This window comes from Oncorhynchus tshawytscha, linkage group LG11 (assembly GCF_018296145.1).
Source record: "Oncorhynchus tshawytscha isolate Ot180627B linkage group LG11, Otsh_v2.0, whole genome shotgun sequence".
Lineage (NCBI taxonomy): Eukaryota > Metazoa > Chordata > Actinopteri > Salmoniformes > Salmonidae > Oncorhynchus > Oncorhynchus tshawytscha.
This window is the reverse complement of record NC_056439.1, coordinates 9,440,849-9,512,937: the sequence shown is the minus strand read 5'-3', so window position 1 is coordinate 9,512,937 and position 72,089 is coordinate 9,440,849. Positions and strand designations below refer to the sequence as shown.

The 72,089-nt window shown below is 44.6% G+C and overlaps 3 protein-coding genes across 3 annotated transcripts in view; all 3 read right to left on the bottom strand.

Annotated features, from left to right (window-relative positions):
- The window catches only part of LOC112234472 (probable G-protein coupled receptor 83), a 2,764-nt gene extending 254 nt beyond the window's left edge, over nt 1–2,510 (bottom strand). The window contains exons 1-3 of the mRNA XM_042330585.1: nt 2,406–2,510; nt 1,538–1,671; nt 1–678 (exon numbers count right to left, since the gene is read on the bottom strand). The exon at nt 1–678 is cut by the window's left edge and continues 254 nt beyond it. Coding sequence (XP_042186519.1) covers nt 1–678; nt 1,538–1,671; nt 2,406–2,492 — 899 coding nt within the window. The 5' untranslated portion in view covers nt 2,493–2,510. The remainder of the gene's footprint in view (nt 679–1,537; nt 1,672–2,405) is intronic.
- Nucleotides 2,511–3,002: 492 nt separating this feature from the next.
- On the bottom strand, nt 3,003–3,464 carry LOC112262275 (probable G-protein coupled receptor 83). Its single transcript, XM_042330586.1, has one exon. The coding sequence runs from the start codon at nt 3,462–3,464 to the stop codon at nt 3,003–3,005; it is 462 nt and encodes a 153-aa protein (XP_042186520.1).
- A 52,262-nt stretch (nt 3,465–55,726) lies between these two features.
- Nucleotides 55,727–71,147, bottom strand: LOC112234440. Its single transcript, XM_024402567.2, has 9 exons — nt 70,989–71,147; nt 64,269–64,372; nt 63,831–63,909; nt 62,905–63,109; nt 62,319–62,390; nt 60,719–61,749; nt 59,497–60,323; nt 58,781–59,005; nt 55,727–58,588 (listed from the first exon to the last, which is right to left on the bottom strand). The coding sequence occupies exons 1-9, from the start codon at nt 71,081–71,083 to the stop codon at nt 58,335–58,337; spliced, it is 2,892 nt and encodes a 963-aa protein (XP_024258335.1). The 5' UTR covers nt 71,084–71,147; the 3' UTR covers nt 55,727–58,334.
- Between the last annotated feature and the right edge of the window lie 942 nt (nt 71,148–72,089).

The following is a 72,089-nucleotide window of genomic DNA, read 5'->3' as shown; positions in this document are numbered from 1 at the left end:
ACTGATAGGATGTCTGTTTTATTGGCATGTCTAGCAGAGAAAAGGACATGCCTGTCTTTAGGAAGCTGGTGAGAGGACGAGGAGTGGCTTGGCCGAGAGGAGGCGCGGCTCGGGTGTGAAGAGGCGTGAAGAGGCCGAGAACAGGTGCGGCTCTCCGGCCAGGCAGCTCTGTGGCAGAGTGCGCAGGAGGGTGGAGCCACCAGCACCGGCCCCACCCCTCCACGCCCCCTCTTCCGGCACATGCCCAATCGCAGCCTTAGCTCCTGGCGGAAGGCGGGATTCAGACAACAGTAGATGAAGGGATTGTAACACGTCGAGCTCATCGCCAGCCAATGAAAACAGAAATACAAGGCATTGGATGACTGAATGGCCTGGCTGGAGAGAAGCACCACGTAGCAGTTCAGAGGGAACCAGCATACCGCGAACACCCCAACAACCACCAACAACATAGCCAGGGTGCGCCGCCGCTTCCGACGTTGCACAGCGAACTGCGCAGTGGTGGTGTCCCCGATAGCGTTACGGCGCCACAGGCGGCGTGCCACGGTTGAGTAGGCGGCGGTGATGATGAGGAGGGGTAGGACGTAGAGGAGGATGAAGGTGAGGAGGTCAATGCACTGCCAATAGACGTCAGAGGGCTCGGGGAAGTCGGGGACACAAAGGCTGCGCACCTTCTCCTTACTGAGAGAAAATGGAGAGGGAGTGAGAAGGAGGGGAAGATAGGGGAGAGTGAGAAGGAGGGGAAGATAGGGGAGAGTGAGAAGGAGGGGAAGATAGGGGAGAGTGAGAAGGAGGGGAAGATAGGGGAGTGAGAAGGAGGGGAAGATAGGGGAGAGTGAGAAGGAGGGGAAGATAGGGGAGAGTGAGAAGGAGGGGAAGATAGGGGAGAGTGAGAAGGAGGGGAAGATAGGGGAGAGTGAGAAGGAGGGGAAGATAGGGGAGAGTGAGAAGGAGGGGAAGATAGGGGAGAGTGAGAAGGAGGGGAAGATAGGGGAGTGAGAAGGAGGGGAAGATAGGGGGAGTGAGAAGGAGGGGAAGATAGGGGGAGTGAGAAGGAGGGGAAGATAGGGGGAGTGAGAAGGAGGGAAAGATAGGGGGAGTGAGAAGGAGGGGAAGATAGGGGAGAGTGAGAAGGAGGGGAAGATAGGGGGAAGTGAGAAGGAGATTGGAGGACGATAGAGAGAGAGAGAGCACATAACCAGCTATGAGTATAGCACAGAGAAGAATACAGTCATGAAAAGTCAACATGAGAAACAGCAACAACATTGGAAACCCCCAAACAAAACATTGAATGATAAATGTAGGGAGAGTGAGAGAGGCTGGAGGGAAGAGAGAACTGTGAGAAGAGAATACCTGGTGGTTATTGTGTACACAAAGGTGAAGTGTTTGTTCTATCAATTCAGTGTGTGTGTGTGTGTGTGGTTATCTGTACACGAAGGTGTGTGTGTGTGTGTGTGTGTGTGTGTGTGTGTGTGTGTGTGTGTGTGTGTGTGTGTGTGTGTGTGTGTGTGTGTGTGTGTGTGTGTGTGTGTGTGTGTACCTGTACACGAAGGTTAGGAGCTCCTGGTAGATGGCATGAGGCAAGGAGAAGCAGCTGGCCATGACCCAGATAAGAATCACACACACAACACCACGAGCCGGGGACATGCGGGGCCTCAGAGGGTGGAGAATGACCTGTGCACGCACACACACACACAGTGTTTTTATCAGGCCACATTATACACACCAGGCCGCACACATTCTACATGCCACACACTCCATTACACACACCTGCTGCTGTTCTCTGTTCCACACTCCTCCCTTACAAACCACACTTTTAGTTTGAGATAAAAATTGGACTCAAACTCAGCTTGAGCTCATAAATACATAGGAGACTCATATCCACTCATATCCAAGACAACTCTATGAAAAACAACTGAATGTGAATACCGTCAAATATTCTTTCAATTGAAAAGATAGACTACAGCAGATGGCAGAAAATAACATACTCGTCCCTATAGCTTGGAAGCTGCCTTGTCCCACAAACTGTGTCAATAAACCAATAATTTACTGTCACGCTCCATTGAAAAAGACTTATACCCCAAAAATATGTATTTCTAAGAGGACAAAACAGAAGAATAGTTGGCTTTTGTTGCCTGTATCAAACTGTCAGGCCTGGTGATTGATGATTCACTGGTTACAAGCTGACAATTAGCGAGTCAATTTGAGAAACCTCTTGAGCTAAGGCACTTTCAGCACTACCGCGTGGACAGCTCCCCCCAGCGCTTTCGAGTGCTGACGCTTTCCTTACAGCTTTCCTTTACAGCTTTTATTTTACTAGGTTAAGCAAACTGCAACCCTTTAATTAGATGAAGCACACACACGACATTCACGATATTCACCGATTGTATGCATGACAGTTAGCCTACCTGGCGTCTGTCCAGCGCGATTGCCGTGAGCGTGAGTGTGGATACGTGCAGGGAGCAATACTGGACGAACCGGCTGATGTGGCACATTCCCTTCCCGAACCACCAGCTGCTATTCACAAAACGGACCTGAGGGAGACCACACAGGTATGTTGACAAGCCTGTTTTATACTGGCATGATTGAGTGATGAAAAGCTGGAGCCTTCCTATCCATACGTGCTAAATAGAACGATTTAACACGAACATATCCCCCTCACTGCAAGCACTCTCATCATCCAAACCACCTGTGGAAAATTGGTTCAAATGTATTTAAAAACCCACGCGTTCTTCCACTTTCCGGAGATAATCACTGATCTACCATGATGAAAAATGTAAAAAAAAATAATGGATATCATTTTTATACCGCAAGATTTCAAAGACGCCTCTTGTGTGTGTGTGTGTGTGTGTGTGTGTGTGTGTGTGTGTGTGTGTGTGTGTGTGTGTGTGTGTGTGTGTGTGTGTGTGTGTGTGTGTGTGTGTGTGTGTGTGTGTGTGTAGTGTGTAGTCATTTGTGTACAGTGATATTTGTTGTGCCTGTGCCCATAGACAGTAGCGAGGTTGTCATGTCTCCGGTCCGATTCGCACCAAAGTAAAGGGCATGTTGAGCAGCGTTATAAGAATGTCTGCCACTGCGAGGTTAATGATGAACAGACTCGTGGCGGAGTGCATCCGCTTGTTCTTGATCACCACATGGCACACCAGCGTGTTTCCGAACAGCGAGATGACAATGATGAACGAGTAAGCCAGGACCAGTAGGGATTTCACGGTCCGGTTATGGGACTCTCCACCGTAGCAATTCTTAACTGCCATGGAGCGCCAGTCCGCGAGCGTGCCGTCGTCCAGGTCAAGCGAGAAGACATTTGTCAGGTTGGGCGTATACGGAGCTGACAGGTTCAGCAGCCCTTCTGCATCCACAAATAGACCCCCGCCGAAAATGGTTGAGTTGTTGTATTCCCGTGCCCCCAACCCGTCGAGGCTGGGGACCAAATAGGTGAGGGACAGCCACAGACACGCAACTCGCATGTCTGCTGGGGAGGGTTATAAAGATAAGCACCGGACGTCCAATCATCAGTCTCCCTCTCGCGTATCAGTGGCGGCGTGAGTAGAGGGGGACATTGCTTTCTCTCCGCAGATACTTGAGAAGATGTGATGCGCCCGGTGTGTTGGCAGCACTTTTAAACCCATGCGTGTATGCGCGCGCAGTGTGTGTGTGTGTGTGGGGGGGTCTATCAGATATTAGCGGCTCAATGCTTTGATTTGTTCACGCTGAGAGAGAAAAGGAGCGAAGCACAGAGATAGAGAGAGGTGGAGGGAAGTGGGACAGAAGGGAGAGAGGGAAATCGAAGTATGAATGCTTAAATGTTTAATTTTACCATGATCAATGAGGTACAGCAGTGTTATGTGAAAGTCATTGTTGTATATAGCTGTTGATTTGAGGGTTACTGTATCTTATTTGTAGCACGGTAATTTATGACGCTACCCCTTGGTGCAGGGACCCTTTGCATCTTTCGTTAATTAAATCTCAATGGGACACATGAAAAGGATGACGAGAGTAAGACAGACAGACATGACACTGGTATCTAATATAACTAACAGAGAGAAAGACTGACTTTAAGAGAGAAAGAGAGATACCTATGCATTTAAGACTGAGATAATCAGCTCATTATACGATGTTTGTTTGCACATGCATACAGTATTTTGAAACGGCAAGGCAAGAGGGGATCCCTCTTGCGCAGTCAAATGTTGGATCTAGAAATTCAGGGACAGTGAAATTTTAATTATTTAATTCCCAAACTTGCAAGTAAAAGTGTATTCAATCAAGTTTTATTCATATTTATGAGAGCACACACACACACACACACACACACACACACACACACACACACACACACAATCAAAATAGAACATGAAGCACACTGCCAGATATTTCCCATGTGTGTGTGTGTGTTTTTTTATAGCAATGTTTCGACCAGATCTTTACGTTTTCCCGGTCAAAAGTTGTCCTTGGAAGTATGACACAGATTCAAGCATGATAGGATATTGCACTGAGTGGAATCTTCTGTTTTGATTGGGAATATTTTTGACACTTTGATTTGCCTATGTTTTAGCCTGAGATCGAATTACATTTGCTTATAGTTTCACTTTGATGTATTGAATAAAAGGTATCTGGTCCAAGGCTGTTATATCATTGAGATATGTGATATAGCTTACTTAGATGTCTAAAATAACTAACTGAGGTATCTGATATAAAAAAACGGAAGTATTTGTTATGACTGAGATATATGGTACAACTAACGGGGTATCAGATATAACTAAATATCTGAGATATCAAACTGGTATCTGATATAAAGAACTGTCGTATCTGATATAACTGGTGTCTGAAATAACTAACTGAAATATCTGATACAATTCAATTCAATTCAATTCAAGGGCTTTATTGGCATGAAACATGTGTTAACATTGCCAAAGCTGAGTATACAAAGTGAATATATAAAGTGAAAAACAACAAAAATTAACAGTAAACATTACACATACAGAAGTTTAAAACAGTAAAGACATTACAAATGTCATATTATATATATATACAGTGTTCTAACAATGTACAAATGGCTAAAGGACACAAGATAAAATAAATAAGCATAAATATGGGTTGTATTTACAATGGTGTTTGTTCTTCACTGATACATCAAACTGATATCTGATATAAATGGTGTCTGAAATAACTAACTGAAATATGTGATATAACTGAACTGAGATGAACTGAGGTAGCGAACTGAACTGGTACATTAAAGGAAGTGTCTGATACAACTATCTGCTCATGAAAAGCCCAGCCATTTGACTCAAACCTTAGTCTGTCACTGAGCCATTAACACTTACATCACACCAACACATGCATGCACACGCTGAAGCAGCTTGAGAAGTGCGTGAACGTGTACCACATGAGACGCATACAGGCACATTGCATGGACCAGGTGTACTGTCTCGCTCTAAATCTCTCTCTCCCACACAACTGGAATAGGTGTTGTGCCGAAAAGCTCCCCCTGCCAGAACCCCCCTCTTCGCGTGAACGCGCACGCACTAAATTCTTCATTGTTGCGACTTGCTTGCTAGTTGAGATTTCTGATCATGTTCGGCTGCGTTTCATGATATTATTTATGTTGGTTTGATAGCGAGGAGGCGCTGATAATGTCTGCAGTTTTCGGTTTGGCTATTTGTTTCAAGTGTATTAGTCTATAAATAAATCTGCCAAAATGCGTCATCTCTCCCATTCACCTAGCAGTTGTTCTGAAATGTTTATTGCTTGCTTACATTTTACTCCCTCCTCTATGTTTAATATAACACACATACATTCATTATTCATTTCGGTGAAGTTTGTTCTATAGAAAGTATTTCGGGCAAGGCTATTTTCTTGCCTGACGAAATCCGAAATATTGGAAAGCTGCAACAGCTCGACTGAACATTTAGTCCACTTTTTATGGAAAGTTTTCCAGGTGATACCGTCGCCTGGACCTCAAGCCTAACCTCGTCCTGACAGGCAGCGCAGACATAATCCTCCAATGATGAGATGGCTTTCATACAGGACTGGTGGAACCATCGTGGGCAGCGGTCACAACCAATCTGAAATGTATGATGAAAAATGTTCATATATTTAAAATATTAAATACATTTTCTTTAATTACAATTTTTTTCATTATCAGACAAAGCGGATGATGCTACCTCTAGAAATACTACTGCTTATACAAATTCGTACTCCTAAAAATGTGCCTTTAGAAGGGAACAAGCAATTACCCAATTAGTGTCTTCCTCATTATTGTCCACCTCCCCACAGAAGTGGCACAGTTGGCTCAGGTCATCTAGTAAAATATAATTTTAAGTAGTCTATACATCTTTACATGTATTTTTCTGCGCAAACAGGGAACAAGGGAATAGTATAGGTTTCTTATAACATAATTATTTAAATACATGTGTTTTAGTAGTCATCTAGTCAGAAGTTGGATCAAAGATAACCTTGAAAGATCCATATAAATGTTTGTTTTTTATCTACAATTTAAGAAATTAGAAATTGAATATACCAGTATTTCAGTTTTCCCCAACCAAATTATGTTACACTTAAGATTCCAATTTGCAAGTCTACAACGTCACAGCTATAATATAATTGTACAGTTCTGTTTTGCCTTTTAGTCAGTACACTTTCAGTAGGTCAATTGTACATTACTTATACTCTCATACTTACTTTCATGTTATGTTCAAAGACCCCTCAAGAAGAAACATCTTGTTGGCATGGATGAGGAAGGGTACCACACGTCCATCTGGAGATATTACACACCTTCTCTCTCAGAGATGATCTTAACATATATGGTAATATAAGTACAGCATTTTGAAACACTTTATTGATTACAATATAGAGATAAATAACATTTTGAAACACTTTATTGATTACAATATAGAGATAAATAACAGAGGGGAATCTGAGAGTGCAGGGATTCCAGCAATTAGTCAAATCTGGAGCTGACAAGGGCTGGAAAGTAAATGACATGTGATCATCTTGTATTATCTAACATCTGAGACTAGGCAGGCATTCCCTCGGATGAAGAGCATCTCCATCTTGCTGATTATGGTCCGTCATCCAGGTGGAAATGTCACCTGCATATCTGATGTAGGATAAGAGATACGCTGAGTGTCCTGTGAATATGTGAACATGTGTATGTATGTATATATATATATATATATATATATATATATATTTTTTTTTTTAAACATTTCACATTTCTATTATCATTATTGTGTTTTGTGGTTAAGGGGTGGGGGAGGTTGATGGGGATGGTGGAGGTGCTGGGGTGCCCTATTGAGGGAGAAGGGGCCTATTGGGGAGGGGACTCTTCATGGAGACACATTCAGTCATAGTTGTGTTTATTATATTATTATAAAAAATATTATATTATTTTAACAGTTTACTGTGATTATGGATATGCACTCATGTGGACGTATATATTTGGACTTTCTTTTTTAAATTATTACTACTGTACCTACATTCTTAAAAACTAAAACAGAAAAAGTGTAAAAAAAAATGAGGGAAAAGCACGATGGGATGGGGGATTGAGGGATGGGTAGAGAGAACAGTAGAGGGCTCTGAAAACTATTATTGCTGAAATAACCACTTCCTTTTGTGACTAGAGTCCAATAATTCCCGTGGCGCACATCAGAGGGCATGATAGGTAACCAAAAATGATTTTGAAGTGTGTCAGGCCTTGCAGTCCCAAGATAGAAGGAGGGGAGAATTTCAGCAGGCAAGTATTTGATCGTGGGGGAGGACCTAGTAATGTCTGCAGTTTTCGGTTTGGCTATTTGTTTCAAGTGTATTAGTCTATATATACATCTCTTTGCCAAAATACGTCATCTCTCCCACGTCTTATTCGACTAGTCGGTGTTCTGAAATGTTTATTGCTTGCCTACATTTTACTCCCTCCTCTGTTTTAATATAGCACACATACATTCATTATTCATTTGGTTGCCTATGCTGACGTGAAGTTTGTTCTATAGAAAGTATTTGACTCTGATGTGTGCCACAGAAAGTATTTGACGCTAGTGACAAAATTAAGGAAGTTAGAGGGGGGGACAGAACAACTACTAGTCGAATAAGACGTGGGAGAGATGACGTATTCCTTTCTCTTTTTTTATGTTCTTCTTCTCAGTCGTACGCCTTCTTGGACTTTGGCCAAAAATGGCGGTTGGTTCACGATCACTTGAACAGGTTCTACTGGTGAGTCATACACTTGTCTTCTTTCATCATCCTTCGCTTCCTCTCGTCCTCTGTTGTCCTTCTCTTTTCCTTTGTTCACTCAGACTCTCATCAGAAACTGTTTTGGAGCATCACAAGCAGTGTGTGTGGAACAACGTGTTGTTTGCTTCCTGCAATGCGAGAGTGTGTGAAGGATATTAATAATATGCTTCAACAGGCTATCTGAAAGACTAGTGATGCTGGTGGGAAATTATATGTACCATTCTGCTCATTTCCACTGTTGACATGATTGAACTGAGATAAATCTACATCGTGCACCCCATACTGAATTGCCAAAGGCCACACACCCTCGTTTTCCGGTTGAGCACACACAGCATTGCTACCTCATTAATAATATATCTACTCACATGTCCAGGGCATCTTGTTTTCTTTTATATTCCAGTGTTGAGTGACTGTCCCGGGTCAGGAAAGTTAAAATCCCAAAATGTATCCATCACCTTTGTTGGTGGCGTATGTAATTAGCACAAAAAGCTTTGGCATGCCAAATGTGTGCTCAATGTGTCATCTTTGGTTCCATCATTACATGAATGTGGGAAGAAAATGTATTGCCAAAATGACTTCCACCAATCCATGTGTCGTGGATAATTATAGTATTTTTGGAGATCAAAGTTGCCAAGTGAGGGTGCATTAGAGGACTGTACAACCACGTCAATACTATGTTTTATTCCTGTCAATGTCCACCCATGCAATCTAAATAAGCAATAGGGCTATAAGAGTCCAAGAAGCTGAACATCAAATAAAATAATAGTCACATGCGCCGGGTACAACAACCTTACAGTGAAATGCTTTCGAGCCCCTAACCAACCATGCAGTTAAAAAAATTATGAATAAGAATAAGAAATAAAAGGAACGAGTAATGAAAGAGCAGCAGTAAAATAAGAAAAGCGAGACTATACACAGGGGGTACCGGTACAGAGTCAATATGCAGGGGCAGCGGTTAGTCGAGGTAATTGAGGTAATATGTAGATGTTGGTAGAGTTATTATGCTATGCATAGATATTAGCAGAGAGTAGCAGTGGCCTAAAGGAGTGGGTGGGTGGGTGGGTGGGGTGGGGGGGTAATGCAAACAGTCTGGGTAGCCATTTGATTAGATGTTCAGAAGTCTTATGGCTTGGGGTAGAAGCTGTTTAGAGGTCTTTCGGACCTAGACTTGGCACTCCGGAGAACAGTCTATGACTAGGGTGGCTGGAGTCTTTGACAATTTTTAGGGCCTTCCTCTGACACCGCCTGGTATAGAGGTCCTGGATGGCAGGAAGCTTGACCCCAGTGATGTACTGTAGTTGCCATACCAGGCAGTGATGCAACCCGTCAGGATGCTCTCGATGGTGCAGCTGTAGAAACTTTTGAGGATCTGAGGACCCATGCCAAATCTTTTAAGTCTCCTGAGGTTTTGGGTTTTGTCGTGCCCTCTTCACGACTGTCTTGGCGTGCTTGGACCATATTAGTGTGTTGGTGATGTGGATACCAAGAAACTTGAAGTGCTCAATCTGCTCCACTACAGCCCCGTCGATGAGAATGGGGACGTGCTCGGTCCTCCTTTTCCTGTAGTCCACAATCATCTCCTTTGTCTTGATCCCGTTGAGGGAGAGGTTGTTGTCATTGTTGTCCTAAAGGTCTTACTCACATCGGCTGCGGAGAGCGTGATCACTCAGTCATCCAGAACAGCTGGTGCTGTCATGCATGTTTCAGTGTCATTTGCCTCGAAGCGAACATAGAAGTAGTTTAGCTCGCCTGGTAGGCTCGTGTCACTTGGCAGCTCTCAGCCGTGCTTCCCTTTGTCCTCAAGCTGTGTCCTCTGATGCCTGCAAATCGAAGGCAGTTCCGGAATGCCTTGGCTGTGAACAGCATTGCTGAGGAATGTGGATTGATATGGAAGAGCACTGAAGTTTTACTTAAAAATGAAATGAATATGATACTTTTCAGCATTTATCAATTGTAGCTAAATGTCATTTGTGTCCTCTTATGAATATGAAAATGTAAATATGTTTCAAATGTATTCTAAAAGCTGTTATTTATTCAAAATTGTCTATGTAAGTGTCATAAAAAATATATACAAATAATTGAATTTGCATTCTATAATTTGTTTTACCCTACGTCATACTTCAAGATATGTAATCATTTAATGTCATTCAAACAATAGCAGTGCTGCTTTTTACATCTATTCTTATAACAAGACATGGTCTACTTGTAAAACACAGTATGTAATGTGAATGACGTAGAACCTACATCTCTATGAAAATGCAACTGGTATCTTAGTGGAAGACACACAAAGGATGCAGTTTCAACTCTGTTACACTGTCAGTAATTACACTGCTCTTCTATTAATAGCATAAGTGAGAAGTATAATAAACTACCAAATGATAATGTCAGATTCGGCTCTTTCTTTGATATTACCCTGCAATTTGTAACATATCATGCCAAGAAAGAAGGCAGTAACAGCCGTTTAAGGGTCAAAGTTCATGTCAGAGGTCAGGGTCAACATGAATAAAACATTAACTCATAGTAAGACAACAGATCACTACATCTCCAACGATTTCCCTTGAATTCATTTGGCTGGACAATTAAAAAACGTTGTAGCCATTCTTCTCAGTTCCACGCTATGAGTAGTTACTGCCTTTTTGCTTGGTAGGTCAGAATAGTTCTGAGGCTACAGGTGATTTTGTGAGAAAACAGAACAAGTTCAAGCTCTGTCACATTTCACCACAGTTGCGGTAGTGTGGTGGACTGAAAGGCAATCAATGCAAAAAAAAGGGAAAATTAAATAAACATAAATATGGGTTGTATTTACAATGGTGTTTGTTCTTCAATGGTTGGCCTTTTCTTGAGGCAACAGGTCACAAATATTGCTGCTGCGATGGCACACTGTGGTATTTCACCCAATATATATGAGAGTTGATCAACATTTGATTTGTTTTTTCGAATTCTTTGTGGGTCTGTGTAATCTGAGGGAAATATGTCTTAATATGCCAGGAGGTTGGAAGTAACAAGACATTTGTGTCCAGCTCAGTTTTTCCCACTCGCTCCTTAGAAAGATTTTGAATTATTCAAATGCAATTTCATAAAAATTCAAAGATAGTCTCCACCCCTTGGCAGAGGACTTGATAGCTAATCACAATTAAATCTGCAAGATTAATTGGCCACCCATTTATTATTGTTGAGACAAGCCCACCCACACACACCTAAAGTGTTACATACCGTCTGTCAGAGAGACAGATTCTATTGGGTGAAATACCACAGTGTGCCATTCCAGTTAAACAATCCTTATTTAACGTGTCTCCTACCCTTCATCTATACTGATTGAAGTGGATTCAACAAGTGACTTCAATAGGGGATCATAGCTTTCACCTGGATTCACCCAGTCAGTCTGATTTTCTGGTGTTTTTAACAGTCTTTTATGTCCAAAAAAAGGTTAATCATAACTTATTTATCTGCCCGTAAACTCTGCATGCTTTTTCAAGTCTTGGTGGTAGAAAAACTTAAAATATTATCGGGTGACTTCAGGTTTAGCCTACTTCGACATGGTAGTTATTATATATACGTGATACTGTAAATGTATTTCCACTTCAATTGTTGCATAATCTATTTCACCAACCAGGTTTCCATCCAACCTTTTTAGGCAAGTTAAGTACATGTCGGATAAAAACTGTCATGACAGGCCTGATGGAAACAGAACATTTGTCGGTAAACGTTTCAAATGTCAACAAAACGAAATATGCTAGACAAGGTGGGATCTTTTGGTGTTGCGAAATGTCATTGGAAACACTTTAATTTGCAGATATTGATATAATAACCATCATATCGAAGTACATTTGGAGTCATGTGATGACATGTTGTGTGGTCCTCCCACCATGACTCGCCAGGAAAGCATGCAGTTTATTAGGCTTCGGATTAAATACATTATGATGAACTTCACAGGGCGTTGAAAATGCAAGGTGATGAGTTTGATGCTCCTTTCTAATAAATATTGAGGGTCGTATTCTGGTGACATGATCATCGATGCTTGGCTGCCGTTTGACAAATAAAAATAATCTCGCTCTTTAGTCCATAATAATCTCATCATGTAGATCAGGGGTAGGACTACTCAACTCTTACACTAGTTCCGGAGCTTGCTGGTTTTCTGTTCTACCTGATAATTAATTGCACACACCTGGTGTCCCTGGTCTAAATCAGTCCCCAAGTTGAAAGGGAACACTGAAAAATGCAGTGGCATTTATGCGCTCTAGACAATGGCACTCTATCTGCACGCTGTTGGCTAGAGCGCAAGTGCCAATACCGGAGTGGGCACACTTGCTGAATAACACAACATTTGTTTTTGTGAGAAAAGCATTAGTAGAGTTGTAAATACGATGGAAACCCAATTAACTCCGCTTTTGAAGGCCCCCTTTCGGCTCCCCTATTGAAGTGCCATTTGGGACGCAAACATTGAACATTAATAACCTAAAGGGTAAACACCGTGGAAAATGTCACATAATGTGGGGAAAAGCGGAGGATTTATTAAAACGCCTTCCAAGTACTGAAAACATGGAAAAGGTAGGCTATGCGAAGGTGTGACACACGACTGCACGGTATCCAAATCACGCTCAGAAAAGCAAAGACTCAATTAAACCTAAAATAAATGTTAACCTAATTGTGTAAATTATACGACCGACAGCAGTCATAATAAGTGTGTTCGTGCGTGCGTTCGTTCGTTTGCGTGTGTGTGTAAAAGTGTGCGTTTATCGAGGGGACTGAGGTGAACTGCTTCACTTGGCAATTTTCTCCTGCTCTGAGGAATGTCATTTCAGCCAGAGATACTTAATTAGAGGATCAGAGATAAACATTGTAACCACGGCAGGACAGGGTAAATTAAGCTGCCCCGGGGCGGACAAAAATTCAGCCCTGGAATTTAAGCCACACAGGCATTTTACCAGGTACTGCAGGAATGTGTACCAGACACAAGGGAGGAGGTGCACTTCAGTTGTGGTCGAATATGATTTGTTTTCTTTCAACACATTTGTTGTGCTTGTTTTGGCTGGCCCGACGTGCTGGGTGGGCGGGCTTTGCTATTTTTTGGACTACTCAGTTTGTTGCATTACACCAGGCGATCTAAGATAAAGTCGACAAATGTATTTAGAAGAAAGCAAAAACGACTTTCACCCAGGTCTGAGGCACATGGACATGATATGGGCCCAAAATCAACCAGTGATTCCTGTACTTCCTATGTTATTTTTCATTTGTGCTATTGCAGTCTTTTGGCCTCTTGGCCAGGTTAGGAATGGCAATGGAGAGTTATTCCATTTTTTAAACATTCAGCATCACTCCAAGGGAAATATAGTATTCCTTCAAAAAATATATATCTACATATGTTTTGGGATGTTGTGTATCCCTGGAAATAATCATAATTCATGTAAACAATTGCAGTTTTGAAAACATAGCTTGTTCTAAAAAAAAGTGGTCTCTTGGGGTAAATTGAGCCGCAGCAGTACAGTGTAAGTTACTCCGGGCGGACTGGGACAACAAGTCAGCCCTGGAATGTCAATCACACCAGCCTTTTGTCTACCAATGGCATTGCCTACCCAATGGCATGCCCTACCCAATGGCATGCCCTACCCAATGGCATGCCCTACCCAATGACATGCCCTACCCAATGACATGCCCTACCCAATGGCATGCCCTACCCAATGACATGCCCTACCCAATGGCATGCCCTACCCAATGGCATGCCCTACCCAATGACATGCCCTACCAATGGCATGCCCTACCCAATGGCATGCCCTACCCAATGACATGCCCTACCAATGGCATGCCCTACCCAATGGCATGCCCTACCCAATGGCATGCCCTACCCAATGGCATGCCCTACCCAATGGCATGCCCTACCCAATGACATGCCCTACCAATGGCATGCCCTACCCAATGGCATGCCCTACCCAATGACATGCCCTACCCAATGGCATGCCCTACCAATGACATGCCCTACCCAATGGCATGCCCTACCCAATGACATGCCCTACCAATGGCATGCCCTACCCAATGGCATGCCCTACCCAATGGCATGCCCTACCCAATGGCATGCCCTACCCAATGGCATGCCCTACCAATGGCATGCCCTACCCAATGGCATGCCCTACCCAATGGCATGCCCTACCCAATGGCATGCCCTACCCAATGGCATGCCCTACCCAATGGCATGCCCTACCCAATGGCATGCCCTACCCAATGACATGCCCTACCAATGGCATGCCCTACCCAATGGCATGCCCTACCCAATGACATGCCCTACCAATGGCATGCCCTACCCAATGGCATGCCCTACCCAATGGCATGCCCTACCCAATGGCATGCCCTACCCAATGGCATGCCCTACCCAATGGCATGCCCTACCCAATGGCATGCCCTACCCAATGACATGCCCTACCAATGGCATGCCCTACCCAATGGCATGCCCTACCCAATGGCATGCCCTACCAATGGCATGCCCTACCCAATGGCATGCCCTACCAATGGCATGCCCTACCAATGGCATTCCCTACCAATGGCATGCCCTACCAATGGCATTCCCTACCAATGGCATGCCCTACCAATGGCATGCCCTACCAATGGCATGCCCATCTTTTTGTGAGAAAGTACACTGGTGACTGCAAACACAAGTGGGAGTAATGATTAATCATTTATAAATGTCTTATAAAATGTTTTTTTTAAGGACCCTTAAAATAAAGTGTTACTCATCCTAGTTGTGAATGAATGAACACCATATATATTAAACAAATAAGAAAATGACTGAATAAATGCCTTAAGGTATTATATAAGCCAGTGGTCATCTATAACAGCCCAACAACATATTTAAAATTCATTCATGTCAAGTGTTCCCCCCCGTCCACGTAGCTAAGTGTTTAAATATTAGGCTATATATAATTCAATAGAAGAAAACAGTGAGAGAGAAGTAGAGAGAGAGACTGACAGTTCCTTAATGTTTGGGTTACATTTAAGGAACTGGCACTCTCTCTCACTCTCTTGCTCTCAAACACAACCTTCTGTGTTTGCCAAAGAACGGTGCCAGGACTAGTTTATGTAGATCCGGATAGATTTCCAGATCTGTGCGTGCCATTTGACAATGGCGCGCATTACAGAATATGAAATAAGAGTGAGATAGGTGGGACTTTCCAGCCTTCAGTGCTCTGGCTATGTAATGTCATCCGAGTCACTTGTCACTAAAGCTCATAAACCCACTCGCTGAGCTAAAGAGACTGATATTCAGAAGCCAATGAACATTGATAAAACAATTAAAATACACAGACAGTCCCCGAATGTACCTGTATTGTAATATACTCGACTCAACTGTCGTCACAAACGATAGACCTGTATCCTTTCTTTCTTTTCTTTCCAAAACACTTGAGCGAGCCGTCTCTGACCAACTCTCCAGTTATCGCTCTCAGAATGATCTTCTTCACCCTAACCAATCAGGCTTCAAGATGGGTCACTCAACCCGAGACTGCTCATGGAGGCTCTCCTCACTGCCAAAGCTGACTCTCTCGCCTCTGTTCTCCTCTTCCTAGATCTATCCACTGCCTTCGACACCGTGAACCATCAGATCCTCCCTTCCACCCCTCTCAGGGCTGGGTGTCTCAGGCTCCACACACTCTTGGATTGCATCCTACCTGCCAGGCCGCTCCTACCAGGTGACATGGAGAGGATCTGTGCCTGCACCACGTACTCTCACTACTTGGTTCTAGGCCCTCTCCTCTTCTCGCTATACACCAAGTCACTCAGCTCTATCATATCCTCACATGGTCTCTCCTATCATTGCTATGAGGATGACACCCAACAACGTTCTCCTCCTCCCCTTCCTCCACAAACTTCAAAGTGTTTCCTTTCAAATGGTATCAAGAATATGCATATCCTTGCTTCAGGTCCTGAGCGACAGGAAGTTAGATTTGCGGCTGTCATTCCATGCAATATACAGCCAAAATATTAGGCCTAACTGGCAGCATAGTAGTAGGCCACATGAGCTGCGTCAGTGTGCGTGAATGTGTCATTTTCTGTTTTCTTCCTACCTTGACTGCACAGCAGCTGATTTGTCATTTCTTACAGACATGCACACAGCACTCGGACCAGCAGAACCAAAACCTTTAGCCAATAAGTCGCTAAAAAAACTTTTTTGCCGTCACCTTTCCGGGACTGACAGTCAGAACTGGTCCATCTTGGGAGAGGGGCCGGCCGTTGCCCGCTGGTATGGTAAATGCTAAATATAGATGACTATGACAAAGAAAAATAGCACAAAAGTCATAAAAAAAGAGGCCCAAGGGTCGCTGGCAGTGTCCATTATTTATATATATATATATATTATTTCTTTTTTTTCTTTACCAGCCCACTCAAGAATTGCCAGGTGGCCAATCTGCCCACGAAGCCGCCTACACGTTTCTGTAATGAATGAAATGTTACCACTACCTTTTTAAAGCCATGTCTATCTTTGTTTCCCAAACACAATTCAACACAATTACAATCGCTTTTTGTCTATTAGTCATTTTACGCATATTTTTATACACAGGTTTAAAAGCCCCCGAGAGAAATCTGTCAATGTAAGCTCAATCCACCGCATCCGCCGTTGTCGCACTTCCACATCTGCAGTGAAAGGTGACAGAGCCAGAGCGCTGTTTGTTCTCCGATTTGCTCAAGGACCCCCACAAGCATCTTGGGACTCTTTTAGAGAAGCTTATAGAGATCCCAGCCGACGTATAGAACAATATTAAAATGATCTGCTTAGGTTTAGATACAAGCATCATGAAACCTTTGACACAATCCATTCATTTGACTTGGTGAAAATCTGTTATTTTTTTTACCTAACTTGCTTACTGTCACGCCCTGGTCAAAGTATTTTGTGTTTATCTTTATGGATTTGGTCAGGCCAGGGTGTGGCATGGGGTTTTTGTAATTGTGGTGTGTTTGTCTTGGGGTTTTGGTGGTGGTATTGGGATTGTAGCTTAGTGGGTTGTCTAGCAAGGTCTATGGCTGTCTGGAGTGGTTCTCAATCAGAGGCAGGTGCTTATCGTTGTCTCTGATTGGGAACCATATTTAGGCAGCCATATTCTTTGAGTTTGTCGTGGGTGATTGTCCTTAGTGTCTTACTTGTACTCTCTGTTAGTTTGCACTAGATAGGCTGTTTTCGGTTTTCATTACGTTTATTGTTTTGTCGTGTTTAGTGTTTAGTCGTGTTTAGTGTTTAGTCGTGTTTACGTTTTGTTTAATAAATATGGATCGCAATCGACACGCTGCAGTTTGGTCCGACTCTCCTTCATCACCACTAGAAAACCGTTACAGAATCACCCACCACCAACGGACCAAGCAGCGTGTTAACAGGCAGGAACCACAGGAGAGGCAACAGAGGCAGCAGCAGCAGGAGCAGCAGCAGCTGCAGTGGGAGAGGCTGCACCACCTGGAGAAATGGACATGGGAGGAAGAACTGGACGGTAAAGGACCCTGGGCTCAGCCTGGAGAATATCGCCGCCCCAAGGAAGAACTGGAGGCGGCGAAAGCTGAGAGGCGCAGATATGAGGAGGCAGCACGGCGTAGCGGATGGAAGCCTGAGAATCAGCCCCAAAATTTCTTGGGGGGCTCAGGGAGAGTGTGGCAGAGTCAGGAGTCAGACCTGAGCCAACTCTCCCTGTTTATCGTGAGGAGCCAAGGAGGAGACCAGAACCAGAGACTGTGAAGGAGTTAATGGGGAAATTGGAGGAGAGAGAAATGAGGGAGTTGCTGTGTTGGTGCTTTTTGCATGGAATTCGCCCGACGGAACTTGTTGGGGATTTGATGGCACCTGGGTTAGCGCTCCATACTCGTCCTGAGGTGCGTGTTAGTCGGCTGGTGAAGTTGGTGCCAGCCTCACGCACCAGGCCTCCTGTGCACATCCCTAGCCTTGCACATCCTGTGCCAACACTGCTCTCAAGATCTCCAGTACGCCTTCACGGTCTAGCCCATCCTGTGCCACCTCCACACTCCAGTCCTCCGGTAGCAGCTCCCCGCTCCAGGCTTCCTGTGCGTGTCCTCGGTCCAGTACCACCAGTACCAGCACCACGCATCAGGCCTACAGTGCGCCTCGCCTCTCTAGCGCTGTTAGAGCTTTCCTCATCTCCAGCGCTGCCGGAGTCTCCCGCCTATCTAGCGCTGTTAGAGCCTTCCTCATCTCCAGCGCTGCCAGAGTCTCCCGCCTGTTTAGCGCAGCCAGAGCCTTCCTCCTCTACAGCGCTGCCGGAGCCTCCCGCCTGTTTAGCGCAGCCAGAGCCTTTCTCCTCTCCTACGCTGCCGGAGTCTCCCGCCTGTTCAGCGCAGCCAGAGCCTTTCTCCTCTCCTACGCTGCCGGAGTCTCCCGCCTGTTCAGCGCAGCCAGAGCTGTCAGTCTACATGAAGCAGCCCGAGCTGCCAGTCTGCATGAAGCAGCCAGTCTACATGGAGCAGCCAGAGCTGTCAGTCTGCATGGAGCAGCCAGAGCTGCCAGTCTGCATGAAGCAGCCAGTCTGCATGGAGCAGCCAGAGCTGCCAGTCTGCATGAAGCAGCCAGAGCTGTCAGTCTGCATGGAGCAGCCAGAGCGGCCAGTCTGCATGGAGCTGCCAGTCTGCAAGGAGCAGCCAGAGCTGTCAGTCTACATGAAGCAGCCCGAGCTGCCAGTCTGCATGAAGCAGCCAGTCTACATGGAGCTGCCAGTCTGCATGAAGCAGCCAGAGCTGTCAGTCTGCATGGAACAGTCAGAGCTGTCAGTCTGCATGGAGCAGCCAGAGCTGTCAGTCTACATGAAGCAGCCCGAGCTGCCAGTCTGCATGAAGCAGTCAGTCTACATGGAGCAGCCAGAGCTGTCAGTCCGCATGGAGCAGCCAGAGCTGTCAGTCTACATGAAGCAGCCCGAGCTGCCAGTCTGCATGAAGCAGCCAGTCTACATGGAGCAGCCAGAGATGTCAGTCTGCATGAAGCAGCCAGAGCTGTCAGTCTGCATAGAGCAGCCAGTCTGCATGGAGCTGCCAGTCTGCATGGAGCTGCCAGTCTGCATGGAGCTGCCAGTCTGCATGGAGCTGCCAGTCTGCAAGGAGCTGTCAGTCTGCACGGAGCTGTCAGTCTGCACGGAGCTGTCAGTCTGTAAGGAGCTGCCAGTCTGCAAGGAGCTGCCAGTCAGCCCGGAGCCGCCAGAGCGGTCAGTCTGTAAGAAGCCGCCAGAGCTGTCAGCCTATATGGAGCAGCTAGTGCCGCCAGTCTGCCCAGCGCCGCCAGTGCCCCCAGTCTGCCCAGCGTCGCCAGTCTGCCCAGCGCCGTCAGTTTGCCCAGCATCGCCAGTCTGCCCAGCATCGCCAGTCTGCCCAGCGTCGCCAGTCTGCCCAGCGCCGTCAGTCTGCCCAGCATCGCCAGTCTGCCCAGCATCGCCAGTCTGCCCAGCGTCGTCAGTCTGCCCAGCGTCGTCAGTCTGCCCAGCGTCGTCAGTCTGCCCAGCACCGCCAGTCTGCCCAGCACCGCCAGTATGCCCAGCGCCGCCAGTCTGCCCAGCGCCGCCAGTCTGCCCAGCAACGCCAGTCTGCCCAGCGCCGCCAGTCTGCCCAGCGCCGCCAGTCTGCCCAGCGCCGCCAGTCTGCCCAGCGCCGCCAGATCTACCAGTCAGCCAGACTCTTCCAGATCTGCCAGTCAACCAGACTCTTCCAGATCTGCCAGTCAACCAGACTCTTCCAGATCTGCCAGTCAACCAGACTCTTCCAGATCTGCCAGTCAACCAGACTCTTCCAGATCTGCCAGTCAACCAGACTCTTCCAGATCTGCCAGTCAACCAGACTCTTCCAGATCTGCCAGTCAACCAGACTCTTCCAGATCTGCCAGTCAACAAGACTCTTCCAGATCTGCCAGTCAGCCAGGATCTGCCAGTCAGCCAGGATCTGCCAGTCAGCCAGGATCTGCTGAAACCACCAGCCAGCCAGGAGCTGGTAGATCTATCTACCTGCCTGAGCTTCCTCTCACTCCTGAGCTTCCTCTCACTCCTGAGCTTCCTCTCACTCCTGAGCTTCCTCTCACTCCTGAGCTTCCTCTCACTCCTGAGCTTCCTCTCACTCCTGAGCTTCCTCTCACTCCTGAGCTTCCTCTCACTCCTGAGCTTCCTCTCACTCCTGAGCTTCCTCTCACTCCTGAGCTTTCTCTCACTCCCGAGCTTCCCCTCAGTCCCGAGCTGCCTCGGTCCCGAGCTGTCCTTCAGTCCCGATCTGCTCCTCAGTCCAGTGGGATTCTGGGTGGGGACTACTAGGCCATGGTCGGCGGCGAGGGTGGACTATCCAGGGACGAAGGGAGAGGGGACTAAGACATTAAAGGAGTGGGGTCCACGTCCCCGCGCCGGAGCCGCCACCATGGACAGACGCCCACCCGGACCCTCCCTATTGTTTTGAGGTGCGTTCGGGAGTCCGCACCTTAGGGGGGTTCTGTCACGCCCTGGTCAAAGTATTTTGTGTTTATCTTTATGGATTTGGTCAGGCCAGGGTGTGGCATGGGGTTTTTGTAATTGTGGTGTGTTTGTCTTGGGGTTTTGGTGGTGGTATTGGGATTGTAGCTTAGTGGGTTGTCTAGCAAGGTCTATGGCTGTCTGGAGTGGTTCTCAATCAGAGGCAGGTGCTTATCGTTGTCTCTGATTGGGAACCATATTTAGGCAGCCATATTCTTTGAGTTTGTCGTGGGTGATTGTCCTTAGTGTCTTACTTGTACTCTCTGTTAGTTTGCACTAGATAGGCTGTTTTCGGTTTTCATTACGTTTATTGTTTTGTCGTGTTTAGTGTTTAGTCGTGTTTAGTGTTTAGTCGTGTTTACGTTTTGTTTAATAAATATGGATCGCAATCGACACGCTGCAGTTTGGTCCGACTCTCCTTCATCACCACTAGAAAACCGTTACACTTACCACGTTGTCCACGTGGTTTTTTCCTTCAAAGACTCAATGAAATGATGACCTCTTCCTAAATAATTTGGTCAAATTAATAATTTTGTGTGTGTGGTTTCCAAGAAACAAGGGTGGATCAACTTACCCCACTCTCCCCTATAAGAGAAAAAATTATACAAATGATACACATGCACTATGGTGGCAGCTCCTCGTGTCTAGGTGAAGTAGAGGGGTCTGGTCCGTTAATTGGAAGCTAGCTGGAGGTGATTATAGGTGGGAATGGTTGTATAAGGGGGCGAGGTTGAGCCAGGACAGCCCTAGTCTTGTAATAAGTGCCTAAGAATGGCTGATGGCTAAATGACAAAGTCAGGCCTCATCTGAAGAATGACAGCCTTACCTTCTAGCATCACCATTCTTGCACTCTGTCATTTGAACTATTAGGTTCAATTCATCTTTTGTTTTTATTGTATTGCTGTGTTTTGACCAAGGCTGGCCCCTTATGAAACCACAGTCACCTATATTCTCTTCCAGCTTGTCCAATTGACACATCTGCCCCCTCCACTTCCTCAAGACTACTATCGCTAGGAGCTATTACTAGTGGAACTGGTTCGGAGTGGTTCAATGAGTAACGGTTTTAAAGACGAGATAAACTGCAGTACACATAGGCGTACACTTTGGGGCAGCCCCCCAAATGATCAGCGGTTTAGGGAAACAGGGGTGATCCTTTTCTCCAATGTGTGAGATTCAGGGATTTCTTCATCTGAAGTATAGGAGGCATGAAAGGGAGCCCTGTTGCCTCAACTGTGGACAAAATAATTTGAAAATAATTGATTTATTGAGGATATCAACCACAGCCGACTAGTATTGCAAATGTTCTGAAAAACAGCTAATTTAAGTGAGGAAGTGAACCCTCTGTGCAAAATCCATGCTAAGTTAAAAAATGTCGTGGCTAAGGTTTGGATCAGACTGACCTGCTCTGATATAGTCAGAGCAACTGATTTTAATTGATTTCTTAATACGATATAATGGGCCTAGATCTTGTACAAGGGTATTATGTTTGGATTTAATTTCAAATTGAATTGATCTGCCTTAAAGGCACATTCTGGGATCTGGGAATGTGTTCAATGGTCATTTCTTTACGTTTACCCTTAGATTTTTAAAGATGATGAATTCTAAATACCTTGTGAACTTAGCACAACTGTCTTTCTCTATCATAACGCCCCCCCCCAAAAAAAATATGGTTTTATTGCTTCATTGTTTTTAAAACAGGATTCAAATCATCGCCTACATTGACACTTTGGGATGCCATGTTTACAAGAATGTAGACAAACAATGTATGTCTTCAAAATTGTCTCATTGTGTAGGCTACCTTCAAATTATAATACCTGTCCAACTTCACTTGCAATCTTAGATAGTCATGGCTACTGTGCTTTAACCTTAAGGGGTAGTATTTTTTTTGCCTTACATTATTATGTGGAAACGTACGCTGATTATATTTTTGTTTTATGGAGGGGTGATGCAAAACAGCTCCGGGCGTTCCATGCTTTTCTTAACTCCTGTTCTGAGCACTTGATATTTGCTATGCAATCAGACACCCATCAAACCAGCTTTATTGAACTTTGGATTTTGTGTGAGGATAATGTTCTACACACTGATCTTTACATGAAACCTACTGATCATAACAGTTTGTTGAGGGCTGATAGCTGTCACCCGCTTACCTTGAAAAACAGTTTGTCAGACAGCCAATTCTGTCTAATTAAAATAGTTAGCAAAAAACAATCAGATTTTGACAGAAATATGTTTGAGATGCAAATAAAATTCAAGGAGAGGGTGTTCAAAAATGGTCAGACTAATACAGCAATTAAAGTGTTTTAGTACTATATCTCTTGACACAATGATGAAAACAATCATGGCCTCTAAACCTTCAAGCTGCATACTGGACCCTATTCCAACTAAACTACAGAAAGAGCTGCTTCCTGTGCTTGGCCCTCCTATGTTAAACATAATAGACAGCTCTCTATCTACCGGATGTGTACCAAACTCACTAAAAGTGGCAGTAATAAAGCCTCTCTTGAAAAAGCCAAAACTTGACCCAGTTTTTTAAATATTTTCTATCGGCCTATATCGAATCTCCCATCCCTCTCAAAATTTTGTGAAAAAGCTGTTGCGCAGCAACTCACTGCCTTCCTGAAGACAAACAATGTTTACAAAATGCTTCAGTCTGGGTTTAGACCCCATCATAACACTGAGACTGCACTTGTGAAGGTTGTAAAGGACCTTTTATTGGCGTCAGACCGAGGCTCTGCATCTGTCCTCGTGCTCCTAGACCTTTGTGCTGCTTTTGATACCATCGATCACCACATTCTTTTGGAGAGATTGGAAACCCAAATTGGTCTACACGGACAAGTTCTGGCCTGGTTTAGATCTTATCTGTCAGAAAGATATCAGTTTGTCTCTGTGAATGGTTTGTCCTCTGACAAATCAGCTGTAAAGTTTGGTGTTCCTCAAGGTTCTGTTTTAGGACCACTATTGTTTTCACTATATATTTTAGCTCTTGGGGATGTCATTCGAAAACATAATGTCAACTTTCACTGCTATGCGGATGACACACAGCTGTACATTTCAATGAAACATGGTGAAGCCACAAAATATCCATTGCTGGAAGCCTGTGTTTCAGACATAAGGAAGTGGATGGCTGCAAATGTTCTACTATTAAACTCAGACAAAACAGAGATGCTTGTTCTAGGTCCCAAGAAACAAAGAGATCTTCAGATGAATCTGACAATTAATCTTGACGGTTGTACAGCCGTCTCAAATAAAACCGTGAAGGACCTCGGCGTTACTCTGGACCCTGATCTCTCTTTTGACGAACATATCAAAACTGTTTCAAGGACAGTTTTTTTTGCAAAAATCTGAAATTTTCTGAAATAAATCTTGGAGCATCGTAGCACCATAAGGTGCAAAAACCTGACGTACCCAGTTGCGGCCCACTTTTTGGAAGCGAACCACTTTATTTCGTCCCTTCGCTATAACGGCATCTATAACGGCATCAAACACATCACCCGCCCTGGGAGAGGGGGAGACCTTAACAATTTATTGTTAAAAGGATAGGCTGCCTGGAACTTTAATTTAAACACCTTTGCTCCCTTTGGTCTCAGCGTGGAATTCCATCTGAAGCCATTCTTATGATTATTGTGATTTTGCTATTCATTATAAATGTTTGTAGGCCTATCTAGCCAAATTGTACTTATGTTATCCATTCATGCTTTTTATATGTTCTCTTTATATCTAAATCAACCAGTGACATCAAGCCACACCCAGCCATGATTACAGACACCTGCGTGTCCCTCCAAATGATATAAATTAGTAACCTGCAGTGTTTTTCGAAATAACCTGATGAAGACAGCTTCTCTGTCAAAACATTGGTTGCATGCTCCTAGAGTTTGAGGCTCTCCTTTTCTTTTTCAGGTAGTCATGGTTACCACGAATCTGAAGATGTTCAAGTATGTAAAACGTTTGTTTGTCTGTCTGACTGTGTGCCACATATGCGTGCCCTCATCTGGGGAAAGGGAGTTCAGTGCAACCTTGTAATTCTATGGGTCGGATCGGGAGGATGTAAAGTTAGGCTGCAGAAGTTTCAGATGGAAATGTGTAGAACCGGCATGATTGTCTTTCATGTAGAATAGGACAAAACAACATTTCTTTCCTGTAATATTCTGAACATTTCTCCTCACTGAATACACCCTTTGACTAATAGGTATATCCAGCCTCTGTGCTAGCCTCAAAAGACATGCAATGCAAACACATTGACCCAGCTTTAGCAGATAGACACACAAACCCACCCACGCACTCACATGCAGGCTATGTAATTACGACTTACTTATTATGTTCAATTATATGAAATATTGCAAACTATTTTATTTCCATTAAACTGTGAAAATGAATAATAAGGGTAATGATGTAAAACATATAACAACTTACTCAAAATTAGTCTACATTTCTGTTATGCTGATACACAGTTCTGCATTTGATTAGTTTGTTTTTATGTCTTGTTTTTTTTCTCATATCTCGTACATTTATAAAATATTATAAGCTATGAAAGTCATATTATTGGCGCTTCTCTCAGACTTTTGATAACTTCCGCAGCGCAAATACTCAATAGACGACACGGAACATAACAGCAGTCGTGTTTTTACTTCCTAGCACATGTGCTACGAAGTGGTTATTGGAAACGGGAAATGTAGTTTTATATGTTCAAAATTGTTCTGCACTGCAACGCTAGATGCAACAAATACGGACAACATATCCCAGAGAAACCCGGAAAGCGCTGTTCGAGGAGGGTTTTGGTTGAAGCTATTTTTTAAAACTTATCCTTTATTTAACTAGGCAAGTCAATGAAGAACACAATTTTATTTACAATGACGGCCTACCAAAGGCCTTTTGTGGGCTGGGATTAAAATTGTATTAAATAAAAATATAGGACAACACACACATCACGACAAGAGAGACAACACTACATAAAGAGATACCTATGACGACAACATGCCATGTGTTGCTGCCATGCTAACACAGCATGGTAGCAACATGACAACATCATGGTAGCAACACAACATGGCAGAAACACATGACAACACAGCATGGTAGCAACACAACATGACAACAACATGGTAGCAACACAACATGGCAGCAGTACAACATGGTAGCAGCAAAAAAAAGGGTACAAACATTGTTGGGCACAGACAACAGCACAAAGGGCAAGAAGGTAGAGACAGCAATACATCATGCAAAACAGCCACAACTGTCAGTAAGAGTGTCCATGATTGAGTCTTTGAATGAAGAGATTGAGATAAAACTGTCCAGTTTGAGTGTTTGTTGCAGATCGTTCCAGTCGCCAGCTGCAGCGAACTGAAAAGAGGAGCGACTCAGGGATGTGTGTGCTTTGGGGACCTTTAACTGACTGGCAGAACGAGTGCTGTATGTGGAGGATGAGGGCTGCAGTAGATATCTCAGATAGGGAGGAGTGACGCCTAAGAGGGTTTTTATAAATAACCAATAACCAGTGGGTCTTGCGACAGGTATACAGAGATGACCAGTTTACAGAGAAGTATAGAGTGCAGTGATGTATGTGTACCATAAGGACGATTGCTGGCAAATCTGATGGCCGAATGGTAAAGAACATCTAGCCGCTCGAGAGCACCCTTACCTGCTGATCTATAAATTATGTCTCCGTAATCTAGTATGGGTAGGATGGTCATCTGAATCAGGGTTAATTTGGCAGCTGGGGTGAAAGAGAAGCGATTACGATAGAGGAAACCAAGTCTAGATTTAACTTCAGCCTGCAGCTTTGATATGTGCTGCGAGAAGGATAGTGTACCATCTAGCCATACTCCCAAGTACTTGTATGAGGTGACTATCTCAAACTCTAAACCCTCAGAGGTAGTAATCACACCTGTGAGAAGAGGGGTATTCTTCTTACCAAACCACATAAGCTTTGTTTTTACTATTAGCGCAGTAAGTCAAGTCGTATTTGTAGGGTATTAAAGCCACTCATCAGCATTATGACCAGGAATACAACTTTCCCAAATTAGATCCTTTGTTTGCACCCCCCGGTGCAATTGAACTTATCCCAGAGGCTGCTCCAAGACGCCGCCGGCAGAGAAGAGGTATTCGGAGTGGACTTCTAGTCTGACTCAGGAGGCGTGCACACCATCCACTGCTTCTGAGTATATTACTTGCTAATGTTCAGTCTCTGGATAATAAAGTAGACGAGGTCAGGGCGAGGATCTCCTTCCAGAGAGACATCAGGGACTATAACATACTCTCTCGGGATATACTGTCCCCATCCATACAGCCAGCTGGGTTCTCAGTTCATCGTACAGACAGAAATAAAGAACTCTGCGGGAAGAAGAAGGGTGGGATGTATGTTTCATGATTAACTACGTGTGTGATTGTGATAACATACAGAAACTCTTAGTCCTTTTGTTCACACGACCTAGAATGCCTCACAATCAAATGCCGACCGTTTTACATCCCAAGAGAATTCTCTTCGGTTATAGTCACAGCCGTGTATATTCCCCCTCAAGCCGATGCCAAGACTGCCCTCAAGGAACTACGCTGGAATTTATGCAAACTGGAAAACACATATCCTGAGGCTGCATTTATTGTAGCTGGGGATTTTAACAATGCAAATTTGAGGAAAACACTGCCAAAGTTCTATCAACACATTGACTGTAGTACTCGCTCTGGTGAAACATTCAATCACCGTGGACACCAATATCTTGCTCCCGGACAAGCTAAACACCTTCTTTGCCCGCTTTGAAAATAATACAGTGCCACACTCCCAAGGACTGTGGGCTTTCGTTCTCAGTGGCTGACATGAGTAAGACATTTAAGCATGTTAACCCTCCCAAGGCTGCTGGCCCAGACGGCATCTCTAGCCGTGTCCTCAGAGCATGCGCAGACCAGCTGGCTGGAGTGTTAACAGACATATTCAATCTCTCTCTATCCCAGTCTGCTGTCCCCACTTTCTTCAAGATGTCAATCAAAGGTAATTGAACTAAATGACTATCGCCCCTTAGCACTCACGTCTGTCATCATGAAGTGCTTTGAGAGGCTAGTTATTAAAGGATCACATCACTTCTACCTTACCTGACACCCTAGACCCACTTCAATTTGCTTACCGCCCCAATTGACGATGCCATTGCACTGCACACTGCCCTATAAATCTATCATAAAGTTTGTAGACAACATAACAGTGCTAGTCCGGATTACCAACAATGACGAGACAGCAAACAAGGAGGAGGTGAGGGCCCTGGCGGAGTGGTGCGAGGAAAATAACCTCTCCCGCAACGTCAACAAAACAAAGGAGCTGATCGTGGACTTCAGGAAACAGCAGAGAGAGCACGCCCCTATTCACATCGACAGGACCGCAGTGGAGAAGGTGGAAAGCTTCATGTTCCTCAGGGGGAAAACACATCACTGACAATTTGAAATGGTCCACCCACACAGACAGTGCGGTGAAGAAGGCGCAACAGCGCCTGTTCAACTTCAGGAGGCTGAAGAAATTCCACTTGGCCCCTAAGACCCTCACAAACTTTTACAGATGAACAAGTGTTAAAATGTTTTATGGAAAAAAATAGGTGTTTCCATAATGACAACTGGTAAAAAAAAGTTGTCACGACATGCGCGCATGCTGCTCTGTCCCCTCTCACTCAGGTGACTCAGCCAATAGCGGACTAAGCTGCCTGCTGCAGTGCTTTCTCAACACACACGCCCCTCCGGCCCTCCCCACCACTCACTCACTCAGCAGCAGCCTGCCTCACTGCCTGATAGTTGGCAGCAGCAGTTCACAGGGAAATATCTACATATTTAAATACAAATCTACATATTTTAAGAGAAATGCCATAGCGGCTGCACTGCATCTTAGAAGTAGCCCAAAAACCTGCTACCCTGCTCGGATGAGAGTGCTCTGAAATCAGAGTAGATAGCTAGAGTGGCTTCACGAACCCACCCAGTATTGTGTGGGTCATCCTTATTGTGGCTAGCTTCAAATGGGAATTCATTAGACACGAAAACAACCTAATCAGATAGGCTTTTTGACATAATGTGCTTTTATTTCCATTTGTGTAGTGCCTTCATTTGGGTGAAAACTCAGATATTATGCTAGGCTACCCTGATTATATAATTGGTACATTAACATGATAACATAATATTGGGACAAATGACCCAAATAGGCCTAGGTTATATCTTTAGTGTCTCTCAATAATCAAGTTGTTCATGCTTAGTACAGCCATTATCTTTTCTCTCTGCTTCTCATCTCTCAATGCAACATTTCCATGACGACAGGTGCCTTTCTCTAACATCAAAAGGGGACCAATTACTTTGAATGAATGGGGCGATTTCACACCAGCATAGTATGAAAATATATGTATCTCAGATTGTTCTGGTAATTCTCACATAGTAACTTCATTAGGAGGAAGGATGTTTGACATGCTTTTTACATGTGTATCACAACCAACTTTTTTTTGGAGAATTATGATGAAAGTGTCCATTTTAGTCTGTTTTTGGACCTATGTCTCCTGTAAGACTCTATGACAGCGTTCCCCAAACTCTGTCCTTCAAGCGGTGCACGTTTTTTTTTTTTAATTAGTTGATTATTAGAATCAGCTGTGATGTGCTAGGGCAAAAAGCAAAACGTGCACCTTTTGATTACCCGAGGACCGACTATGGGAAACCCTGCTCTATGATCTGTGAACCATGCATGACACAGACAACATTTTTGCTGTCAATATACTCCTTATAATGTTCTCTCAAATATGGAGTATGTCTTGATTCTGAAATACAAATGTTCATCACTTTATTCAGCATTTATAAATATTCATATCTTAAAACGACCCTAATTTGATTTAGCTTATTTTTCGACATTGTTTGTAACAATATACTCTTCAAACATATCACATTTCCAAAGTAGGCTCTCTGGTACGTTTAATTACATTTTATACATAGAAATTGAAGTTCTAGGTCATTAACCAATCACAGCCCTCCTTTAGGATTTGACATTCAGCAAGTCACCAGAGGGAGTGTCCATTAAATCAATTTTCCCTTTCACCGTGTTGGTGGTGCTCATAAATTGATCATACCTTCAGTATTAGCTGAGAGCCCACTCTGGAAATATGATTTACCTTTAGAGTATATTGCTCCAAACAATTATATCTTAAAATTAACAAAATCAAAAAGGGTAGTTTTGAAATATTACTATTATTTTTTTATGATGACTAAATTAATGTGAACAATTTTATTTCAGAATCAGGACATACTCCATTTTTTTTATCGTAAAAAATAATATCCCCCGACAAAAAAAGCACATCCTTCCTCCCAATGAAGTTACTATCTAAAAATTGCCAGAACAATCTGAGATATAAAAAATAATTTAAGCTACGCTGGCATGGAATCGCCCAATAGGACTATATATTTTATTCTCTTTTCTTATGTCTATTGTTCTAGATGTCTGTCTTTCTCACAGTAGCCTAATTAAGTTGTTTAGGTATATTGATGTATTGTCTCCTTGCCTTCTCTCTTTCTCGCACACACACCTTCAGTAATCTTAGTTTAAAATCATAATTATTATGTCAAGCACATAATTGTTGCATCTCTTCTCTGTTTCTCTTTCCTCTCTCTTGATCTTTCTTTCTCTCTCTCGCACTGTCACGCCCTTGCCATAGAGAGGCATTTATTCTCTATTTTGGGTAGGCCAGGGTGTGACTAGGGTGGGCATTCTAGTTTCTTTATTTCTATGTTTTCTGTTTCTGTGTTTTGACCGGGTATGGTTCTCAATCAGGGACAGCTGTCTATGTTGGGAATCATACTTAGGCAGCCTTTTTTCCTTTGGGTATTTGTGGGTAGTTGACTTTGTTAGTGGCCTGTATAGCCCTAGTAAGCTTCACGTTCGTTTTTTGTTGTTTCTTGTTTTGTTGGCAACATTTATAATAAAGAGAAATGTACACTCACCATGCTGCACCTTGGTCCGGTCATTTCCCTGATGACGTTCGTGACACGCATGCTCTCTACTTTCTCTCTCGCACACTCTCTACAGCAGGTATTCTCCAACTGGGGTACGCACAATGTCATCGGTGGGTAAGCCAAAAATGCCTTTCGGGACACGCCAAAACATACTTTTTAAACTATATATATTTATTTTTTTATTTAAAAAAAAAAAGATCTTCACATTTTCAAACAGTACATTTATATTTTCCAATGGGGCTATACATTTGGGTGAGGTCTCTCACCTGAGTAGCCTCGTTTCGCTGCGAAAAATACAATTAAACCATCTAGTGTTCAGCGAAATAACAACACAATGTCAAATACAGGTAGCCTAGTCAAACAATTAACATCCAATCACATTAAATGTTACTCTCTCACTGGAAACCTTCACTTTTGTGCAGACATTTAGAAACGAATCATGACAATTTGAAAAATAAGCCATGGGACTTTTTTGAGCGAGAATAAAGATGACTGTCAAGTAGTAAGACATGTATAAAAGCAACAGATATCATTAATAAGAAGGGGCTAGAAGCGTCTGATATGGTGAGCTACCGAGTGGCTAGGACAAGCAAACCCCATACTATCGTGGAGGACTTAATTCTTCCTGCTACTGCGGATATGGCTGGGACAATGCTGGGAGAAAGGCTAAAAAAACTATACAGACAATGTCTTCATCAAACAACTCTGTTTCACGATGCATCAGTGAATTACTGCTTCACCTACAAGCCAGTGAATTATATGCGTTACAGCTGAGTCAACAGATGTGGCGGGCCACGCACAGCTCCTTTGTAAATGTCTGTTACGTTTATGGGGGGTCAATTATGGAAGACATCCTCTTCTGCAAACCACTGGAAACCAGGGCAACATGATATGATATTTTTAAAGTACTAGACAGCTTTGTGACCTCAAATGGATTTTGGTGGTCAAGATGTGTTGGTATCTGTACTGATGGCGTAAAAACCATGACAGGGAGACATAGTGGAGTGGTAAGCAGTTGCAAGCAGTTGCTCCCGACGCCACTTGGGTCCACTGCAGCATCCACGAGAGGCTCTTGCTGCCAAGGGAATGCCTGACAGCTTGAATGACATTTTGGACCCTACAGTGAAAATGGTTAACTTTGTTATAGAAAGGCCCCTGAACTCTCATGTATTTTCTGCATTATGCAATAATATGGGCAGCGACCATGTAACGCTTTTACCACATACAGAAGTGTGCTGGTTATCAAGGGGCAAAGTATTGACACGTTTTTTTTTAAATTGAGAGACGAGCTTAAAGTTTTCTTTACTGACCATACTTTTCACTTGTCTGACCGCTTGCATGATGGTTTCTCACACGACTGGTCTATCTGGGTGGTGTTTTTTCTTGCCTGAATGATCTGAAGCTAGGATTCCAGGGACTCTCCACAACTACATTTAATGTGCGGGACAAAATTGAGGCTATGATTAAGAAGTTGGAGCTCTTTTCTGTCTGCATTAACAAGGACATCACACTGGTCTTTCCATCATTGTATGATTGTTTGTGTGCAAATGAACTCAAGCTTACGGACAATGTAAATAATGTGATATAGTGAAGCTCCTGAGTGAGCTGGATGCGCAATTACGCAGGTACTTTCCCAAAACGGACGAGGAAAACAGGTTTCGTCATCCCTTTCATACCAGGCCTTCAGTCCACTTACCGATATCTGAACAAGAGAGCCTCATCAAAATTGCAACAAGCTGTTCTGTGAAAATGTCATTTAATCAGAAGCCACTGCCAGATTTCTGGATAGGGAGTGCTCTGAGTTTCTTGCCTTGGCAAATCGCGCTGTTAAGACACTGATTCCCTTTGCAACCACGTACCTATGCGAGAGTGGATTCTCAGCCCTCACTAACATGACAACGAATACAGGCACAGACTGTGTGTGGAAAATTATTTAAGACTGAGACACTCTCCAATACAACCCAACATTGCAGAATTATGTGCATCCTTTCAAGCACACCCTTCTCATTAACCTGTGGTGAGTTATTCACAAATAAGGTTTTATATGTAAGATGGCTAAATAAAAAGCTAAATTATTGTTTATTATTATATTAATATTTGTGCCCTGGTCCTATAAGAGCTCTTGGTCAATTCCCACGAGCCAGGTTGTGACAAAAACTCACACTCATTCTTATGTTTAATAAACACATCATATAGTGTGTGTGTGTGGCAGGCTTACAATGATGGCAATAAACAACATTTGAGAGTGAGCTGACCCCGGTGGTAGAGGAGGTACTCAGCTGGAGGTTGAATGTTTGAAGGGGTACGGGACTATAAAAAGTTTGGGAACCACTGCTCTACACTTAGTGTAGTCATTAAGCAGTAACAACTTGATATCTTTTCTCTGCGCTTCCCAACTCTCAATGCAACATTTCCATGACTACAGGGGCCTATCCCAAACATCAAAGGGGGACAAAATACTTTGAATGAATTGGGGGAATTGGGGCGGCAGCGTAGCCTAGTGGTTAGAGCGTTGGACTAGTAACCGGAAGGTTGCAAGTATAAATCTGACAAGGTATAAATCTGTTGTTCTGCCCCTGAACAAGACAGTTAACCCACTGTTCCTAGGCCGTCATTGAAAATAAGAATTTGTTCTTAACTGACTTGCCTAGTTAAATAAAAATTCCACACCAGTATAGTCCAAAGATATATTTGTTAAGTCAGATTGTTCTGGCAATTCTCACATAGTAACATTGGATGTTTGACATCATTTTTTACATATGTATCACAAACAAGTTTGGGGGAAAATCATGATGAAAGTGGCAATTTTAGGCCCTTTTTTAGACCTGTACATTCCTCCTCTAAGACCCTACGATCTGTGAAGCGTACATGATACAGACATTGGTGTCATTATTACTTGTGTTCTGTCGAACATGGTGGATATCTAGATTCAGAAGTCAACATGTTCACATATTCCTTTGTTCAACGTGAAACCTCTGATCTTCTATTTCAGCTCATGAAACGGGACCTACACCTTGCTATTATTGTTCAGACTTGTTTTGATCAGTCATGTTGGATCCCTTACTAAAAAGTAGCTGTCGGTCTTTCTCACAGTAGCCTAATTACGATGTTGATAAATATTGATGTGTTGTTTGATCGCTCTCTTTCTCTCTGCAGTTAATTAAGTTGTTGATAATGAATTACAAATGACCTGATATCTCCTCTCGATATCAGCAGCCACTGAGTTGACTGTGAGTGTGCATGGGCAGTTAGTACAGTGTGGACGAGTTCCCAGAGAGCTTTAACCAGCTGGAACTGCTGAAGACCCACGACCACCTGATCCCCCTGCGGAGCATGCAGCCTCTGGCAGGGAGACGAGGAGGAGGAGGGGGGACGGGGGACGGGGGTGAAGACTGGTATCAGCAGAAGGAGGAGAAGCTGAAAGACAGACCGGAGGAGCTGATGCTGTGGGCGGCGGAGAATAACAGAGGGAGTGTGACGCACTAGGGCTGGGAATTGCCAGGGACCTCACGATACAATGTTTTCATGATACTTAGGTGCCAATATGATATGTATTGTGATTCGCACGATTCTATGTGTTGCTGATTCGATACTGTGATTTAATTGGGATTTGATATTCCAAACATATTGCTCACCATATGTCTGCTGCAGAGGGACAAGAGAGAGCCAGGAGAAAACACGTTTTGACCAGTCATGGAAAGAAAAGTGCTGCAAACAAGTATGAATTATGAATGAATGTTTACTTAATAATTTGCAGTTTACCCAGAGAGACCTGTGACCGCGAAAAGCTTTATTAAAAGTGTACAACAAGTTTTGGCGTTGACCCTGCTATCCTGGAGCTGGTCATCAGGTGCTCATGGTTGACCTATTTTGTGCTCATAGTTGACCTATTTTGCACACCACAGCCTATCATGTGACGTCCATTTTCTTCGTCACTGGAAGAGTTTGATATCATGGGCCAACATGTATAGAAAGGTTTGTTCAAATCCAAAGTGGTTGCAGTGTAAAAGTGACTGAGCATGAGCTGTGAGATCACTTGCTTAAGATTGGAACAGAACAGCGCGGTAAGCTTTGGATTACTGTGTGTGTCCTTGTTTGTGCGTGTTTCATGATGTGTCTCACTGGTATCGCCCACAGCCAGAGAGGTGGTGAGATTTTAACAAATGGAAGGGGGGAGGGGAGGGAGAAAGATAATCCTCTAGAGCTCTTGCTTGTTCCCCCTGTCAAAACTGTGCAGAAATAACTTTAAATCTCCATCTCTCAGGGAATCCAGAGGCAAGAACAGGTTTTTGTTGTGGGCTTGATTGAGGTTTGATTTTGCATAGAACAAGCTAAATAATAGTTGTGAGTTGATTGTCATCTGTAGGTGGGATAATGTTGGGTGGTTTTAACTATTTTAAGCTCCGGCCTTGTTTTTTGATTTTTATGAAATGCATCTGCCTTTCGGCTGTTTCATGATCTGTTGAAGAGTTCGATAAAAGTCAGTTAAAATGCAAATATTCTCCCAGCCCAACGGTGGCCTCACAGCGCCCCACCTAGCTGACTCCCACCCTGGACAGGGCTCCGCCCACACGCTGGAGTTCCTCCTATCACTGTGCTCCATCAAGGCGGAGCTTCAGAGCAAAAGCTAGGAGAAGGCCAGTGAAATCACTAGCCGAAGTGGACCGCATGACTTCCTGTTTGAGATGGCGGAGAACTGTAACAGCGTGCTGTCTCCCCGGTGACCCCCCCACCCCCCTCACACACACACACACATCAGGCCTCCTTTCCCTCTACCCAGGGGACTTCATGGAAGAGAAGAAGACAGTGTTCCAAGAAGTGTCTTATGAGCATATGAACAGTCATGTACACCACCACATTGTCTTTCTTTGCAGTCCTGGGAGGAAATGTCAATTATCAGTATGATGACAGTTTCTCTTATGTGTCCTCTGCACGCTTTATTTGTCCCAAATGCCAACATATGCTGTACATAGTGCACTACTTTTGGACCCTTACCTGGTCAAAACTAGTGCACTATGTAAGGGAATAGGGTGCCATTTGGGATGCAGACCCTAATATCCGTGTACTTGGAATGGGTTGAAATGAACTCGTCCAATTAGCATCCCCTCAGAAACGGGGAGATTTTAGCATGGAAACCCACACGGTCAGACACTGTACTTTGGATTAGGTCATCTTGTGATTGGTCGAAGGTGATCCAACTCATCCAATTGCTGACATACATTTTTTTTTAAATAATGTCCGTCATTACAGACGCAGGCTCAAATGGGTTTCAATGGTGGGATGACTAACATTGTGAATTGAAGCAGATCAGTTTGGGTTCCAGGCTAAATAGTGTGTGCTGGAGTAATGTTTCTCATTGGTTTCTGAACATTTGGGCTGTATTCAACTCATCTATTGAATTGATTGTCGAGCGTTGTGGCCATTAGAAATATAATTATTCATTCTAATGCTATGGTTACAGCTCATTTGTTAGTCATCCAAATGTCATCCGTGCTCGCTGTAGAAATACAAATACAATCAGTATACATTGGACCAGGTATGTTTTCCCTTAATGCCTTTGAATGTCCCATCTCCCTTTAAAAATAAGGGCCATCATTTTGATAGCGCTTAACCGAACCCAACCTGAGGACATTATTCAGAACCGCATTCATTTCCAAATGTTTGTTTGCCTCCGGATGTCCATGAGAAGATGTCTAAAGTGTGCCTATGCCCTGCGCACAGTCAATTCAAAAAGCATAGTGCCCGAACGGCGGTGTTTCAAACTCGCTTGGGATGAAGCGCTGTCCCATGTTATGGCAACTTGTGGTTGTTTTTGATAAGATCACCTTGATCACCTATTATTTGATCTTAAAATGGGTAGTCAGACCTGTCACTATCCAGCCGTGCTACAAAGGACGGAAGTATGGTCATCAAAAGGTCACTAGAGGTAAGCAGAAGGAGAGTCAAACCTCCGCGGTGACGTTTCCCCTATGTACAGATCTAGGATCAGCTTCCCCTCCCTCTATCCTAACTCAACCATCATTGGGGTAAATGCGGAATTGACCCAAGATTAGTGTCTAGGGTCAACTTCAGCCTACTCTGGGGGTCAACTTTGAGCGTGACAGTTTAACTTCTAATAAAAAAAAAAGTAAAAAAAAAACATATTCGGCTACCCACAACTTTAAAGCGAAACTGAATATAATAACCAACTTCTCAGGTTGAAAACGGCCTATGTAGTATCAATATTAGTCAAACGTTCAGTGGCAAAACTGACTGAAGTGTAAGTAGGATCATTTTGATCATATAAGTCAGTATATTCCAAAACAGAGTTTTGTGAGATTTGTGTAACGGAGTTCGTCATGACTTTACATGAGGGTTGGGTTTGGATTACAATCATGCCCACTTTCCCACAAACACAAGATGGTAGAATAGTCATGAACAGAGAAACAGCTGCGCTGATTGCGCTCCATCCAATCATAGCAGCCAGAATCTACAGACATTGGGCTTGTTCGACATTGAAAACGACAGTGCAAGCAACTGCTGACTGATCTACAAATCATTTAGCACCGTAAATAACTACTCATTACTATTTGTAGAGCAGTCAGTCACCACAATGCATCATGGATTTGATGCTCTCGAACACTGCTATTGAGACAGACCTGCCCATTACGCAGCGCCACAGACTTTGTTTACATAAGACAACCCAGCGCCAATGTTATGTTGCTGAAAGAACACTTGGCCTCTAAGCCCTTTATGGGGTGGCCAATTGCTAATGTTTTTGATAGTGATCACTTGTGTCTGCCACGTTTTTTGGGCAAAAGGAGAATTGAGATGATGCACTGCCACTTCTCAATATTCCATTTGCGAGCCGTGACCTGTTTTGTAACATGATTTCCTATCAAACACTGCCAGACAGACGCACTGGATAGTGAGAAAGTTATAAAAAAAAATTTTTTAAACGTCACGAAGCACACACATGGCCCCTCGCAAGTGACTTGATAAGCTGATTTAGCTGACCTGGCCTGGCTGCTCAATGTGCCTGCTAGCTACGACTAGCTTCATTGACAAATAAACTGTATGCAGGGCACTGACTAGTTTTTCATGCACATTTTCTTACTTGAGAAATACTGCACCAAACAACTTAGCTAGGTGTAAAATTGTGCTATTAAGACCTTGGCAAAAGCATCAAAATGACTGACAGATTTCTTGATTTTTTATTTTTTTTTCTTGAGTGACTGTTGTTGCTATGGTGACTCGGGAGGGACAACACAACAGTAAGTGCCAGGGTACGATGTGCGAACACAACACACCCACATCGAACCACTCCCCCAAGACCCAAATCTCATGTTTTTTTTGGTAATTAGCACCAGAAAAACACAATGCAGAATCCTTGTGTTCAGTCAGTCCCCCTTTAAGCAGCATATCTTCAAACCCCAGAACTTCTCTACGGCTCCATCAATGTCTGTGAGACGGGGCTGATTTTATTCATGCAAATTCAATCGCAAGATAATTGTCCTGTCTGTTTAAAAAGTTGGGTTACTTTGTGCACAGCGTGTGCAACTACAAGTACATAAGATCTGAGTGACTTCTACCCATTGTCATGGGAACTGGGAGAGTCTGCTGTTCTGCGGTACATCTGTGGGCGCAGCCATGTTAAAATACTCAACACTCACACTGTCCTGTTTCCTCCCACACACACACACACACACACACACACACCACACACACACACACACACACACACACACAACCCTAGCCCTTGGGTATTTATGTACAAAGGATTGTTTGTACCTACAGTCCATTAGCCTTTCAAATGCCTGGGCACTAAGGGGATAGGGATTGCAAATGGATTTGGAATCGAGCAGCTGCAGTATGTATAATGGACCCTGGGTCATACTAATTAGGGCACACCGTACCAAAATGTTTTGCAACGGAAAACGAAAATGACTGTTTCTCATTGGACAAGTTAAGATAGTACATCCCCATTTTTGTCCGTTTCCTTCCATTTTGGGCCTAGTGTATACAACCCTGCTGCTGTTGAGGTAAGGCCTCTCAGATATGACCCAAAATGGCTATTTGACCCCTGTTTGTTTCTGTGTGAGAGCAGAGAAGTGCGGTGAAGTTGTCCCTAGATGCTGATCTTGGGTCAGTTTTGCATTTTCCCCACTAATGGTTAAGGTTAGGATTGGGGGGGGAGCTGAACCTAGATCTGTACCTAAAGGATACTTCACCTTGGAGTGAGAGCAGAGGGACTAACATCCCTCTGCTCTCATGTTTGACTGTGAGATGCAACTGATATGCTAAACAGTAGAAGCCCTGCGACATCTTCAAGGTGCTCGTTCAGATAGCAACCACTGAATATGCATGTTAAAACTGCACATTTGAAATCTTAAAGAAATCAAGCTTGATCGTTGTTCAATGTCTGCTGAACCTTTTGCTGCTCATTGACAAGTTGTAAATCCATGCTCGCTGTGGAAAGACGAATACATCTTTGTTCAAATCTCCGTTTTCAATCTTCATAGCGCATGTGCAAATTGGAACGAGCAATACATTCCACGTGAACCTCGTCTGGTTCCTTCTCCGATTGAGACCGGTATGCTTTGACTGTGAGATGCAACAGATATACCCTCTGTTCTCAAAGCAGCAGCACTTCAAAACATGACACATGTTTATCCCTAAAATTTCTTTAGTACACAACTGTCTTTTTCAAAGTTCTTCCTTCAGGATACTCTTCTAATGTAGCAGATCCCACAACTACGCTTGGAGAATGCTTGTTTGTATGCCAAATGGCAACTTATTTCCTTTGTAGTGCATTACCTTTGACCAGCCATTATGGGGCTCTGCACTAAAAGGGATTATTGCACAAAAAATAGGGTGCCATTTGGGGCGAACCCTTTGCCACGTCATGCAAACGAAGCATTCAAGCTGCATTTGTGAAGTCGATCGCAAAGATTTCCTATGTAAGGGATCTAAATTTGACTAAACCACAGAGCCTACGGAAGGTTGCAGGATACTAATGGGCACTAGCTAGATCTGTTTGGCATAACTCGCATCTCGAAATTAAACATGGAAACCCTACACACACAGATTCCTAATGTCCTTGAGTGATCAAGCATCATGTAGAACCCCGACTTCAAACAGGCAGAGGTTGGCTTTGAAGAGTAATCGCAGGGGAGATCAGGTTTAATATTGCAGAAAGATTGTGGGTTCTATCAATGTAATTGTCTTCATCATTTCCCATCCCCCATATATATTTTAAAAACATTTGACTTCTTTATTATTTCCCCCCAAGCCTACCTCCCCTAATTTGAGTAAACCAATGGACAACAATACTTAGGGATCTACTCCTAGTTTATTAATTGCATTCGGAAAGTATTCAGACCCCTTCCTTTCCCCCACATTTTGTTACGTTACAGTCTTATTCTAAAATATGTTATATGAAAAAAAATCCTTACCAATCTACACACAATACCCCATACAAATGTGAGCTAAGGTATAAAAATATATTTTTTTGCTTATTTACATAAGTATTCAGTCCCTTTGCTATGAGACTCGAAATTGAGCTCAGGTGCATCCTGTTTCCATTGATCATCCTTGAGATGTTTCTACAACTTGATTGGAGTCCACCTGTGGTTAGTTCAATTGTTGGAAATGATGTGGAAAGGCACACACCTGCCTATATAAGGACTCACAGTTGACAGTGCATATGAGAGCAAAAACCAAGCCATGAGGTTGATGGAATTGTTTGTAGAGCTCCAAGACAGGATTGTCGAGGCACAGATCTGGGGAAGTGTACCAAAACATTTCTGCAGCATTGAAGGTGCCCAAGAACACAGTGGCCTCCATCATTCTTCAATGGAAGAAGTTTGGAACCACCAAGTTTCTTCCTAGAGTTGGCCACCCGCCCAAACTGAGCAATTGGGGAAGAAGGCCCTCGGTCGGGGAGGTGACCAAGAACCCGATGGTCACTCTGACCGAGCTCTAGAGTTCCTCTGTGGAGATGGGAGAACCTTCCAGAAGGACAACCATCTCTGCAGCACTCCACCAATCAGGCCTTTATGGTAGAGTGGCCAAACGGAAACCACTCCTCAGTAAAAGGCACATGACAGCCCACTTGGAGTTTGCCAAAAGGCACCTAAAAGACTCTCAGACCATGAGAAACAAGATTCTCTGGTTTGATGAAACCAAAATGGAACTCTTCGGCCTGAATGCCCAGGGTCACGTCTGGAGGAAAAACGTGGCACCATCCCTACGGTGAAGCATGGTGGCTGCAGCATCTTGCTGTGTAGCTGTTTTTCAGCGGTAGGGACTGGGAGACTAGTCAGGATAGAGGGAAAGATGAATGGAGCAAAGAGATCCTTGATGAATACCTGCTCCAGATATTTTTTTTATATATTTTTTGAATACATTTGCAAAAACATTTCTAAAAACCTGTTTTTGCTTTGTCATTATGGGGTAGTGTGTGTAGATTGATGAGGGGGGGAGTATTTGAATCAATTTTAGAATAAGTCTGTTACATAACAAAATGTGAAAATGATTAAGGGGTCTGAATACTTTCCAAATGCATTGTATTGAAACGTTCAGGTTTCAACAATTTAAGTATATGTTTTATTAAAAATGCACAGGTCTACTCCCTCCTGCTCATTACAAAGTGGTGTGTGATGCACTGATGAAGCCTGCCATCCGTTGCCGTTTGATGCCGTGTTCAAAACAATTTGCAACTCAGAAATACCCAACTTCCGACTTCAGTGCGTTCAAGATAACTGGGGAGATAAAACAAGCTCTGACTCATAAAAATAATTTTGAACAGTCGGAATTTAAACATCGGGAACTCGGGCCTCTTTCTAGAGCTCTGATTTACAGACCTGAAGATCACTGGTGGTGTCTGACAGATTATCCATTTAAAAGCTCTGTATCTGTATGCTGTACACACTAGCCAATTTAATTCCACTAAATGTAGCTAATTAATCTATAGACCGACAAGCATGACCAGTCAAATGTATTTCCATCAATGAATCGGTTTAAAAAAACATTTTGCGCCTCCCTAGTGGCGCAGTGGTCTAAGACATCACTACAGACCCAGGTTCAATCCCAGGCTCTGTCACAGCCGGCCGTGACCGGGAGACTCATGAGGCGGCGCACAATTGGCCCAGCGTCGTCCGGCTTAGGGGAGGGTTTGGCCGCAAGCTGACTTCGTTTGTCAGGTGTACGATGTTTACTCCGACAAATTGGTAAGGCTGTCTTCCGGGTTAAGCGGGCAGTGTGTCAAGAAGCAGTGCGGCTTGGCAAGGTTGTGTTTCGGGGTACGCAAGGCTCTCGACCTTCGCCTCTCCCGAGTCCGTTTGGGAGTTACATTGATGGGACTCAATACCAATTGGATATCATGAAATTGGGGCGAAAAAGGGGTAGAAAGTATTAAAAAATATATATTATAAAACATTGCGATGGGATTTTTTCTTTTTTTTTCTTCTTCTCCCAACCAATTTTATTGATCAACTTTAGAATTTCTTTAAACGGACGAAAGCCAGCTGTTACCGGCTAACAGAAGCCCTGGTGTGCTTGTGTGAGAGAGAGCGAGTGTGTTTTTGAAAATGTCTGTGTACGCGTGCATGAGAACTAGGATTGGGCGGTATCCAGATACCTTCATACTGACCTTCCGCTAATACCTGCGCTGAACAAGCGGCGCTATTGTCACACCCAACTGAGCCTCTGTAATCCGATGTTTAGCACTTAGCTAGATAGCTAACTAGCTACTAAATTAGCAAACCAAATGCACAACTACAGAGTATTTAGCACATTTTAGACAGTTAATTTAATAGTTATAAGATATCTAGCTGGTAAACATTTAGTTATGAGTTCCATACTGTAGCTATATAGATCCCTTGGCATGTGCTGCACAACAGTGAGTGACTCACAAGGCTCCGGTATCTCGTCGTTGTGCGCTTAAAAAGTAGCTTCAAATAATCAAATGTCTTAAAAAACTTCAAATAAATAGGGTTAGGGTTAGAGAGAACTTGTATTTCAACACGTGTGTGTGTGTGTGTGTGTGTGCCCTTCAGTTGCTGTGGTTTGGATAAGGACTTTGAAGGGTGTCAAGGAACACGGTGCACATGGCATTACCATGGAGACAGATCTTATGAAATTAGAGTTGGGAAAGGTAGAACATGATAGGATCAATGTTCCATCGTGGTCCTCTATTGGTAGGCAAGTGGCTGCAGAGCAAAACACGGGACATGGACACTCTGTGCCATACATTAAATCCTGATGGCGTCGACAGATGGTCACCCCTCTTCAGGTCCTTAGGAAACTGTGCAGTATTTTTTACAATGTACACGTATTATGTCTTACATTGTTAGCACAGAAAATCTCAAGTGTTATTCCATACAGCCGGAAAGAAGTACTGGATACAAAAGCGACGTCAATTTACCAACATTACAACCAGGAATACGACTTTCCCGAAGCGGATCCTTTGTTCGGACCTCCACCCTGGACATGGGATCTAATCCCAGAGGCCGACCCAAAACAATGCGGTCGCCGCAGGAGAGGCAGAGGAGCGGCCTCCTGATCATCACTAGCCACGTCCCCAGAGCATGCGCAAACCAGCTGTCTGGTGTTGTGCCTACATGCTTCAAGATGGCCACCAATTGTTCCTGTTCCCAAGAAAGCTAAGGTGACTGAACTAAATGACAATCGCCCCGTGGCACTCACTTCTGTCATCATGGAGTGTTTTGAGAGACTAGTCAAGGATCACATCACCTCCACCCTACCTGATTACCAAGACCTACTCCAATAGGTCCACGGACGATGCAATCGCCATCACACTGCACACTCCCCTAAACCATCTGGACAAGAGGAATGCTGTTCATTGACTACAGCTCAGCATTTAACACCATAGTACCCTCCAAACTTGTCATTAAGCTTGAGAACCTGGGTCTCGACCCCGCCCTGTGCAACTGGGTCCTGGACTGTCTGACGGGCCGCCCCCAGGTGATGAGGGTTGGAAACAACATCTCTACCCCGCTGATCCTCAACACTGGGGCCCCACAAGCGTGCGCTCTCAGCCTCTCCTGTACTCCCTGTTCATCCATGACTGCGTGGCCACGCACGCCTCCAACTCAATCATCAAGTTTGCAGACGACACTACAGCGGTAGGCTTGATTACCAACAACAATGAGACAGCCTAAAGGGAGGAGGTGAGGTCCCTCGGAGTGTGGTGTCAGGAAAATAACATCTCACTCAACGTCAACAAAACAAAGGAGATGATCATGGACTTCAGGAAACAGCAGAGGGAGCACCCCTCTATCCACATCAACAGGACAGTAGTGGAGAAGGTGGAAGTTTTAAGTTCCTCGGCGTACACATCACGGACAAACTGAAATGGTCCACCTGCACAGACAGTGTGGTGAAGGCGCAACAGCACTGCTTCATCCTCAGGAGGCTGAAGAAATTGGGCCTGTCACCTAAAACACTTTTTACAGATGCACAATCGAGAGCATCCTGTTGGGCATCCTGTTGGTCCACAACCAAGACAACCCTCTGTCATTTTTATGTTGATTTGCAACATGCAGGTTAATCGCAAGATTGAACCCAACATGGGGGGACTGTCATGACGTTGGTCTGGGGGTAGGTTTATGACAGTCATAAATACCTCTTCCTCCCTTTTTCCTCTATCTACCCTACTGATGTTACATTTGCAAACCCCTTTGGTTAACATAGAGATTCTGGGAACAACAGAAGGTGGGGGGAAATGAACTATATTCTGGTAATCCGACCAATTGAACATATGCGGTGGTACTTAATGAATATGATGTCAGTTCGGTTGTCATCTGAGACATTCTCATCAATAATAAGATTACATAAACTCTACAGTGGAAAGTCTACACATCAGAGTTATCGGATTCACATGGAATTGTTGTTCAATTTAAATGCTTGAATATGAAATTGTTTGTGATGGGATGTAATGTGATTTTAGCTTCTAAAATGTGAGATTTGGGTTTTCATAAGGTTAGGGCTATGCTCAATCAGTTAGGGCTATGCTCAATCAGTGGCCCGCCCCTGTGAAGAGACATGGGCTATAAAACTTTTCAAACGCCCTCCTCTCCCTTCATATATAAAGCCTTGACGACAAAATAACCTCCTGTTCCGAGGATGTGAGGACGATGGTCCGATGTCAGAAAGGTTCAGATAATATCTACAGAACGAAGCCAACATCAGCGTGAGCTTTGGTTGCGAATGGTATGAACTTTGAACTCTTATTCACTACAGAAGTGATACCTCCTAGCCGTTGAGTTAGCAACAGCCGCTGCAAACAAGGGTTAGGAAGGAACAGACAGAGTATCCCGTCTATCACACAACGACGTTACTACAACGTATCCAATGGACAACCAGAGACATTCTTCAAAGGACTCGGTTTGGCAACACGGCCTTCCATCTACCACCAACCTACTGAAGCGCAGCTCAGAGTAAATATTTATTGCATTTTCCTTTTCCAAATGTGCGGTAATTTAGAATGCATAAGATACTGTATTTACGTTAGCACAGCTTCGCCCTTTGTTCCTCAGTCTTCCCGCTCTTTCACTCAAAACCACCCCTTTTCTTTTGTGTAACAAGCTGTCATATCTGTTCCGCCCGCTAGGGACGTTTTCCTTTATGACGTAATTTGTAATCAAGCTATGATTAATTATGTGTATATGTAATTCTGTGTGATTAGTTAGATGTTTAGTAAATAAATAATTCAACCCAATGTTGTATTGCTGATTCAACTTGTTAGCCAGGGTTCGTGCAGATAACCAAGAATTTACAACTTTCAGATGAGACTGAATTAAGGTGACGATTAAAATGGACTGCTATTGATGTAAGATTCCAAGAACTATCAATGAGATGTTACTATCCTTTGTGCAAGCACTTCCAAGAGTTCATGAACAGTGAGCCTGGTGAAATTTGGGGAGCGCATCGTCAGTAGTGTACCTTTGGTTCCTAGGGTGTTTTGGCCTTTCACACTATACACCCTCCCCAAAGGCGGCCAGCGACAGGGTGATCACTCCTACACTTGCGTCCCATTCCCAATTAGTCATAGGAGTTGCCTTGTTGTTGATAGCCAACATCCCATGGGACTATGCATGGCAGGGGCGTCCTCCTCCCTGAGTCAAGCATTGTTGACCGCATACCTCCTGGCCCTCTCACTTCGGGGCCCAGCTGGGGTCTTTCCTCTTCATCCAGAGCCACTGACTGCTGCCTTCTGCCGCCTCCGATACAGCTTTGATTGCCGAACGCTGGCTCTGGCCCTTAATTCCCAGGTCTCTAAGCAGTCTGGTTGTAGATGTTGCCACAAAACCTCTGCAGCCCACCTCCACTGGTCGGACTTCTGTGTTCCAGCCATGATGCCGTGCTTCGGCAGCTAGATCGGCATAGCGCAGATGTTTTCGCTCATAAGCCTCATCTACTGAGTCCTCCCAGGGTACTGTGAGCTCAATGATGAAGACCTTCTTGAGGGAACGGGACCAGAGCACCATGTCAGGTCTTAGGGTGGTGGTTGCGATCTCCGGAGGAAACACAAGTTGCCGGCCAATGTCAGCTAGCATTTTCCAGTCTCGGGCCAAGCGCAGCTGGTCTCGCTCTAATGGTGTAGAGCCACTCTTCGGTGGTTTAGCCCCTTCGCGGACAAAGGTCGTCCGTAAGGGGTGTGATGCTGCTGGGGGTGGTAGGGAGTTGGTGGCAGCTCGCTTGTCCTCCAGGGCGGACGCAAGGTTTTTAAGGACTTGATTGTGACTCCAAGTGTAGCGTCCTTGGGTAAAGCTTAAAGACCTAGTAAAATATTACTAGGTCTTTAAGAGTTTATTCGGAAGATAACAGCTCTATAAATATTATTTTGTGGTGCCCCGGCTCTCTAGTTAATTACATTTACATGATTAGCCTAATCGGGTAATATTAATTACGGATAAATTATTTTATAGAATAGGATGTCATATCACTTAATCCGGCATAGCCAAAGACACGGCAACAGTGTTTAAACCCATTACAATGAAGACCTGTGAAGTTATTTGTATTTTTACAAATTATCTTTAAAAGACAGTGTTCTGAAAAAGGGACATTTCTTTTTTTGCTGAGTTTAGTTTATTTTAAAACATTTACATGTTTTGCAAGAAGAACGATTTCCCCAATGATCCTCTTCACATGGACACATCTGATAAATAAATGCAGAAAATCTGCAATCAAAATAATCAATCAAAATCTACCACGGCGACCATGTTATTTTAGCGAAGTCAATTTGATTCTGAAGGAGACTTGTGCAGATCAAATACACCACTGGATGCCAATTTAAGCTATTTACACTTCTTAATAATTCTAAAACCTGTTGCTGTAATCGGCGTATGCTTACTTCGATTTTGACATTATGCCAATTAAGATAAGCAGAGTCAATTGTTTACATGACTATTGCCATACTCGGCCTACTGAAATAATCAGTTTAATATCTAATTATTAATGTGCATGTAAACATACCCACTGATTAGTCAGTTAACCTTTTAAAAGCATTGCAGACCCATATCCCCACTTCCCCAGACTCTCAGCCGCCAAGCTCCACAAATCCCACATCCCAAACCCCACACCTCCACCTCTCCATACTCCCAGGATGCGTCCCAAACAGCACCCTATTAGTGCACTACTTTTGACCATGGTCCCATAGGGGAACTATATAGAGAATACCGCACCATTTGGAACACACCCCCAGATTTGAATACAAATCCCCCTCTAGGCTAGACACACACCATAGAAATAGATTATTGGATTGTATTTCTATGACACACTGCCCCCTAGGGGGTAGTACTAGCAGAGCGCTTTGGAGCGGTACTCCACCACTTCTCAGTTAAACGGTGCTCAGGTGAGTCAGCCTCTCGCAATGAATGTATGTCCCTGAGGCAAATACTGCATGGAAAGATAACCACTTATCATACATGCAGCAGACCTGAGATGGAATATAGTGTGTCCCTTTAGAGTAGTGCACTGTAAATGGAATAGGGTGCCATTTGGGACGCAGCCCAGTCTGACATTTCGTTGGGAAACTATTTACCAATTATGGTAAATGTTCACCGATACATTCAAAAGCACTTTTCCCATCCCGAACTCAACCACAACAAGTCTCTGGAATCAAATCAAATGTGCTTGGAAATGTTCAGCATGCACAGCAGGCTACCACACGCCGTCAGCTAAATACATAGCTTTTCTTCCTGTGAAATTGCTGAAAAACATCACCAGGTTGACCTAGAAGCGACTAGTTTCAGTTGTAGAATGCAAGAATTGTCATGCTTGTCAGTGACCGCCAATCTGGAAATTGTTAGTGTTTGATAGATGTAACATTTCCCTGGATGTTTCATTTGGATGACTAATCTTATGCATATTCTAAAATGATTTTCCTCAAGACATTGCCTCAATTAGTTCATAGTCAGTACCCAACTTTGATTGTCCATATACACAGTGTACAAAACATTAGGAACATCTGCTCTTTCCATGACATAGCCTTCACTTGGTCAGTCTATGATACTATTATTGACTTCACTTGTTAAATCCACTTCAATCAGTGTAGACGAAGGGGAGGAGACAGGTTAGACTTTTAAGCCCTGAGACAATTGAGATTGCTTCTGTGTGCCATTCAGAGGGTGAATGGACAAGACAAAAGATTTAAGTGCCTTTGAACGGGGTATCCTAGATAGTAGGTGCCAAGCGCACCGGTTTGAGTGCATCAAGAACTGCAACGCAGCTGTGTTTGTCACGCTCAACAGTTTCCTGTGTGTATTAAGAATGGTCCAACTGTTTTGTTCACTCAGTGCTCGTCAGGGATGGGCAACTGGCGGCGGCACCCCTTTTGATGGCTCTCGGGAAAGCCCTGTAAAAAACAACTCATTTTCCTCTCTGCTATATGGCAAAATGAGTACAATTGCATGAAATGAGTTATAAAATTGCATAATCTTCTCTCCCACCACATGGCAAAATGTGTAGAATTGCACCAAATAATTTTTTTTATGTGGGTACGCAGACCTGCAAGCAACTGTGGCCCCTCATGATGAGTTAAACAATTGTGGCCCCCCACCCCCATCCAAGCTGCTCTTCCCTGGTATAAGTAATCTAGGGACAAACCTTAAAGCTAGTGTCACTCTTAAGTGCGATGCATCGGATTCTTGTTAATTCAATGTTTAAATTGTGTCTCTCCCTACTTAAATAACGGATGACCAAAATAAGTGCATAGAGCTGTGAGCCGGAACCTACAAGACAGTGCTACACCATGGCTCGCCCCCCTAGACCCCATTATCTACACATCCCCAGACTCAGACCGTAGCTCTCTACCCCTCATTCCTCCAGCCATCCAGCACCCACCCAGCCTCCTAGTCTTCTAGCAGAGGGGCCAAAGATATTAGACCCCCCTCCCCCTAGACTCACTCCTCAGCCCCCAGCTTTCCATCTACCCTGCCTCCCAACTATCCATCAATGTTGCCACCCGGCCTCCAAACCCACCAGCCTTCCATTCCCGAGCCACTCAGCCTCTCATTCATGTTGCTACCCAGCCTCCCAAACATTCAGCCTTTCATTCCCCAGCCACTCATCCTCATCCACCCAACCATGTTGCCTCAAGACATCCATTTACCCATCCATCCATCCATCAATCCATACTCCCACCCACCCACCCACCCTTCATCAGTCTTCCTGCCCACCCAGCTGTCATCCCCACAGAAATAGGGCTGTAACTTCAGCATTTCTCATCAAACACACATCAACAGGCAATCATTGCTGATGCGTAGGGCTTTGTAGTTTGACAAGTGTGTGATTATATCCAAATGAACCATGCGCACTATGAGAAGGGAGGCATGTGTTTTGAGAGCGCTGTCATCACGCACACACTTCTGAGGTCTCACTGCCCACTAGTGGGAAAGTTCCAATAGGAAGTCTCACATCTCAATACTTTCAAGTAGCTTCTTCTCCTTCCATGTATACACCAAGTTAGACACACACCCTCACGTAAACATACTATAACTAGCTTTGGGAAACAACATTGGGAGTCTGTGTATTGGTTGGACTCCCTGAGTTGTGCGCTGTTCTGGTGGGTGGCGACAGAAAATAAACCTAACCCAATAGGGGAGAGTGTGGTAAGCCGTTTTTTACATTCAGCATCACTGCATCAAGGGAAACGTAGTACACTTTCTAACAAAGATATCTACATATATATTTCAGGATGTTGTGTATCCCTGGAAATAATCAGAATGCACGTAAACATAATTGTTTTAAAAACATAGCTTGTCCAAAAAAAGTGGTCTCTTGGCACAATTTACCCTGGGTATGGGATAAGTTGAGCCTCCTTGGGGTATGTGGGTGATGGTGCTGGTAGGTCGAAGTTTAATATATGGAATGGGGATGTGGTATATTGTATAGTGGCGTCTGAAATTGACCGCCTTGATAAAGATGAGAAATAATGACTGTATAAAATAAGTAATTAAAATACTGAGCTACATTGTATGCTCAACATGTGGCTGTTATTATTTTATACTAACACAATTGCTGAGAGTTTTTATTTATTTATTGTTAAACATCTCAAAAAGGTAGGGGTCCAAATTGACACCCCTAAAGACTTTTTTGTAAATAAAGTAGTCAAACGTTCAGTATTTGTTCCCATATTCCTACTGTAGCACGCAATGACTACATCAAGCTTGTGACTCTACAAACTTATTGGATGCATTTTCAGTTTGTTTTGGTTGTGTTTCTGATTATTTTGTGTCCAATAGAAATTAATGGTAAATAATGTGTTGTGTCATTTTGGAGTCCCTTTTACTGTAAATAATGTACCATGATTACAGATAATCCTAATTGAATTGTGAAGAATAATGAGTGAGAAAATTAGATGGTCAAATGTCATAAAAGTGGCTTCAAAATGACACTACATCATTTACCAATTATTTGTATTGGGCACAAAATAATCTGAAACGCAATCTAAACTGCAAATCCATCCAACAAGTTTGTATAAAATTACATCATTTCCCCACAAAATGTAGAATACAACATAGCTCAGTATTTAAATGATTTATTTTATACAGCCATTGTTGCTCATCTTTATCAAGGGTGTCAATCATTTCAGACCCCACTGTATATCGTAAATATACCTACATTCAGATATAGAGCTCTCTGTTCAATATCACTTACACTTCCATTTCTTGACCAGTTGTCTGGGACAGCGATGCTGTTTCGATGTGCCACGGTGTGCCACGGTGTGTTTGTAGGCAAGTTCTCTGCATTTGAGCTTACTACGCCCAATGATATGTTTATCAAGCCCAGACTCCATGTCATCAGATAAGATTTTCTGCGCCTCTGCTGCTCTCTCACAGCCTCTCTGTCACACAGGTGCATGTTTTGTTTCCATTTTTTTAGTCAATGTACCCCCTTCAGTGTCATTCAGTCATATTTAAAATAAAAAATACACATCTCTTGCTGCTGCTCGAATGGACTTCTTGCTTTCTCTTACTTCCTTGGCTGCTCTATCAAGGACCTCAAGGGAGGGGGCATGATGTCCGCTCTGTAACAATAAAAGTGCACTAGCTTGAATTCATATGCACGATACATTGCATAAAAACTGACTAAATGTAATCATCATTTGAATGGGGTATGGTGGTCATTGGCTCAACTTTCCCCAAAGCAAACATTTTTACTATATTAGCACACGCGGCTACAACGATGTTTCATGAACTGAAAGATCCCAGGAATTTTTCATACTCACAAAAAGCTTATTTCAGGTATGGCATATCAAGAAGCTGATTAAAAAGCATGATCATTACATGATCATCACACTCTAAAAAGTGCCGTTTGGTCACACAACACAATGCCACAGAAGTCTTTAGTATTGAGGGAGCGTGCAATTGGCATGCCGACTGCAGTAATGTCCACCAGAGCTATTGCCAGAGATTTGAATGTTCATTTCTCTACCATAAGCCACCTCCAATGTCATTTTAGAGAATTTGGCAGTATAGCCAACCGGCCTCACAACTGCAAACCACATGTAGGGCATCGTGTGGGCGAGCGGTTTGCTGATGTCAACGTTGTGAATCGAGTGCCCCACGGTGAAGGTGGGGTCATGGTATGGGCAGGCATAAGCTACGGACAATGAACACAATTGCATTTTATCAATTGCAATTTGAATTGTCGTGGTATTCATCTGCCGCCATAACCTGATGTTTCAGCATAATAATGCATAGCCCCATGTCGCAAGGATCTGTACATAATTCCGGGAAGCTGAAAATGTCCCAGTTCTTCCATGGTCTGCATACTAATGAGACATGTCACCCATTGAGCATGTTTGGGATGCTCTGGATCAACGTGTACGACAGTGTGTTCCAGTTCCCACCAATATCCAGTAACTTCGCACAGCCATTGAAGAGGAGTGGGACAACATTCCACAGGCCACAATCAACAGCCGGATCAACTCTATGCAAAGGAGATGTGTGTCGCTGCATGAGGCAAATGGTGGTCACACCAGATACTAACCGGTTTTCTGATCCACGCCCCTACCTATTATTTTTAAGGTATCTGTGATCATCATGCATATCTGTATTCCCAGTCATGCGAAATCCATAGATTAGGTCCTAATGAATTTATTTCAATTGACTGATTTCCATATGAACTTTAACTCAGTAAAATCGTTGAAATTGTTGCATATTGTGTTTATATTTTTGTTCAGTATACTTTGGCTTAGATCAGGGATTCCCAAACTCGGTCCTCAGGACCCCAATGGATTAATGAAGGGATGTTCGACTGGCACTATATGGTTATGTTGTAGTCATTTTAAGTGGACAAGGAGAGTGGTAGTACAGTCGGGCTAATCTATTGTTAAATGTTGTACATTGTTACAGATATGGGTTGTGTGCTAGTTTGAGTGTAGTTATGTCAGTGTTATGCAGTAGTAGATGCAGGCTACCTGATTATGGATAGTAGGGCGCATAAAACGTCAATTCTAAGTGGGATTCATAGTGAGCGGCAATATTTCAGAAAGTACCATGTACATTATGGTTCGAAGATGTGTAAGAGCAGTAGTGGTCACATCTACCAAAAAGATGTATGTTTATTTCTAAACTCCCAAGTATGTCTAGTAATCAAGTGACAAGTCGATTGAAGCTGTTAAGTTTGTAGTAATGCTGGTATTTTTATTTTTTTTTAGCTTTGGAGCTCTTACAGAACTGTGAGAAGTGAAAGAAGCGAAGATTCCATGGAATGTCACAAGCACGAATAAGAAAAGATTCCATAGAATGTCATGACCACTTGCTCTTGAGGGTAAGGGACTAGATATAGGAAATTGGGGTTAGGTTAGTCCAGTTGAACAGCCTTTCTTAAACAATTAGGCTGCGTTCACACAGGTAGCCCAATTCTGATACGTTTTCCACTAATTCATATTTTGACTATTTACATCAGATCATCAAATGACCAACTACTGGGGGGGGGGGGATATCAGATTTGGGCTGCCTTTGTAGACAGCAAGGCCCCATAACAACTGCAATGGCTGAGAAGAATCAAGCCCCCTCCCTTGGACCTTTCCCTCCAATGCATTTGAGGAGGTGAGGAGAAGACAAGGAATGGAGGAAATGTACACACATTTGAAAACGACACACTACTTATGCTTTTATCTATTGCGTTTTTGTTTTAAAACCTTACCCAACATTCTTAGCTAATAACATTTCTTATCTAACTGTATGCATTTTCAATGGCTCCATTCAATCTGTATCGTGGAAGTTCAGCTTTGTAGCATGTTGGACAATTAAAGACAATGTTCCCGTGGTCGCAGAGACCGCATTCACGGTGAACGCTGCACTAAATCAGGGCCCATATTCATAATTCCTAGAGAAGCAATGCTGATCTAGGGTCAGTTTGCCTTTTAGATCATAATGATTAAGATGACATGGGATAGGACCCTCCGAGACCGCTATATGAATGTGGGTCTAGTTCTGTTTGATTCCAGGGCAACACTCCCACCTAGTGGTCTAGTCAGTTGGTGTGGAAAAAATAAAGCACTCCGCCCATGGGAAATACTGGGGAAGTTTACTTTTTGGACTAATTATGTCTTCTTCCTCCCAAACTGTGCACCTGCTCACTTTCCTTCGCCGATTAAAGGAAATTTGAAAAACAAATATTGTGGAAACTCCCACAATAATGTTTTTAAACTAGTCTACACTTCAGAAGATTGTTGCAACCCCTATTACTATCCTGTTCATCCTCTCTTTCATATCGTCTGAGATTCCCAAAGATTGGAAAGCTGCCATGATCATCCCCCTCTTCAAAGGGGGAGACACTCTAAACCCAAACTGCTACAGACCTATATCTATCCTACCCTGCCTTTCTAAGGTCTTCGAAAGCCAAGTTAACAAACAGATTACCAACCATTTCGATTCCCACCGTACCTTCTCCGCTATGCAATCTGGTTTCAGAGCTGGTCATGGGTGCACCTCAAGGTCCTAAACGATATCATAACCGCCATCGATAAGAGACATTACTGTGCAGCCATTTTCATCGACCTGGCCAAGGCTTTTGACTCTGTCAATCACCACATTCTTAAATCGGCAGACTAAACAGCCTTGGTTTCTCAAATGACTGCCATGCCTGGTTCACCAACTACTTCTCTGATAGAGTTCAGTGTGTCAAATCGGAGGGCCTGTTGTCTGGACCTCTGGCAGTCTCTATGGGGGTGCCACAGGTTTCAATCCTCGGGACGACTCTCTTCTCTGTATAGATCAATGATGTCGCTCTTGCTGCTGGTGATTCTCTGATCCACCTCTACGCAGACGACACCATTCTGTATACTTCTGGCCCTTCATTGGACACTGTGTTAACTAACCGACAGATGAGCTTCAATGCCATACAACTCTCCTTCCGTTGCCTCCAACTGCTCTTAAATGCAAGTAAAACTAAATGCATGCTCGTCAACCGATCGCAGCCTGCACCTGCCCGCCTGTCCAGCATCACTACTCTGGACGGTTCGGACTTAGAATATGTGGATAACTACAAATACCTAGGAGTCTGGTTAGACTGTAAACTCTCCTTTCAGACTCACATTAAGCATCTACAATCCAAAATTAAATCTAGAATCGGCTTCCTATTTTGCAACAAAGCATCCTTCACTCACGCTGCCAAACATACCCTCATAAAACTGACCATCCTACCGACCATTGACTTCGGCGATGTCATTTACAAAATAGCCTCCAACACTCTACTCAGCAAACTGGATGCAGTGTATCACAGTGCCATCCGTTTTGTAACCAAAGCCCCACATACTACCCACCACTGCGACCTGTATGCTCTCGTTGGCTGGCCCTCGCTTCATACTCGTCGCCAAACCCACTGGCTCCAGGTCATCTACAAGTCTCTGCTAGGTAAAGTCCCCGCCTTATCTCAGCTCACTGGTCACCATAGCAGCACCCACCCGTAGCACGCGCTCCAGCAGGTATATCTCACTGGTCACCCCCAAAGCCAATTCGTCCTTTGGCCGCCTCTCCTTACAGTTCTCTGCTGCCAATAACTGGAACAAACATCACTGAAGCTGGAGACTTATATCTCCCTCGCTAGCTTTAAGCACCAGCTGTGAGAGCAGCTCACAGATCACTGCACCTGTACATATCCCATCTGTAAATAGCCCATCCAACTACCTCATCCTCATACTGTATTTATTTATTTATCTTGCACCCCAGTAACTCTACTTGCAAATTCATCTTCTGCACATCAATCACTCCAGTGTTTAATTGGTATATTGTAATTACTTCGCCACCATGGCCTATTTATTGCCTTACCTCCCTTATCTTACATAATTTGCACACACTGTATATAGACTTTTTTCTACTGTATGTTTGTTTATTCCATGTGTAACTCTGTGTTGTTGTATGTGTCGAACTGCTTTGCTTTATTCTTGGCCAGGTCACAGTTGTAAATGAGAAAGTGTTCTCAACTAGCCTACCTGGTTAAATAAAGGTGAAATAAATAAAACATAAAAAAGCAGATATTATTGGGATGCACTCATTGTTAGTACATTGAAAGAATCAAACCTCAGAAATATGACCTGAACTTTTCAGACTTATATAAAAACATAACACAAAAAACCAAGCCATTGTGTAGTTCTTTTCCCCTTTATGCATTTCTGTGAATATTTACAAAACCATAGACCTATGTACAATACCAACTCGCAAATGAACAAATAAACTACGGACAGCACAAACAAACCAGTTTACGTAATGATCATATTTTTTTATGTACACCGAAACTGGCAAGATGATAGCATGAACCAATGTAAGATTATATGTGATTATGTTAAATAAATTCAACTATCTATCAAGAGGTGTTGTGCGGTTTTAATCCAATAAGACAAAATGCCGGGTTACTTGCGGCTCCAGCAGACCTACAAATAAGCCTAGCTCTGGTCCAGGGTGTTAGTGCGACTAGCAAAAGCTGTGAAGGCTCAAGCCGGGATTCCACCCGACCGCACTTTGTCAGCTATGCACCTTTTAAAGGCAATGTTTCCGCAAACTCTGTATATGTCGGCTTAATCGGAAATGACTTTTAAAAATGTCAAGCGCGCTATAATGCAAATCTACCACTGATCGGATTGAATGCCAGCCTAAGCGTTAGCAAGCCACACTAACACCCTGGACTAGAGCTACAAGCAGCTCATCATCTAACAGCAGTGAACGATAGAAACCAGAGTTGCTGAAAAAAGACTGGAGCTACACTGGTCAGTCTGAAAAGGCAAAACAATCAACACAAATGACGCAACAACACTGCATGTAAAAAAATAACCATAGCGTGGCATAGTATTCAGCTATGCCCACTCTTCTGAAAGATTGCCCCCCCAAAAATCACTTTGAAGAACACAGCCAAGTTAAATACAGAACTCTGCTCGTCGCAGAAGACTGGCCCGACGGCCTAATGCACCTTTTCAAAGCGCTTTTAAGAAAACATGTGCAACAGGCACAAAATAAAAGAAAGATGCCAACAACAAGAATATACTTGGTGTATTTTAGGCAAAGCAGTATTCAACTGCTGTCTTGTAGTGTTCATTTTGAAGGAGGGAGCGGGGAAAAGCCCCAAACTGACTATACAGTGTCTTAGGTAGTCCAAAAAGAAAATTTACAACACACTGATGGTGGCGTTTCCTTCCCCCCCCTTCACTCTAACCCAGGGGCTCTCTTGCTCCACTCCTGGGGTGCAGGCTTTTGCTCCGGCTCAGCGCTATTAACACACCCGTTTTAAATAATGATCTAGCCATGGTCTTTCAGTCAGGTGTAGTTTCATCGGGTGAGTTAGTACTGGAACTAAAGCATGCACTCTCCAGGACTGGGTGTTGGAGACCCTATAACATCTTCTCAGCACTGGAAACACACACACACACACTACAGCCTCAAACCCTAATAGTGTTAACTTGAGTGTGTTCAGAAACGTCCATACAACACTTGAGTATGTCAAAAACACCAGAGTCCCAAAAAAATCTAAATACAACAATCTGTGGTGCGTTTTGAACATTGTTCATCTCGTTTTCAAGCGAAAACTAAATTAAAATGTCCACATACACAACACAGGCTGTTGTCACTCCTACACAGTCACTCCTTCTCTCACTCCCCCAGCCTCTCCCTCTTTTTGTCTCAGAGGACAATATATTAGGGTATCAAATAGCTAGGTTTCCATCCAATTGGTGACAGATATTCTCAAATCCGCACAAAAACAATCTGCATTTTCCCACCAGAGATGCGTTTCCATCAAATTGACTGTGCGTGATGATGTAGTGCACATACAAATACCTTTTGCTGTTAAATTCCCATGTACCAAATAAAAAAAAACAAGTTAAATGGGTTTCCATCACATTTTCAACTCTACAGATGGTTTTCCCACAAAAACTGTTCTGTTATATAGCGAGTCTGCCCACTCTGGTACTGGCACGTGCGCGCTGTTGGCTAGAACACACGTATAGGCTACATGAGATTATTATGGCCAAAAGAGCGAGTTTTCTTTATTTGTCAAACGGCTGCCACGCATCGATGATCACCAAAATAAGACCCTTGATATTTATTAAACAGGAGCATCAAGCTCATCACCTTGCACTTTCACCACCCTGTGAAGTTCATCCCAATGTATTTAATCTGTAGCCTAATAAACTGCATGCTTTCCTGACGCACCGTAGTGGGAGGGCCACACATGTCATCGCGCGACCCCAAGTTTACTTCGATATGATGGTTATTACATCAATAGTTCCACCGACATTTCTCGCATACTTCATTTTACCGACACAAAATATCCCACCTTGTCTAGCGTATTTCGTTTTTTTGACATTTGGAAAGTGTACCGAAAAATGTTGTTTCCATCAGGCCTGTCACTACATTTTTGACCTGACATTGACCCGTACTTTACTACATAAAAAGGTTGGATGGAAACCTGCTTAATGAGATGTTGGCTACATTCCAATACCCACATTAGCGTACCACTTCAAAGGCACGCCCACTACATTGCTTCCTTAAGCGTCAACTCTGTTCCTTAAGCATCAACTCTTGTTTTTGGACCGTCAGCGGAAAAAATATTACAGAGTTGACAGTCACTGCTGTAACGTTACGGAGTTGACCACGCCTCTGTTTTGGCTTCCTTCATTCCAAGTAGCACGCTATTGTGGATACTGTGGAGCTATTGTTGTGTCTGTCCATCAATCTCTCAGTCTCTCCGTCAGTCTTCTCAGCACACCATGATGGGCGTCCCGTCGTCCTCACGCCGCTGGTTCTTCTTAAGCAGCTGGATACGGTTGTGACAGTAGAATTTGATGGCCCGCCAGTCGCGCCGGTTGGTGACCAGCAGCGGGCAGCTCTGCAGGCAGCGCTCGCAGTCGGCCTTGGCAGGCACGCGCAGCTCGGCGATGTTGCAGGTCAGGTGCTCCTCCACAGCAGCGCGCTCTGCGTCCGACCACGGGCGCTTGAGGACGCCGCGTTTTCCTGTGCGGGGAGGGGGTGGGTTAGTACACACAGGGATGGATCTGTGTAGACATGTCTTTGTGGCGGCCTGTATACAGTACACACACACTACTGTGTACATACACACACACACACGACACACACTTACTTCTGTATTGGTCTTGAATGTCTCAGCTCTTTCAAAGTTTGAGTATGGAATGAACACACACACACCTGATTTGGGCCCACCTGAGCCTCTTCTGCGGCCGGGGAGCGAGGGGGAGAGGGGCGATGTGGAGGAGGGCGTGACCTTGAGTTTCCTGGCACGCGGCGTCCTGCTGTTGGTCCTGCCCTTCCGCACCATCAGCAGGCTGGGAGGGGCCACCTCGCCCTTCTCCTTCCGCCCCTCACCGTCAGAGTCGCCCTCCGAGTACGAGTCAGCCGAGTTGCCTGACATCACTGTAAGGGGAGAAAGATAAGGGTCAAATACATGTAAATGTTTCTCAACTTTAACTACAACGTTGGTCCTCATCATACTAAAGGGCAGTCCAAAATGAACAATCATTATGAGACGACGCTAAACTGTTTAACCCATAATTTAAAAAAAAATCCCCATCAAAATGTCAGTTTAAGTTAGAGATATCTTTTTCAATCCACCGCAACCGCCGATGTCGCACTGCCGCATCTGCGGTGAAAGGTGGCAGAGCCAGAGCGGTGTTTGTCAGACCATGAGACATCCCGAAAATTGGTCGACTCACGAAAAATTCTGATCGGTTTGACCTACAGCTAACCTTTCTCTAACGGTCATCATGTTTTGTTCCATCCGTTCCATTATATCAAGCAGGTTGAATCAAGCGTACTTAATACACAGTAAAGGAGAGAAAAATATCTCCACTTCTAGCTTGACTATTCAGGTCTGACGTACATGTTAATCCTCAGTGTCTCCTTACCGTCAAGCTCCAGACAGATGTGGTGGAGGCTCATCCCCCGGAACAGCACGCCGTCTCTCTCCCCGCACAGCACCACACGCCCCACTCTACCCATCAGCCCCGGGTCCTGGCCAATCCCGCCGCAGCTCTGCGTCACGTGGTACTCGCGCTCCAGGAAGTGTTCCAGGCGCTCTACGGCGTTCCCACCCGGCTGTCCTGGCTCCTCCCCCTCGCCGAGCAATAGCAGCTGCGTCAAGATGGCGACCTGGCGCCGGACTCGGGTCTGGGTGAGGGCGCGGGGGTTCCGGGTGCCACTGGAGCGGGCCAGGCTCCGGAGGAGGTCGGTGCCACGGAGGGGGGTGGCTGGGGAGTGGTACGGCCGGGCGAAGACGTACGGGTTCTGGGGATCGACGCCGACATCTTGCCTGGTCTGGAGGAGGAGTTCCAGACACGGCTCGCAGTGCGGTGGCAGGATAAGAGGTTGGACTCTTCCTCGTTTGCCCTGGACACCTACCCGAGGCAAATGTGGAAGCACGAGACGCTCAAAGGGCGAAAGCGATGCCTCCAGGGGTGTGAGGGCGGGCGGGGCGCCGGGGGGCACTGGCACGGGGCACTGGGGGGTGACACGGGAACGGTATTCGGCTATGGCCAGTTTGGAGACCTCGCACTCGCGGCGACGGTTGTAGAGTATGAGCAGGGCGAGGGAGGAGTGGCACAGGAGGCGCCAGGCCTCGGCGGATTGGAGCTGGCGGGACAGGGAGAGGAAGGCTGAGTGCTGGAGCCTGCGGAGGTAGAGGACCAGGGAAGACAGGGAGGAGAGGAGGGGCAGCATGTGGAGACGTCCCGAACTGAGGGAGAGGGAGGGAAGAAGCGAAAGAATGAGGGAGAAAGGAGAGGGAGAGAGATTAGTTTCAATTGCAGGCATCAGTTATTAATTTATTTAAAGCACAACAAAAAAATAAACATCTATTTAAAGTATGTACTATACTCATAACATTTAATATATTGATAACATCACATCAGCAGTTTGGAGTTAATTTTAAGTCCGTTTCAGTTGACTGATTTAGTCATCTAATTAAAGCATGCTAAAAGCATTCCTGCTGTTTCACATTCCTCAATTCTAAAGCTGAGCAGCAGTTCAGTTTGCTGGCACTTTGCTGATCCATCAACTACTTTCTCAATATCCATTTGATGAGGTGAATCTGCCATTTAGGTGAACGAGTCCTTTAATGGAGTACCTCACCTCAATAACTCCTTCTCCTTATCCTCCGCTCCACTGTCGTCTTCCATCATACCGTTCGCCTCCTCCTCTTCTTCATTTTCATCCTCTTTCGGCAGCTGTTCCATCTCCTTGGGCGTCTGCTGAAAGACATGGGGAAAAGCCGCCTCTGCCTCTTCTTTGGGCTTCACCAGCTCAACTTCCACCAGATCGTTCTCCTCTTCCTCCTCCTCTTTTTCCTTCTTCACTTTGCGCAGTCCCGCCTTTCTGGGCGGGGTCACAGCCGCCGGAGGCGGGCTTCTCTTCAGAACGGACACGGTCACCGCACTGCGCCCTCGGGGTGGAGTTAATACCAGGGGGGAGGAGTTTCCCCCAACGGCGGAGGAAGGGGATTGGGTGGCCGGACGTTGAGGAGACAGGGAGAACGCGGTGGCGCTCCCCAGTGGTGGCTTGTGGGAATTTTGCTCCACTCCTGATGATGACCGAGGTTGCTGCTGGGACTGAGTGTGGTGTGTGGCGTGCGCGGCCGCCAGGTGGGGCATAAAGCGCTCGATGAGCGCGGCGCGGATCTCAGGCTGGTTGGTGTGGTGCTTGTCCAGGTGGCGCCCCAGTGAGCGGAAGTGGCGGCCGCAGTAGGCGCAGCTCAGCTTCTGGGGGGGCACGCCCATGCCAACCCCCCTGGCGATGTTAATACTGATGTTCGCCGTCGTGTTGGGCCCCAACGGAGCGGGGGATTTGAACAGAGAAGGGCGAGAAGAGGTGGAGGAGGAGGGAGGGGGGGAGAAGGTGAGGGGGCGGTATGAAGAGGAGAGGGGAGGGCGGCCCGGGGATGTCCGGTGAGGGGTGGTTCTCTTTTTGGAAGGTGTGGTGGTCCGGCGGCGTTTTCGGCGGCGAGGTGTGCGTCTCTGACCCCCGTCCTCGCCCTCCTCATTCTGGGGATCAGAGTCGCTGGCGTTGGAGTGGGAGAGGGGGGAGGAAGAGGGGGACAGGGGCCAGGAAGGGGTGAGGTAGTCCTGGGCTGAGAGAGAGGAGGGCACAAGCCCAGACTCTTCCTCCTGAGAGAGAGAGAGAGAGTAGAGATAGAGAGTAGAGAGAGAGAAGAGAAAGAATGAGGGAGAGAGAGACAAGAGAAAGAATGAGGGAGAAAGGAAAGGGAGAGAGACAGCGAGACCGAGAGATGAGTGGTGTTTGAGCCAGTTGTGTGAGTAGAGTACAGACAAGTACATAAGACAGACTGTTTAGAGCAGCGGTTCTCAACCCTGGTCCCGGGGACCCAAAAGGGGTGCATATTTGCGTTTTTCCTTAGCACTGCACACCTGATTCAAATCATCAAAGCTTAAAGCATTGATGATGAGTTGATCGTTTGAATCAGCTGTGTAGTGCTAAGGTAAAAACTAAAATGTGCACCCCTTTGGGTCCCCGGGACCAGGGTTGAGTACCACTGGTTTAGAGTGACTGTGAATGGTGGGTGCCTGAATGAGGAGTGTCCAATGAGAGCATTGAGTGAGCAATACTAGTATATTACAACCGTTGAGGGTACACATATAAAACAAGCACATCAGTATAATATTGAGTGTTGTAGAAATATAGTAGGTGTTTGTAGGCAACAGGCGTATTTTCGTACCTTTTTGATACGGTTGTTCTCAGGGTCAGCGATACACTCATATCTCCCTGAGGAGACAGTACCACGGAAACCCTGGAGGGATACAGGCTCCATTAACATCCATTAATTACCCCCCCCAGTGCTGTCAATCAGGCGGTCAAACCAATTACAGTAGCTACTCAAAAAGCACTAGATACTATAATCAGTCAAATACAATAGTCAGCCAAGGTGAAAAGACCCAGATATGTATTACGGCGCAAAAAACGACTCAACGACTTCTGCGAGGAAAAAGAGGATCATTTCATCAAAGTAAAAGTAGACAGCGCAAAAATGTGTTGCACGTGATCCAGTCGCTAGTTGCAGTACTTACAACTGGCATACTGTCTATTCAAAATGTAACTATTTTGTAGTTATTTCGATTCGGAAATGTAAGCTGTACGTTGACTGCACTTGACTTGCATTTACGGTCCACTACATCCCAGGCTATATCGGTACCAGCCATCGCTATGGCTACAGTTACTTAGGCTCTAACAGGTACATCCTCATGGTTACTCACCATGGCAACAGTTACTTAGGCTCTTACAGGTATGTCGCCATGGTTACTCACCATAGTGTTGTCTCCCCACTCGGTCAGGCTGTAGTCAACGGTGATCTCCTCTCCCTTGGTGATGTCTCGGATCGCTATGACGACCAGACGCACCTGGCTCCCACAGTGTACTTCTCGGATGCGGCAGTTTGGAGGAGGGGGGAACATCACCGCCGCCCCCCTGCCCCCACTGGATCCCTCCTCACCCAGCTCTGAAGACCCACTGCTGAAAGGGGGGAGAGAGGAAGAGAGATGGGGGGAGGGAGGAAGAGAGATGGGGAAAGAGAGAGAAGGAGAGGGAGGGAGGTAGATAGATAGATCAGCACACGTGGACCTATGCATACAAAATCAGCAAAAATTGTGTCTGCTATCTGAAGCTAAGACACACACACACACACACACACACAAAGCTACCCCACGCAAAACAGCACAACTATACAAAACATTAGGAACACCTGCTCTTTCCATGTCATAGACTGACCAGGTGAAAGCTATGATCCCTTATTGATGTCACTTGTTAAATCCACTTCAATCGGTGTAGATGAAGGGGAAGAGACAGGTTAAAGAAGGACTTTTAAGCCTTGAGAAAATTGAGACATGAATTGTGTATGTGTGCCATTCAGAGGGTGAATGGGCAAGACAAAAGTTTGCCTTCGAACCGGGTATGGTAGTAGGTGTCAGACGCTTTGTGTCAAGAACTGCAACGCTGCGGGTTTTTCCCGCTCAACAGTTTCCTGTGTGTATCAAGAATGGTCCACCACCTAAAAGGACATCCAGCCAACTTGACACAACTGTAGGAAGCATTGGAGTCAACATGGGCCAGCATCCCTGTGGAACGCTTTCGACACCTTGTACTATACATGACACACAATAAAAAGTACACAAATGTTATCAAATAAAAAACATTTTATCATAAAAATAACACCATGAAATGAAATCCCACTTACCAGATCTGAACAGGGTCATTGATGTAGCAAGGGCCATCCAGGGTTGGTCGTTTGTTCTCTGCAGCCCCCTTACCATCACCTGAGAGAAGAGTATAAAAGGATTACACACGAGTACACAAGCAAATGCACACAGACACACATGCACGACTGCACACACACACACTGACACGCTCGAAAGGACACACACACACACACACACACAAGGTCATCACCCTTTCCCCACCTAAACACATATGCACATCACACACCACTCACACACAAACACAGTCAGTCACACAAACATTTATATAGGTCAGCACGCACCCCCACCCCGCCCCTCTTCCACCCATAACACGCACAATCCCGGACGCATGCACACACACTCAAAAGGACACGCACTACACAACTATAAGACACACGCGTCAACAGAAGAATCATCCCTAAAGGACAAACACACACCTGGACCGTAGCTGTGTTCGGAGCTCTCCTCCTCATCCTCTGTGACAAAGACGCGGTCGCACACTTTCACCGGCGTTCCCTTCCTTTTCCTCCCACAACCGCGTCTGTGGAACACACACAGAGAGAGAGAGAGAGAGAGAGAGAGAAAGAGAGAGAGAGAAAGAGAGAGAGAGAGAAGAGAGAGAGAAGAGAGAGAAGAGAGAGAGAAGAGAGAGAGAAGAGAGAGAGACAGAGAGAGACGGAAAGACAGAGAGAGAGACAGAAGAGACGGAAAGACAGAGAGAGAGAGAGAGAGAGAGAGAGAGAGAGAGAGAGAAGAGAGAGAGAAGAGAGAGAGAGAAGAGAGATAGAGAAGAGAGAGAAGAGAGAGAGAGAAGAGAGATAGAGAAGAGAGAGAAGAGAGAGAGACAGAGAGAGACGGAAAGACAGAGAGAGAGACAGAAGAGACAGAAAGACAGAGAGAGAGACAGAGAGAGAGAGAGAGAGGAGAGAGAGAGGAGAGAGAGACAGAGAGAGACGGAAAGACAGAGAGAGAAGGAAAGACAGAGAGAGAGACAGAGAATCATTTTATCAATGCCCCAGGCGGACCAATCTTAACATCAATCCAGTAGGAAAAGCAATCAATACACTGATTACCAATAGGAACCCAGTCTCAATTTCTGTATCCAATTACTTTCAACCAATAACAACTGAATCATTGATTCATTTAGACTATGCTGAATGGACAGAATTTGGGCAGAATTGGGCCAAATTCTTACTGGGTAAATTGGTGTTGAAGGGACATTTGTGAATCACAAGCCACAATACAAGACACTGATCCAATGTCTGTGTTGAGTTTCACTCCACTACCAGGGATTCAGGATACAGGGATGGTAAACTGATCCAAGATCTGTGCTACGGTGCAGATTCTAGCCATAGCGTAAAGCCACTTGTAAGTAAGAGCAGAGGATACACTAGGAGCTGATCTGAGCTAATCTTTCTTTGCCTCAAGCCTAGCCGTAACCATTCAAATCCAAGCACTAGAAACTGGCTTTGGATCAGTGTGATTTAGGGCAGTTTTTCTACACACACACACACGCTGTTTTCCGTAATTCTTTCTATTTTTTCCTTACATGACATTGAACGCTCTTAAAACTAGGCCATAGGAAGACAGTGCCTTGGTTTCTCAAGTGTTCATTACTGCGTGTGTGTTTGTGCGTATGTGTGTGTGGGAGCGAGAGGTGTATGTGAGAGAGAGAGAGAGAGAGAGAGAGAGAGACTCTTTGAGCAGAGATATCAACCAGACTCGCTGTCTTTGTATTGATCTGCCCCTCGCTCTCCATCTGGACTCGTGATAACGTGTGTGTGTGCGTGCGTGCTCGCCTGCACTTTCTTGTGTGCACACTCTCTCATGTGAGTGTGTATGTCTGCAGGGTCACTCATGTATGCCCATACTTTTGTCTACTAAGCTTGGGCCTAGTTGCTCTTTCTTAAAGTAACAGCGTTCTTTTAAATGCTTTCCACCCATTCCCCATTGTATAAGGTAATTACATTATAAGAGGCATTAGCAACGATTGATTTGCATACAGTACCGTGGTTCATAGTGTGTGTATATATATATATATGTGTGTGTGTGTGTGTAGTACAGTACCACAGCCTTTCTAGCCTGGTCAATTCTTCCCGTTAGGTTGCATACACTACATGGACCAAAAGTATGTGGACACTTGTTCGTCAAACATCTCATTTCAAAATCTTGGGAATTAATATGGAGTTGGTCCCCCCTTTGCTGCTATAACAGCCTCCACTTTTCTGGGAAGGCTTCCCACTAGATGTTGGAACATTGCTGCGGGGACACAAGAGCATTATGCTTCGATCACACCGACAGCGCCATCGCATATTTGGTTCACCAGAATTTCATTAATTTCCAATGAAACGCTGCATTTGGCCTGCAGCATTGCATGGCAGAGGCAGTTGCAGTGTGTTCGGTGTGGTGCATTCGTTGAATTTATCAAACCTATGCGTCAAACTGTATGCATAGGTGGCTCGACGGAAATGGTAGCAGAAGATGAACGTTGAACTTTTGTTGCAGACATATCCAGATGACGCTGCGTACTATTTGGCGCAAGGACACTGTCGGTGTGATCGAAGTGTTAGTGAGGTCGGCCACTGATGTTGGGCGATTACGCCTGGCTCGCAAGTCGGCGTTCCAACTCATCTCAAAGGTGTTCGACGGGTTTGAGGTCAGGGTTCTATGCAGGCCAGTCAAGTTCTTCCACACCAATCTCAACAGACCATTTCTGTATGGACCTTGCTTTGTGCATGGGGGCATTGTCATGCTGAAACAGGAAAGGGCCTTCCCCAAACTGTTGCCACAAAGTTGGAAGCACATAAACATCTAGAATGTCATTATATGCTGGAGCATTAAGATTTCCCTTCACTGGAACTAAGGGGCCTAGCCTGAACCATGAAAACAGCCCCAGACCATTATTCCTCCTCCACCAAACTTTACAATTGGCACTATGCATTGGGGCAGGTAGCGTTCTCCTGGCTTCCGCCAAACCCAGATTCGTCCTTCGCCAGATGGTGAAGCGTGATTTGCTTCTATTTTTATTTATTTTTGACTTTAAAAAATATATTTTGTCATTTAGCAGACGCTCTTATCCAGAGCGCATGAGTGCAAACATTTTCATTCTGGTCCAACCGTGGAAATCAAACCCGCAACCCTCGGCGTTGCAAGCGCCATGCTCTACCAACTGAGCCACACGGGACCTCCAGAGTCCAATGACGACGAGCTTTACACCACTCCAGTTGACACTTGGCATTGCGCATGGTGATTTTAGGCTTGTTTGTGGCTGCTCGGACATGGAAACCCATTTCATGAATCACCTGACAAACAGTTCTTGTGCTGACACTGCTTCCAGAGGCAGTTTGGAACTCGGTAGTGAGTGTTGCAATCGGGGACAGGCGATTGTTATGCGCTTCAGCATTCGGCGGCCCCGTTCTATGAGCTTGTGTGGCCTACCACCTTGCGGCTGAGTCGTTGTTGCTCCTTGCCTTTTCCGCTTCACAATAACAGCCCTTATAGTTGACTAGGGCAGCTCCAGCAGGACAGAAATTTGACAAACTGACTTGTTGGAACGGTGGCATCCTATGACGGTACCACCGTTGAAAGTCACTGAGCTCTCCAGTAAGACCATTCTACTGCCAATGTTTGTCTATGAAGATTGCATGGTTGTGTGCTCGATTTTATACACCTGTCAGCAACGGTGTAGCTAAAATAGACAAATACACTAATTTTAAGGGGTGTCCACATACTTTTGTTTATTTAATGTATTTCCTAACCAATATGTTCCAATGGAATTTTGTGTATATCTCCTTGATGGTTTTAAGGGTCTTCAAATACAGCAGGGGGGACAAGTGTGAAATTGTCTACTACTATGTGTGTTTGTGAATTCTACATGATTCAATGCACTACGAACACACATTATATAGTGCACTACTTTTGACCAGGGACCAGTTACGACCACGGCATATCGCCAGTCTCTTGGATTTATCATGACATGTTTACGTAAGCCCAACCAGGATTGAGGAAGTAAGTCCATAGGAGTGTTTCTCTTGGTGATAGTCCATTGTGTGTGTGTGGTCTATTCTAGCACTGTCTAATCAGATGTCTCTCTTCTCCATTCCATCTGTCCTTCACTCTATCAATCTCTTTCTCTTCCTGCCATTGATTCTCTCCATTCCCCTATCCCTGAACATCTCTCCCTCTCCCACAAACAAACACACTCTCACACACACAGCCATCCTCCTTTACCAACCCACATACACACACAAATATACAAACAAGTCCTCACTCAAGACCAACATGTGCACACACAAACACACACCCTCTCAGGCACACACACATTCTCTCCAGCCAAGCTCACATGCACGCACACACACCCCTCCCCCTCTCTAAAGCTCACATGCTCGCTCTCTCACACACACACACACACACACACACACACACACACACACACACACACACACACACACACACTCTCAAATATCCAAACCCACAGTCTCATGTTCCCTCTCTCTCACACACACAAAACGCACACACACAAAAACACACACATACAATCTGCACCATACACACTCCTAGACTTCTTCATTTTTCCTGCAATACCTCTTTTCTCACTCTAACACACACACTCAATCTCCAGAACACATGAGCCATCTATTTCTCTCATGAACGACAGTACTTTTTAATACACACACATCCTCTCACACACTACACGAGTCTCCATAAGGCACGCATGCACACACTCACGCAATCCTCTTCGCACACTCTCCCTCCTCCATGGATAACATTCTCTCTACACGCACACTCCCACCCTCCCCCCACTCACACACACACACACACTGTTCTTCCCTCTTTCGTAAACAAAGTAGATGCATAAATACTCTCCTTTCCTGTCTCGTACACACAAGCAAACACACTGCCCTGTCGAAGTCACACACACACACAAACACACACACACACACACACAAACCTTCTCTCTGTATCCCCCTTTCACACACACCCTTCCCTTTCTCTCTGCCTGCAGAACACACACACACACACACACACACCCTTCTCCCTCTGCCTCCAGAACAAACACACACAGACACACACATTCTCTCTCCTGCTTGCTCTCTCTCACACACACACACACACACACACACACACACACACACACACAGCCTTTTTTTCCCTTCCCAGACAGACACTCATTCTCCCTCCCTTCTGTTTCAAAAGTGCACGCACGCACAAACACACACACTTCCTCACCCTCTCTCCATCACACACCCTCCCCTTCTCTTTCCCTCTCACACACACCCTCCCTCTTCTTGCTCTCTTCCCTTTAAACACACACACACTGAGAGGGAGACACCCCCCCCCTCTCTCCCTCTGTGTGTAACACACACACCCTCCCCTTCTCTCTTCGTCACAAACACACTCTATCCCTCCATTTCTTAAAGACAGACACACACACTTTTCCTCACCCGTCTTCACTGTCAGTTTAAAATAACTAAACAAAAACTCAAATCTCTCACACACACAAAATATGATACCACAAAATGTTAGTCTCTTACTAAACTATTCTTTCTACTTAGAAGACAACACACTAATGGAAAGTCAGAAACACATTCTCTCTCTCTCATCCCCTTTGCTTTATCCCTTCTACAAACACACACACACCCACACATTTCTTGGTTACACATAAACACACTAGTCCCTCACACAGACCACTCCTCTCTCCCTCTCACACACACACACCACAAACAAACACTCATACACCCTCCCCCACTAAGCAACACACATGTATGCACAAACACACTCTTCCCTTCCCTGTACCTCTCTCACACACTTCCCCTCTATCCCTCCCTCACACACGCACACACACACTCCCCCTTTATTACACAAATATGCTCACCCTCACGTACACACATGTCTTTCACAGTCTCTCTCACAGCTCTCTCCTCACACACACTCTCCAAAAAAACACACCTTATTTATTTTGTCTCTCCCCTTTTCCTCACACTGCAGCTCTCCCCCAGCCCTTTCTCTCACACAATCTCTGAAAAACACACCTTTTCACTTTTCCCCCTTCCTCTCCCTTACACACACACACACTCTTGAACACACACACACACACACACACACACACACACACACACTCTCTTAAACACACACACACTCACATACACACAACTCCTCCCCTCCTTTCTCTCTCACACACACTCCCTCTCTTAAACACACACACACACAAATCCTCCCCTCCTTTTTCTTTCTCTCTCTCTCTCTCACACACACACACACCCTCTCTTAAACACACACAACCCCCCTTTCTCTCACACACATTCATCCACACATGCCACCCCCTCTAGCACCCCCCTCTCTCTCTCACACACACACTCTCTCTCTCTGTGCTCATTCCTCTCACACACTCTTGTTCTCTTTGTCACACAGTCTCTCCACACCACACGCACCCCCACTCACACACACATACTGTGTCTGTCACGCACACACTCTCCCCCTCTCCAACACACACCACTCCCCCTTGCCATACACACACCACACACACTGTGTGTCTCTGTCACGCACACACTCTCCCTCTCTCCAACACACACACTCCTCCCCCTTGCTCTCACACACACACACACACACACACACACACACACACACACACACACTCCCCTTTCCCTCCTCTCTCTCACACACACAGTGCTCATTCCTTTCTCTCACGCTCTCTCCTCTCCCTGTGTGTGTGAGCTTTCTCTTCTCACACAACCACACACAATTTGATAACTACACAAGTACAGTAGTTGCTAAATTTGCTAGCTACTATAGCTCGTACAGTTCTCTCTCTCTCTCTCTCTCTCTCTCTCACACACACACACACACACACACACACACACACACACCACACACACACACACACACACACACACCGTTATATTTATAGCTGCTTTGTGAAGTGGGTAGCAACTATTGCAACTAATGAACACTAGACTATAATGTATACTGGTTTCTCACACAATGTCTCGCACAGAATACGTTAATAACGAATGTGTTACGCATTACAACTTTCCTTCAACACGGCGTTAGCTCAAACACGCCATCTCGCTCGCGCTGTCACACGGTCACCTCAGAAAAAATACCTTTAAATGTCGCCATGGCAACTAATTAACTAACTGACTGACTAAAACCCTCACCCCCGAGGTGTCGGCGCCGGTTTGGTTCCCTCTCCGTCGCTGTCCAGGGTCGGTGGCTCCCGGTAGTCGAAGAGCGAGCGTACGGTCTCCGCCATGTTAAAAACCGACTAGTCTTCTCCGTCAGTTTCTCGCTCTCCGGCTCTCTCGACTGGCTCACCCGAAGGTTATTCTAGCCACTCCCATTGCCTCAGAGCGGAGGGATGAACAAACACATCAACAACACGCTACTAAGCGATACGTTTAGCTCACATAGTGTTTAGCTCATATATAACACGTAGTTGGTGACTGTTAAAAAAAAGAAGAACATCCACACATTGTGGTAGTAGTGTCGTTTAAAGGGAGTGTGCTTAGAATGCTGATTCTTTGGAAGTGCGGTAAAGATCCAACCCTACATATATAAGCAATGGACTCGTCCGCGGAGAGAGGACGAAAAAAAATTGTTGTTGCCTACTGCCTACCCGTTTCTATGGGAAGACTTGATTATCTTGTTAACTGTAACTGGAAGAAGGGGAAACAGCATCTGTCTTGGTCTCTTTCTGGATTCACCAGCGAATTTAAACACGTTTTCTTGCTGGGAGTAATGTTATTACCTCTGCAAGAACTCCAAGATATCACCAGAGTTAACTGAATTAAACTGCTGGGGCAACTTGATTGTGCTCAGTAGCGCCATCTAGTTTATTACCCTACATCAACGTTATTTACCAGCACCCCTATCCTATCTACAGTTTGAGTTATTCTGGTACAATCAGCGGCGATTTTAGCATGTAAATCTTGGTGGGGCAAAAAAATAAATAAATTGGGATGCATGCCTGCAAAACCACTACACAACACAACACTAAACAATACATGAATTGCACTATAACGGTGACAAACGGTGCCCACAAACTCTAACGGCCTCCCAACACCTTACCACTGCTACACCTGGCTATCATCAGAGCCGTATCTGGCAGTGAAACAGTTAATTCAGCCCCATTTACTGCCTTTGAAAAAAACATAGCTGATATGGCTAACTTGCTTAACCAATGTAGTTGAGATGTACAAACTATGGCATAAAAGGGATAACAAGCGGATAAGTGGCAATCCATAATTTCAATAGAACTA

What these genes read in the sequence shown, in the direction of transcription:
- LOC112262275 (XM_042330586.1), bottom strand. Translation starts at nt 3,464, where the DNA reads ATGCGAGTTGCGTGTCTGTGGCTGTCCCTCACCTATTTGGTCCCCAGC.
- LOC112234440 (XM_024402567.2), bottom strand. Translation starts at nt 71,083, where the DNA reads ATGGCGGAGACCGTACGCTCGCTCTTCGACTACCGGGAGCCACCGACC. An exon ending in AGAACAACCGTATCAAAAAG is followed by an intron (nt 61,750 to 62,318) that starts GTACGAAAATAC and finishes TCTCTCTCTCAG; the next exon opens with GAGGAAGAGTCTGGGCTTGT. An exon ending in AAGGAGAAGGAGTTATTGAG is followed by an intron (nt 60,324 to 60,718) that starts GTGAGGTACTCC and finishes CCTCTCCCTCAG; the next exon opens with TTCGGGACGTCTCCACATGC.